This window comes from Cajanus cajan, chromosome 3 (genome assembly GCF_000230855.2).
Source record: "Cajanus cajan strain Asha chromosome 3, NIPB_CcT2T_4, whole genome shotgun sequence".
NCBI classification, from domain to species: Eukaryota; Viridiplantae; Streptophyta; class Magnoliopsida; order Fabales; family Fabaceae; genus Cajanus; species Cajanus cajan.
Window position 1 is genome coordinate 21,383,541 of NC_138519.1, and position 72,089 is coordinate 21,455,629.

The window sequence follows — 72,089 nt, forward strand, 5'->3', positions numbered from 1 at the left end:
TTTTATTGGTTCTGTTTAGGTTTAGAATTATTAATGTTAATGAGGAAAGAGAGAAAAGAACAAAAAAGAGAGTAATGTGAAAAATGCCTCTTTATTGATATTTTAAAAAACTGTAAAACCCTTATTTACATGAAAAGGTTCTCATGATCTCGGGTACTGATCATGAGTCCCTTAAAAGAAAAGAAAAATATGAAGGGGCCCTATTGTGGCTTGCCATTCTCTACTCCTGCTTTGGTAGAGGATTCTTGCTCACGTCGGGCGCTGTCGAATCGAAGGTGACCCACCCAGCATCAATAAGGTTTTGGACCTTGTATTTGAGAGCTAGGCATCTCTCTGTTGAATGCCCTGGTGCCCCCGAATGGTATAAACATTTGTCTTGTGGCTTGTACCAATCGGGGTAAGGTGGGTCGATCTTCCTTGGTGGAACATGAGCTAGAAGTTTGGCTTCTACTAGTTTCGGAAGGAGATCGCTATAAGTGGTCGGAAGTTTATCAAACTTCTTCACAGGGATGAATTGCGATCTTCCTGACTTCGAAGTGGAAGAAGCGGAGGATATGGTTATAGCATTGACTCCTCCCTCATTCTTCTTCCTGAAGGTCTTCTTAGCCTCGAATGATTGGGAAGGCTTAGCTAGCTTCCCACTTTTCAATCCTTGTTCCACCCTTTCCCCAATGGTGATGATGTCCGAGAAGAGTGTCGTTGTGTTCCCTATCATTTTATCGTAATAGGGACCGGTCAACGAGTTGATGAATATGGACACCGTCTCCTTATCCGACAGCGGGGGCTCTATCTGTGCCGCCAACTCCCTCCAACGTTGGGCGTACGCCTTGAAGGATTCATCGTTCTTTTTACTCAAGGCTTGAAGATCAGACCTATCGGGTGTTAGGTCAATGTTGTATTTGTAGCGCTTGAGGAAGGCGTCGGCCAACTGCCTCCATGTGTGTACTAGATTTCCATCTAGCTGCATATACCAGTTGAGTGCAGTTTCAGCTAAGCTCTCTTGAAAGCAGTGGATCAAGAGCTTTTCATTTGTGGCATATGCAGCCATCTTGCGACAGTACATGGTGAGATGACTTTTAGGGCAAGTCGATCCCACGTACTTTGGGAAATCTGGCACTTTAAATTTAGGAGGGAATTGAATGTCCCTCACTAAACACATGTCGGCGGCATCCTTAATGTCAAAGTCGTGCCCCTCCATAGCCCTTAGCCGATCCTCGAGGGCATGGAATTGTTCCTTTGATACCTCGGGCTCTTTTATTATAATTCCTGCCCCAAGGGGTACGGCGTTTGGAGGATCTTTTTCATGCTCTTCCTCCTCTTCCTCATGATGGGACCCATGCTCACTGTGATGAGATCCATGGACGTTGTGGTGACGCATGAGTTCCATCATTTGCGCCATTTGCTCTTTAAGCTGTGAAAGCTCGGTTGTGAGCTTTTTGTTTTGCTCTTCCAATGCTTCCATTTTCTTGATTTTCTGTGCGCGCGTAAGGACAGAGAGATGACCAGCCACTTTCTAAAATGAATGTTTAGTTAGTTTATTTTACGGAATGAATACACTCTTTAACATGAGCTTGATAAACCTCCATCTTTAAGGCGCTGCCTTTTTAAGACGGAAGTTTACCACCCTTCTTTGTCTATGATTTCTCCCCAACGGAGAATCTCTATAGTCATGGGTCTCTTTCACTCATGTCAAGAGGTATTGGTGATCCTAAAATGTATGTTTTTATGAGGATGCATGATGTCTTATTGGTAATGATGTACATGCTTCTCACTTTTATTATATTTTCACACATGGTCTTTCCTCTCATGTCATGGTTTTTTATGCATGGGGATTATTTTTAGACCTTATCACGAGGTTATTTATTAATGCACAAACAATTGCACGTAAACATTTACACAAACAATTCACTCATCCACGAACAGTCACGAGCGAATCACGAGGTAGGGGTCTCCTGCAGAAATGGTGCATATTCAAGGTAGGTTCTAACTGTTCTCACCAGTCCAAGGCCCCCAAGGTGCCCCCATTATAGGGACCCAATTCCTCTCGTCGTAGGTCGATGGAAAGTTCCAACGCACCGTCGGACTCAAGTTCATGGTTATCACCTTGAGTGATGTTTTCCGACAACGGTCTACGGGCACCTATAGACCCATTCGACAACCGGCCGTACTAACATCCACTCCCTATGGTTAATCACTCATGCCCCCGGGTATAGAGGGAACTGTCGTGTGCAAAGGTTTGTGTACAGTTTTTATTTCAAACAATTGCGTAAATTTAAAAATACAACAGTTATTAAAGCCAAATAGATAAACATGTTATCATACAAGTGAGGGGTAATAAAGTAATTTTAACTATTATTTGTTAAAAATAATCTGTCACTAAATGGGACTGACTCTCAAGGCTTCCCCAGTGGAGTCGCCATCTGTCGCCACCGGCCCGAAACGGGCTTTCGGCATTCGCGAAGGATGGTTGGACTCGTTTATTTGTTTGAAAAATGTGGATTGCTAGAATGACTTATTCTCAAACTGAGACCTCGTCAAACGAGCAATTTTATTAAAAGGCTCACTAATCCATATTAATCCCAAGCGGGACCCTCCATGGATTAGTGGTTTTCATAAAAGGAGGGTTCGTGGAGTCGCCACCAATGTTTTACTCAAAACATTGGAAAAAGGGATAAGGCAATTGATTTAAAAATCAACTTTGGCCACTACAACCAGAGTTGGGTAAGGGAGTCGGTTACGCGTGGGGAAGGTGTTAGCACCCCACAGCGCCCCTTTCGGGTTCCCTATGACAGATTATTTTTAACAGAACAGTATAAAATTACTAAATTACCCCTATTTATTCTAAGCAATTATAAATTGACTATCTACATGATGACAGTTTAAATATTCACACAGAAAGCAGTAAAAGGAAGGATTGAAGGGAAACCTCTTGAAGCGTGCTTTTATAAAAATGAATTGGGAAGCGTTTTGGCGTTCCCTCGCTCTACAAGCCCGCTCCTCGCTCTCCTAGAACAAAATTTTAACTAAGGGAATCAAAGAGATTTCCCCTCGACTAGGTTCGATCCTCAAGCAAAATGACTCGGGGCTCAAGAACTTCGTCGGATCGACTCCCAGAGAGATTTCTAGGGCAGAACACTGCTCAAAAACCCCAGAATACTCAAGGAGGGAGTCAAAACTGTGTGTAAAAGTGTGGTTGGACGTCCAAATGACGTCATATTTATAGGGAATAGGCGCAATACGGCCTACAGGGCCAATACGGCCGTATTGAAATTTTTGAACTTCAATACGGTCGTATTGGAGTTCAATACGGTCGTATTGAAAGTCAGAAATTTCAATACGCCCGTATTGAGTTCGCAGCGGTCGTATTGAAGTGTCAATACGGTCGTACTGACTTCAGTACGGCCGTATTGAAGCTTCAATACGGCCGTATTAAGTTCAGTACGGCCGTATTGGGCTTTTTCCCTCCACTTCCTTATTTTTAGCTATTCTAAGACCTCTAGACCTACAGAGAACCCTCCTAGGGCTTTCCAGGAGTCCTTCTGGCTGATTATCCTTCAGTCTTCGAGAGTCTTCAAGCTTTATTTCCGACCCGGACAATTTTAGGGGTCTACACCGACGTCGTCAGAAACACGGAGGTATGCGGCTGCCAACGTCGTTAGAAACACGGAGGCATGCAGACCCTGGAGAGGGCAAACTCACGCTACCAAGGTTGTCAAAAACACCGAGGTATGCACGAGCCTGGAGAGGCGACGACTAATACTCAACCTGGAGAGGCTACTCAACAATTTTCCCATCTGAAGACACTACAAGTCGGAAGGATGGCTTACTCCCCGGACAATTGGGTCAACTCCTTTACTTGTCAACCGGTACACCAAAAAATCCGTTCGACTAAGTAAAGGGGGGCAGCTGTAGACCCCTAAAATTGTCCGGGTCAGAAATAAGACTCAAAGACTCTCGAAAACCGAAGGAAAGTCAGCCGGAAGGACTCCTGGAAGACCCTAGGATGATTCTTTGTAGGTCTAGAAGTCTTAGAGTAGCTTAGAATAAGGGTGTGCGAGGATTGGAGCTAAATACACCCTCCTAGAGGTTCAGTACGGCCGTACTGAGCCATTTGAACTGCAATACGGCCGTAGTGAACTCAATACGGCCGTACTGAAGTTTTTGAACTTCAGTACGGCCGTACCAAATTCAATACGGTCGTACTGTAGTTCAAAAACCCAGTACGGGCCGTATTGACCTCCCAGGCCGTATTGCGCCTCAATCCTATAAATAGGACGTCATTGGCACGTCTTTCCACACTTTTTCCACACTTTTGGACCCTCGTGCTGAGTATTCTTGGGTTTTTGAGCTATTCTCTGCCCTAGAAAACTCTCCGAGAGCTGATCCGACTAAGTTCTTGAGTCATGAGCCATTAGCTTGAGACTCAAACAAGTCGAAGGGAAATCTCTTTGATTTCCGTAGTAAAAATTATTTTTAGGGAAAGGAGTGAGCGGACGTGCAGTGGGAAGGAGCGCCAAAAAGCCTCCTAACTCTTTTGAATATATAAAAGCCCGCTTCGAAGGTTTCTTTCCAAAATCCTTTCTTTTACCGCTTTTTATTTATCGCTTTCTGATTGTTGCATTGCACGTTTAAAGCTTTCATCATGTAGATAGTTTACTTATAATCGTTTCTAATAAATAGGGGTAATTTAGTAATTTTACGCTGTTATTTATGAAATAATCCGTCATAGGGAACCCGAAAGGGGCGTTGTGGGGTGCTAACACCTTCCTCACATGTAACCGACTCCCTTACCCGACTCTGGTTGTAATGGCCAAAGTTGATTTGCGAAAATCAATTGCCTTATATCTTTTTCCAATGTTTTGAGTAAAACATTGGTGGCGACTCCAAGAACCCCTTTTTGCGAAAACCACTAATCCATGGAGGGTCCCGTTTGGGATTAACATAGATTGGCGAGAATCATTTAACAAAAATTGTTAGTTCGATGAGGTCTCAGTTTGAGAATAAATCGTCCTAATAACCCATCATTTTTCAAAACTAAAAGAGAGTCCAACCATCGTCGCGAATGCCAACGTCCGTTTCGGCGGGTGGCGACAGTGCTTTATACCTTCCCTACACGTAATCGACTCCCGAACCCAATTTTAGTTATCAAGACCATTATTGGATCTTTAAAAACCTTTTCTTTTTCCAATATTTTGAGTAAAATATTGGTGGCGACTCCATGAACCTATTTTCAAAACCATTAATTAAGGATTAGTCTGGTGTTCGGCCATTCCTTAATTAATGAGACTTTTAAAAAGGATGTCTAAATCATAGGTCGCAAGATCGGAAATTTTCGGGTTGCGACACCTAGGGAAGCTTAAAGAGGGTCAAACCCAAATAAATGATAAAATTATCAAAATAAGAATAATAGTTTAAATATCTTTTCACCTTTATTTTTTTTGGTTTAGTTGTTTCGCTTTGTTATCTATTTGTTTCTTTAAATTCCACACCTGCTTGAAATAACAAATGTACATAAACCTTTGCACACAATAGTTACCTCTATACCTATGGGGCATGAGTGCGTAAACATAAGGGGTGGTTGACGTACGACCGACTCAAGTATGGCCTTAGAGCCTGCAAGCCTTGTCGAAAATCACACTCAAGGTGATACGGTTACTCTAGCTTGAAATACTGTGACAAACCTTAAAGTTTTCCACGTGAAAATGATAGATATATTGGGTCCATATAATGGGGGCACCTTGGGAGCCTGTAAAGACTGGTGAGATTAGAACTGTAGACCCCTAAAATTGTCCGGGTCGGAAATAAAGCTTGAAGACTCTCGAAGACTGAAGGATAATCAGCCAGAAGGACTCCTCAAAGGCCCTAGGAGGGTTCTCTGTAGGTCTAGAGGTCTTAGAATAGCTCAAAATAAAGAAGTGGAGGGAAAAAGCCCAATACGGCCGTACTGAACTTAATACGGCCGTATTGAAGCTTCAATACGGCCGTACTGAAGTCAGTACGACCGTATTGACAGTTCAATACAACCGCAGCGAACTCAATACGGGCGTATTGAAATTTCTGAACTTCAATACGACCGTATTGAACTTCAATACGACCGTATTGAAGTTCAAAAATTTCAATACGGCCGTATTGCCCCTGTAGGCCGTATTGCGCCTATTCCCTATAAATATGACGTCAATTGGACGTCATTCCACACTTTCACACTCAGTTTTGACTCCCTCCTTGAGTATTCTGGGGTTTTTGAGCAGTGTTCTGCCCTAGAAATCTCTCTGGGAGTCGATCCGACGAAGTTCTGGAATTCCGAGCACTTAACTTGGAGATTCGAACCTAGTCGAAGGGAAATCCTCCGGATTTCCATAGTCAAAATTTTATAGGAGAGAGCGAGCGAGCTTGTAGAGCGAGGGAACGCCAAAAAGCTTCCCAGTTTTACTCAATATATAAAAGCACGCTTCAAGAGGTTTCTTCTTAAATCCTTCCTTTTACTGCTTTCTGTGTGCATATTTAAACTGTCATCATGTAGATAGTTAATTTATAATCGCTTATAATAAATAGGGGTAATTTAGTAATTTTATACTGTTCTTTTAAAAATAATCTGTCATAGGGAACCCGAAAGGGGCGCTGTGGGGTGCTAACACCTTCCCCACGCGTAACCGACTCCCTTACCCAACTCTGGTTGTAATGGCCAAAGTTGATTTTTAATCAATTGCCTTATCCCTTTTTCCAATGTTTTGAGTAAAACATTGGTGGCGACTCCACGAACCCTCCTTTTACGAAAACCACTAATCCATGGAGGGTCCCGCTTGGGATTAATATGGATTGGTGAGCCTTTTAATAAAATTTCTCGTTTGACGAGGTCTCAGTTTGAGAATAAGTCATTCTAGCAATCCACATTTTCATACAAATAAAACGAGTCCAACCATCCTTCGCGAATGCCGAAAGCCCGTTTCGGGCCGGTGGCGACAGATGGCGACTCCGCTGGGGAAGCCTCGAGAGTCAGTCCCATTTAGTGACAGATTATTTTTAACAAATAGTTAAAATTACTTTATTACCCCTCACTTGTATGATAATATGTTTTATATATTTGGCTTTAAATAACTGTTGTTTGTTTAAATTTCCGCAATTGTTTGAAATAAAAATTGTACACAAACCTTTGCACACAACAGTTCCCTCTATACCCGGGGGCATGAGTGGTAATCCATAGGGAGTGGATGTTAGTACGGCCGGTTGATGGGTTTATAGGAGCCTATGAGACCGTTGTCGGAAAACATCACTCAAGGTGATAACCATGAACTCGAGTCCGACAGTGCGTTGGAGCTTTCCATCGGCTTACGACGAGAGGAATTGGGTCCCTATAATGGGGGCACCTTGGGGGCCTTTGACCAAGTGAGAACAGTTAGATCCTCCTTGAATATGCACTTTTCTGCAGGAGACCCCTACCTCGTGATTCGCTCGTGACTGTTCGTGGATGAGTGAATTGTTTGTGCATTCGTTATGTGACATTGTATGAGCATACATTTGCATTCTTTAAACAAACAACATTCCTATTCTATTAAAATAAGAATAAATAGAAATAAGGATCTTCTAGTACATGGTGTTAACATCTACCTTCATTGCATTCATATAGGTAGTTTCCCTTTTCACCCAAAAAATACAAAAAAAGATACAAAATATTCAAAAGAAAAATATGTATTTACCCAAACCAAGCAATATCATGCATCATTTTAGGAAAATCCTAAAAACATGATAATGCTTAGTTCAATAAACACAATGCATGCATATTCAACATCATCATCTCATGCATATAGATCATGGAGGGATCTAAGAATCATTCATTTCATACATCCCTCCTAGTAATTCAGTAATAAACATAAATAAAAAGAAAGGATTAAATCGATGCGTATGTTCAAAAATGGATCGCACGCCGTTCGTCATCAAGTGTAAGCCAACAACCGCGCCAAGCGAGCGCACATCAACTCCGTTGTTGGTAATCAAGACGAATAAAAGGGAAGGTCCGACACCATTAAGGATCACCGCTCCAAGACCTTTCCCCTACGAATCAAATAAGGTTGTGCCGTGGATATACGACATCCACTCTTCTGCCGACAGCGATATCTCCAACATCGCTGAACTTGGGGGCATGACTAGGAGTGGCAGGATCTACACTCACGAAGATCTTCATGATAAAGCCCCCAAGAATAAAGAAAAAGAAGAAAAGAAAACCGAGGAAAAAGAATCCGAGGAGGAGACAGACGAGCTGTTAAAGTTTATCCGACAGAGCGAGTACTCCATCGTGGATCAACTTCATAGGACGCCAGCAAAGATTACGCTGTTGTCGTTGATCCTATGCTCCGAACCGCATCGGCAAGCTCTGTTGAAAGTCTTGAACGAGGCATACGTGTCGCACACTATCTCCCAAGACGAGTTTGAGGGGATTGTTAGTCACATCAAGGCTAATGATCACCTCACCTTCATCGATGAAGAAATCCCCGCCGAGGGATCAAACCACAACAAGCCCTTGCACATCTCTATAAAGTGCAAGGAGTATCACATCACTAAAGTCTTGGTAGATAATGGATCTTCCTTGAACGTAATCGGCAATCAAGGGAATCCAAATGTGCCCGAGCAACATGATCGTTCGAGCCTTCGATGGATCTAAAAGAGAAGTGGTGGGAGAGATCAATCTTCCAATCCAAATTGGACCCACTATCTTCAACGTCGAATTTCAAAGGATGGACATCACTCCCACATACAGCTGTCTCCTCGGCCGACCTTGGATTCATGATGCGAAAGCTGTTCCTTCTACGCTCCACCAGAAAGTCAAGTTCATAATGGGTGACAAACTGGTAACCGAACAAGCTAAAGATGACATACTCATCAGCAAGCCATCCAACATACTTTATGTGGATGCAGCAGAGGAAGCTTTAGAAACCGCCTTCCAAGCATTGGAAATCGCCAATGTCGAAACGTTTCCCCGAGAAATGAAGAAGGTAGCCTCCATGCTCACCAAGAACGGATACTTGCCAGGACAAGGATTAGGCAAGGACTCCCAAGGAATCCCGGAGCTACCCATTATCAAGGATAAATCCGGGGAAACAAGGGTTAGGATACAACCCTAACAAAGATCAAAGAACGAAGAGGAATCAAGATCTTTCTCGACGTTCTTTAAGCCAGATCTTTAGGAAGGCCGGTTCACAAGCGTCAAGGCCGGTCGTCGTCGTCAAATGTTTTCCTCCTTCCGATAGGGATGTATAGACTCAGTGACTATTAGAGATCACTCCTCGGGGACAGCCCGACCCCCGAGCCTCGATAGGGCACATGTTTCCGCTGCGATTATAATAAAATCATTCTTCATTAATTCTTTATTGCTTCTTTTCTTGCTTGCAATAAAATTCTAGACCACATTATTTTAACCCTGTTTGAATAAGCATAAATGAGGTTAAAATCATCTTAATAATCAATAAACCCACATCATTTTTATGTGGAAGTGTGTGTGACAACTTGGAGCACCTTTTCTTGGCCTCAATAAGTGCCGTCATGGATAAAAGAAATCCATTCAGGACAAAAATCCTAAAAAAACAAAAAGCTCGGCAGGAAACCCAAAAAGGGGGCTGCACAAAAATAAGAGCAAAAGACCCGCTAGGAATCCCACAAAAGGGTGACCTAGGCAAAAATTAGGGTTACAAAATGAACAAAGACAAAAGCCCGCTAAGACATCACAAATGGGTGTTTTAGGCAAAAGTTAGGGCCATCAAAAAAGAAAAACAAAATAAATCCATGATGGTACCATCAATTGAATTCAACAAGGAGCTCAAGAAAAGCTATCCAAGTTGTCAAAGCACAATCATTAATAACAAAGATGTGCTTAACCTCATAAGTGTTTAATCGAACAAGCCTAAACACATAAGCCTACCATGGCCAGCCATTCTTACAAAAACCATTTTTTAAAAAAAAATAATAATAATCCCCTCTAAAACACAAACTTTTGAAAAATATACCCTTTCCTTCTTTTCTCTCTTGTCCCAACGATTTTTGAATAATCTAGTGGAAACATGGAGATATAGTGGTCAATAGGAGGGTTGATACATCTTCTAAAGAAAGGGAAGAATCATTTGGTTGATGACACCAAAATCAAATATGCATCATTCCTCGGTAACAGAAATCGGCAGAGCACAGCCCGTCTAAGAGGAATGGCAAAATCCAAAAACGCATCGGTTAATTCTTTTGAAAAATGAATCAAATAGAATTAGGTGCATCATACTGCATACATGCATACAGATGATAGGTGTACTGGAAGATCACTTATTCTCTGTTTATTAAAAAAAAAAAAAAAAAAAAAAAAAAAAAAAAAAATATATATATATATATATATATATATATATATATATATATATAAACTTCAGAAAAACAATACGCCCGTATCATGTTCAGTACGCCCATACCAAAATTAGGGTTATGAACAAATTTTCAATTCAAATACGGGCACACTGAAATGGATGCGGCCGTATTGGCCATAAAGAAATTTTCAAAGACCTCGTCATGAGGCAACCACACAAAAATAGAAAAATAGAAAATTGCTTGTGTATGACAGCAGCAAACAAAATGCAAAGATTCAGAAAATCAACAGCGTCATACAGAATAACTGAGCCTGGAGAGGCTTGCCGAAAGAATACTCTCAGAATAACTGAGCCTGGAGAGGCTTGCCGAAAGAATACTCTCAGAATAACTGAGCCTAGAGAGGCTCGCCAAAATAATACTCTCAAAATAATTGAGCCTGGAGAGGCTCGCCGAAATAATACTCTCTCATAATAACTGAGACATTTCTATACAGAAAAAGCCAAAACCAATAAAGAAAAGGCAAAAACGAAAAAAAGCCGTAACCAATAAAAAGGCAAAACATAGAAAAAGCCGAAAACGAAAAAGGCAAAAATACAGAAAATCCAACAAACAGCTTGTACAGAATAATCGAGCCTGGAGAGGCTCGCAGAAATAATACTCCCCAAAGGGAACCTCAGCTCATGAAGCCAATATCCAACAAGAGCTTTCAAAGCAAGATTGTCAAAATCTCCCAAAGGAAGTACGATCATCCAAGTAATATATCCAAGTCAAAGGACTTCAGACTTCCTCAGTGGAAAGTAGCTCTCCGACTCAGGCATTGAGTGAGGCTAAGCCTGTAGAGGCTTCCTAAATAATACTCTCCCGATCAGACAGAATAATTGAGCCTGGAGAGGCTCGCAGAAATAATACTCCTTCAGAATAATCGAGCCTGGAGAGGCTCGCAGAAAGAATACTCCCTTCAGAATAACTGAGCCTGGAGAGGCTCGCAGAAAGAATACTCCCTTCAGAATAACTGAGCCTGGAGAGGCTCGCAGAAAGAATACTCCCTCAGAATAATTGAGCCTGGAGAGGCTCGCAGAAAGAATACTCCCTTCAGAATAATCGAGCCTGGAGAGGCTCGCAGAAAGAATACTCCCTTCAGAATAACTGAGCCTGGAGAGGCTCGCAGAAAGAATACTCCCTCAGAATAATTGAGCCTGGAGAGGCTCGCAGAAAGAATACTCCTTCAGAATAACTGAGCCTGGAGAGGCTCGCAGAAAGAATACTCCCTCAGAATAATTGAGCCTGGAGAGGCTTGCAGAAACAATACTCTTCCTTCAGAATAGTTGGGCCTAGAAAGGCTCGATTCCCCAGAGATATCTCAAGCTTACACTCACGGGCCAAATCCCCCAGTGAAAGCTATCAGAATGCGATCAGCGAAATCCCCAAAGGAGGCCTGATCATCCAAGAAAAATGTCTAAGGACTTTAAACTTCCCCAATGGAGGATAGCTTTCCAACTCAAAAGCGATGGGTGAAGCTAAGCCTGAAGAGGCTTTCTAAATAATACTCTGGGATGAATAAAAACTTCAAATCCCCAATCGCCTACTAAAGAGGCATTTCTTCAAAAGGAAGACCAATAAACTATTCCCCAAGTGGAATTTGGCTCTCAGCCTAACAAATGAACGTCAAGATGATCTGCCTAACAAAAGAGGCCAATCAACATCAATCCCCAGTGGATGATCGCCTATCCAAGAGGCATCCCCACAAAAGGGGAAGAAAATCAAAAAGATTAATAAAATTCCCCAAGCGGAATTTGGCATCCCGCCAAAACATCGAACATCAAGACTATCTGCCTAACAGAAGAGGCCAGTCAAAAAATCAACATGTCAACATCCCTAGCGGATAACAGCCTACACAGAGGCAGCAAAATCAGAAAACCAAAAGAGACACCCGAACAAGGATAACCGGGATACTCCACCAACGTCGAAAGGACGTCAGCCAATCATAAGGCACCGCTCACATCAGAAAGAGCATCTTTGTGTCTGCACCCCAAAGGAATCAGAAATTCCCCAGTGGGCACCAACTACGCAATGGAAAGTTGGGACACAAGAACCTATGAGTAACTGCACATCCCCTAGACGGATCCCTGCGTTATCCAGCCCCTAGTGGCACAAAATCAAAAAACAACCGTCGAAGCAGTATCGTGGACTGTGGAGACAAAATCATCACGAATCCCTGGAAAGGAGATATTCACGCTACCCCGTCGTCACAAACACGGAGGTATGCAGCTTCCGGCTCGGGCAATGAGCGAAGCTATCTCTGGAAAAGGGGTACTCACCGCTTACCGTTGTCACGAAGGTACTTAGCTTCCGGCTCAAACAAAGAGTGAAGCTAAGCCCGGCGAGACGGTACTTACAGCTTCCAGCTTGGGCAACAAGCAAAGCAAGGCCTGGAGAGGCAAAACTCACCGCTTACCGTTGTCACAAAGGTACTTAGCTTCCGGCTCAAACAAAGAGTGAAGCTAAGCCTGGCGAGACGGTACTTACAGCTTCCAGCTTGGGCAACAAGCAAAGCAAGGCCTGGAGAGGCAAAACTCATACTGCTCACCGTCGTCACAAAGGTGCTTAGCTTCCGGCTCGAACAAAGAGTGAAGTTAAGCCTGGAGAGACGGTACTTACAGCTTCCAGCTTGGGCAACAAGCAAAGCAAGGCCTGGAGAGGCAAAACTCACACTGCTCACCGTCGTCGCAAAGGTGCTTGGTTTCCGGCTCGAACAAAGAGTGAAGCTAAGCCTGGAGAGGCGGGTACTCAACCATCAGCGTCATCAGAGGCGCGTTGATGTCCAACTTCCGGCTCGGGCGTCGAGTGAAGTTGGCCTTGGAGAAGGTAAACTCAGCTACCGAGGATGTCAGAAGCGCCGAGGTATGCACCCACCTGGAGAGGCTACTCAACATTTTCCCACCGGAAGACGCTACAAGTCAGAAGGTCGGCACAATACCCGGACAATTGGGTCAACTCCTTTACTTGTCAGCCGATACACCAAGAGGCCGTCCGACTAAGTAAAGGGGGGGCAGCTGTAGACCCCTAAAATTGTCCGGGTCGGAAATAAAGCTTGAAGACTCTCGAAGACTGAAGGATAATCAGCCAGAAGGACTCCTCGAAGGCCCTAGGAGGGTTCTCTGTAGGTCTAGAGGTCTTAGAATAGCTCAAAATAAAGAAGTGGAGGGAAAAAGCCCAATACGGCCGTACTGAACTTAATACGGCCGTATTGAAGCTTCAATACGGCCGTACTGAAGTCAGTACGACCGTATTGACAGTTCAATACAACCGCAGCGAACTCAATACGGGCGTATTGAAATTTCTGAACTTCAATACGACCGTATTGAACTTCAATACGACCGTATTGAAGTTCAAAAATTTCAATACGGCCGTATTGCCCCTGTAGGCCGTATTGCGCCTATTCCCTATAAATATGACGTCAATTGGACGTCATTCCACACTTTCACACTCAGTTTTGACTCCCTCCTTGAGTATTCTGGGGTTTTTGAGCAGTGTTCTGCCCTAGAAATCTCTCTGGGAGTCGATCCGACGAAGTTCTGGAATTCCGAGCACTTAACTTGGAGATTCGAACCTAGTCGAAGGGAAATCCTCCGGATTTCCATAGTCAAAATTTTATAGGAGAGAGCGAGCGAGCTTGTAGAGCGAGGGAACGCCAAAAAGCTTCCCAGTTTTACTCAATATATAAAAGCACGCTTCAAGAGGTTTCTTCTTAAATCCTTCCTTTTACTGCTTTCTGTGTGCATATTTAAACTGTCATCATGTAGATAGTTAATTTATAATCGCTTATAATAAATAGGGGTAATTTAGTAATTTTATACTGTTCTTTTAAAAATAATCTGTCATAGGGAACCCGAAAGGGGCGCTGTGGGGTGCTAACACCTTCCCCACGCGTAACCGACTCCCTTACCCAACTCTGGTTGTAATGGCCAAAGTTGATTTTTAATCAATTGCCTTATCCCTTTTTCCAATGTTTTGAGTAAAACATTGGTGGCGACTCCACGAACCCTCCTTTTACGAAAACCACTAATCCATGGAGGGTCCCGCTTGGGATTAATATGGATTGGTGAGCCTTTTAATAAAATTGCTCGTTTGACGAGGTCTCAGTTTGAGAATAAGTCATTCTAGCAATCCACATTTTCATACAAATAAAACGAGTCCAACCATCCTTCGCGAATGCCGAAAGCCCGTTTCGGGCCGGTGGCGACAAGAACCATCCTATACAATGCACTTTTCTTGTCAGGAACCACAAACCAAGGATTTTGATGTGATTGTTCATTGGTGTAGACCCCTAAAATTGTCCGGGTCGGGAATAAAGCTTGAAGACTCTCAAAGACTGAAGGAAAATCAGCCAGAAGGACTTCCAGAAGGCCCAAGGAGGGTTCTCTATAGGTTTAGAGGTCTTAGGATAGCTAAAATAAGAAAAGTGGGAGGAATGAAGCCCAATACGGCCTCCCAGAGGTTCAGTACGGCCGTATTGAACATTTTGAACTTCAATACGGCCGCACTGAACTCAATACGGCCGTATTGAAGTTTCTGGACTTCAATACGGCTGCATTGAATTCAATACGGCTGCACTGAACTTCAATACGGCCGCACTGAACTTCAATACGGCCGTATTGAGGTTTTTTGAACTTCAATACGGCCGTATTGAATTCAAAATTTCAATGTTGACCGTATTGACCCTCATAAACCGTATTGAGCCTTTTCCCTATAAATATGACGTCAATGGGACGTCATTTCACACTTTTGGACTGAGTTTTAACCCTCTTCTTGAGTATTCTGGGTTTTTTTGAGCAGTGCTCTGCCTAGAAATCACTCGGAGAGTTGATCCGACGAAGTTTTTGAGTTCTGAGCATTTTGCTTGAGTCTCAAACTAAGTCGAAGGGAAATCCATCGGATTTCCAAGTCAAAAATTATTTTTTAGGAGGGAGCGAGCGGTCTTGTAGAGGGAGGGAACGCCAAAACGCTTCCCAATTTCTGTCAAGATATATAAGAAAGCACGCTTCAAAGGTTTATATCTTTAAAGTCCCTTCTTTTACCGCTTTCTGTGTGTACATATTTAAACTGTCATCATGTAGATAGTTAATTTATAATTGCTTAGAATAAATAGGGGTAATTTAGTAATTTTGCACTATTATTTTTTAAATAATCTGTCATAGGGAACACAAAAGGGGCGCTGTGGGGTGCTAACACCTTCCCCACGCGTAACCGACTCCCTTACCCGACTCTGGTTGTCATGGCCGAAGTCGATTTTTGAATCGATTGCCTTAAACTTCTTTTTCCAATGTTTTGAGTAAAACATTGGTGGCGACTCCACGAACCCTTCCTTTTTATGAAAACCGCTAATCTATGGAGGGTCCCGCTTGGGATTAACATGGATTGGTGAACCTTTTAATAAAATTGCTCGTTTGACAAGGTCTCAAATTGAGAATAAGTCATTCTAGCAATCCATATATTTAAAAAATAAAAGAGTCCAACCATCCTTCGCGAATGCCGAAAGCCCGTTTCGGGCCGGTGGCGACAGATGGCGACTCCGCTGGGGACGCCTCGAGAGTCAGTCCCATTTAGTGACAGATTATTTTTAACAAATAATAGTTAAAATTACTTTATTACCCCTTTGCTTGTATGATAACATGTTTATCTATTTGGCTTTTAATAACTGTTGTTTGTTTAAATTTCCGCAATTGTTTGAAATAAAAACTGCACACAAACCTTTGCACACAACAGTTCCCTCTATACCCGGGGGCATGAGTGGTAAGCCATAGGGAGTGGATGTTAGTACGGCCGGTTGTCGAATGGGTCTATAGGTGCCCGTAGACCGTTGTCGGAAAGCATCACTCAAGCTGATAACCATGAACTCGAGTCCGACAGTGCGTTGGAGCTTTCCATCGACTTACGACGAGAGGAATTGGGTCCCTATAATGGGGGCACCTTGGGGGCCTCAGACCGGTGAGAACAGTTAGAACCACCTTGAATATGCACTTTTCTGCAGGATACCCCTACCTCGTGATTCGCTTGTGACTGTTCGTGGATGAGTGAATTGTTTGTGTAAATGCTTATGTGCAATTGTTTGTGCATTAATAAATAACCTCGTGATAAGGTCAAAGAATAAATCCCCATGCATGAAAATGTCATGACATGAGAGGAAAAACCAATGTGTGAAAATATAATAAAAGTGAGGAGCATGTGCATCATTACCTGTAGACCCCTAAAATTGTCCGGGTCGGAAATAAAGCTTGAAGACTCTCGAAGACTGAAGGAAGATCAGCCAGAAGGACTTCCAGAAGGCCCAAGGAGGGTTCTCTATAGGTCTAGAGGTCTTAGGATAGCTAAAATAAGAAAAGTGGGAGGAATGAAGCCCAATACGGCCTCCCAGAGGTTCAGTACGGCCGTATTGAACATTTTGAACTTCAATACGGCCGCACTGAACTCAATACGGCCGTATTGAAGTTTCTGGACTTCAATACGGCTGCATTGAATTCAATACGGCTGCACTGAACTTCAATACGGCCGCACTGAACTTCAATACGGCCGTATTGAGGTTTTTTGAACTTCAATACGGCCGTATTGAATTCAATACGGCCGTATTAGTTCAAAATTTCAATGTTGACCGTATTGACCCTCATAAACCGTATTGAGCCTCTTCCCTATAAATATGACGTCAATGGGACGTCATTTGACACTTTTTTGGACTGAGTTTTAACCTTCTTCTTGAGTATTCTGGGTTTTTGAGCAGTGCTCTGCCTAGAAATCACTCGGAGAGTTGATCCGACAAAGTTTTTTGAGTTCTGAGCATTTTGCTTGAGTCTCAAACTAAGTCGAAGGGAAATCCATCGCATTTCCAAGTCAAAAATTATTTTTTAGAAGGGAGCGAGCGGTCTTGTAGAGGGAGGGAACGCCAAAACGCTTCCCAATTTCTGTCAAGATATATAAGAAAGCACGCTTCAAAGGTTTATATCTTTAAAGTCCCTTCTTTTACCGCTTTCTGTGTGTACATATTTAAACTGTCATCATGTAGATAGTTAATTTATAATTGCTTAGAATAAATAGGGGTAATTTAGTAATTTTGCACTATTATTTTTTTTAAATAATCTGTCATAGGGAACCCGAAAGGGGCGCTGTGGGGTGCTAGCACCTTCCCCACGCGTAACCGACTCCCTTACCCGACTCTGGTTGTAATGGCCGAAGTCGATTTTTGAATCGATTGCCTTAAACCTCTTTTTCCAATGTTTTGAGTAAAACATTGGTGGCGACTCCATGAACCCTTCCTTTTATGAAAACCACTAATCCATGGAGGGTCCCGCTTGGGATTAACATGGATTGGTGAGCCTTTTAATAAAATTGCTCGTTTGACGAGGTCTCAGTTTGAGAATAAGTCATTCTAGCAATTCATATTTTTAAACAAACAAAAGAGTCCAACCATCCTTCGCGAATGCCGAAAGCCCGTTTCGGGCCGGTGGCGACAGATGGCGACTCCACTGGGGAAGCCTCGAGAGTCAGTCCCATTTAGTGACAGATTATTTTTAACAAATAATAGTTAAAATTACTTTATTACCCCTTGTTTGTATGATAACATGCTTTATTTATATGGCTTTAATAATTGTTGTATGTTTAAATTCTCGCAATTGTTTGAAATAAAAACTGCACACAAACCTTTGCACACAACAGTTCCCTCTATACCCGGGGGCATGAGTGGTAAGCCATAGGGAGTGGATGTTAGTACGGCCGGTTGTCGAATGGGTCTATAGGTGCCCGTAGACCGTTGTCGGAAAGCATCACTCAAGGTGATAACCATGAACTCGAGTCCGACAGTGCGTTGGAGCTTTCCATCGACTTACGACGAGAGGAATTGGGTCCCTATAATGGGGGCACCTTGGGGGCCTCAGACCGGTGAGAACAGTTAGATCCACCTTGAATATGCACTTTTCTGCAGGATACCCCTACCTCGTGATTCGCTCGTGACTGTTCGTGGATGAGTGAATTGTTTGTGTAAATGCTTATGTGCAATTGTTTGTGCATTAATAAATAACCTCGTGATAAGGTCAAAGAATAAATCCCCATGCATGAAAATGTCATGACATGAGAGGAAAAACCAATGTGTGAAAATATAATAAAAGTAAGGAGCATAGGCATCATTATTAATAATACCTCATGCATCCTCATCATCATTTATAAATTCACTAATACCCTCTCGATGTGAGTGAAAGAGACCCGTGACTATTGAGATTCTCCGTTGTGGAGAGGTCATAGGCTAGGGAGGGTGATAAACTTTCATCTTAAAAAGGCAGCGCCTTAAAGATGAAAGATTATCAAGCTCACATCAAGAGTGTATTCATATCATAAATAAGCTAATTAGAATAAACATTCATTTTAGAAAGTGGCTGGTCATCTCTCTGTCCTCACGCGCGCGCAGAAAATCAAGAAAATGGAAGCGCTGGAAGAGCAAAATAAGAAGCTCACAACCGAGCTCTCTCAGCTCAAAGAACAGATGGCGCAAATGATGGAGCTCATGCGTCACCACAATGTGCATGGATCACACCACAATGACCATGATTCCCATCATGGAGAGGAAGAAGAACACGAGGAAGAGCCTCCACACGCTATACCTATAGGGGCTGGAATTGTAATCAAAGAGCGGTTTCAAAGGAACAATTCCACGCCCTAGAGGATCGGTTGAGGGCTATGGAGGGGCATGATTTTGACATCAAAGATGCCGCCGACATGTGTTTAGTGAGGGACATCCAATTCCCTCCTAAATTTAAAGTGCCGGATTTCCCAAAATATGTGGGATCGACTTGCCCTAAGAGTCATCTCACCATGTACTGCCGAAAGATGGCTGCATATGCCACAAACGAAAAGCTCTTGATCCACTGCTTCCAAGAGAGCTTGGCTGATACCGCGCTCAACTGGTATATGCAGCTAGATCGAAATCTAGTACATACATGGAGGCTGATGAGCTGTAATTTAGTGCTTCAATTCATATCATTATGGCATTGATTACTTCTCACATTTAGGGTTAATTTCGTGGTTTATCATGTTTGCTAATTGTCATTTGAATTATGGGCTTAATTGCAAAACTAATCAAATTTCTGTTTCTGGACAGTTTGACCTTTGCTCGGTTTTTTGGCCATATCTGGAGCTACAGGACTCCGAATTGAGCAATCTTGATGGCGTTGGAAAGCTAAGAGAAAAAGCTACAAATTTCTTACAAATGTGCATCTCCTAATTCGAAGCCTAAGATGGTCAAAATGGAGCCCGAAAATGACCCACGGAATCTGGAAACGTTTTGGGCCTTGTTTTGCAATGTTCAAATCAGTTTGGGCCCAATTTGACCCAAGCCTTCTAGAAGGGCAAAAGGGTAATTTAAGAAGCCCTAAAAGAGAGCAGAAACCAGAGGGGGCTGGAGGACACTCACGGGGGGCTGCTCCCACTTCCACCTTCTCTTCCGTTTTGAGGTTTAGTTTAGGGTCTCTTCTTCTTTCTTCTTCTTCTTTCTTTTTCCTTCATTTTCAACACTTCTTGGGACTCCATTGATGCGAATTTCTCCATGGGTTAGGAATGTAATCTTTAATTTCAGTTGTTATTCACTTTCCCCTCTTTCAATTTACAATTTCAAGTTCAATATCTCTTTAGTTGTTGCTTCTTACTTTAGTTCAAGTTTATTGTGATTCTAGCTTGTATTCATGCTTTTGTGGTTGTTTCTATTGCTATTTTGCTGCTGCCCATGAGAGTTTAATTTTGAATTTATGGTTTCAATGTTGATTAGCTTAGGGTTTAATTTACTAGCTAGTGCTATGAGTAGCTAAGTAGCTTTGGTTGGATTTCTTAATGTGGATAGCAACTTCTCTTTGAGGTTAATGGTGTTTTAATGTTGTTTTTGAGTTGAATTACGTTCGATAATATCTATTTGAGTTCTTAATGAATGGTTCTTAGATTTTCGCTTAGTTAATTGACGAATCATTATTAATTTCACAAGTGACATAATTGGATTTTCGCTTAGTTAACGAGATTATGTGAATTGTGATGAGATTTACAAATAAAGAATTGAAGTGGGTTGTGTAAGTGCTTAACTGCAACTTACTTTGTTTAATTCTTAATTAATCTTCGCTTAGTTGGTTAATTAGGAGCTCGAATGTGATTTAACTCAGTAACTTGCATGTTTAGATTAATCGAGGATAAGAGGACAAGCTATCTAGTTAAGGAATCCAACTGTTTAGTTTATTGTTTGTTACCGTTTGTTTACCATTTGTTCTTTTTCAATCAAACCCCCCCCTCTGTTTTAATTTCTGTTGCTTGAATCCTTTGGCTTAAATGCATTATTCCTTGAGAGAACGACCTAGGACAACTTCCTAGTACTACATTTAATTGTTTTTATTTGATCGGATACGACTTCGATCAAATTTGGCGCCGTTGCCGGGGAATAATGGTTTTTGTCTTAGGATTTTAGTTTGTGTGTGTGCGTTGAGTGGAATAAATTCTCAGTATGTTTATCTGTTCAGTTGTGTTTTATTTCAGTTTGGAGTGATGTAAAATGAAAAAAAAAATCTGAATAATTTTAGTGTTGTGTTATGTGTTAGTTTGAATCATGTTCTGGCGATGAGTAGCACTTAACAGTAACATGGACCTAGCATTAACACTTGTTTTCATTTGAATAACTTGTTGTTGTGTGAGTTACATAACTCGTTTTGTTGTTGGTCATTGCTGTGCTAGTCCTGCATTCAAATTCAAATTCTGTTTCATAATCCTTTATATCTAATTGTGTTTATTTTTGCATTTAGTTATTGTTCTGCATGTAGTTAGTTTCTAGTTTTTGTGCTGGTTTTTGCATTTAGTTAGTTTCAAGTTATGTTAAAATAACAAGAAAAATTTGGTTCTAATTTCTGTTCTGCATCAGTTGTAGACCCATTATTCTGTTTTGCACAATTTTGTTTGTGTTCAGGTTCTAGTCTTAGTTTTGGTGTAGCTTTTTGCATTGTTGAGCATTGTGCAATCAATTTTTGCAATCAATTAATGCACTCTGGTTTGGTCCAGAGTGTTGCATTGCATAATCTGATTTAGTGCAGTGTGTGAATTCTGAACCGGACTACAGCCAGAGGAGGATCCATTTGAATAATTCACATTCACATTCACATTTAGTTCTGCAATCTGGTCTGGTTTTGCATTTAAAATCTGGTTCTGCATTTAAAGAACAACAAATTCTGCATTCTGCTGCACAAATTCTACACTCTGCTGCACAAATTCTGAATGTGAAGCCTGCAGTATCATTTTTCAGTTTCTGCATTTTTCAGTTTCTGCATTTTGCACTTTTGGTTCCATTTTTTGCATCAGTTTCAAGCTTGAATTCGAAATTTGATTTCAAAAATCTGATTGTGTTTTGGCATATTCTAACTTTGAATTACTGCATATTCATTCCAATTACTGTGCATACATTTATAATCTACATTTGCTCAAGAATTGGACATATTTGAAACTAAGAGTTGGACTTGATTTGGTTTGAAAATTGGACTTGATTTGCACAAATCTGCAGTTTTTAATTCTGCATAATCAGATTTCTAGCTGGCTCTCAATTTATAATTGTTAATTTGTTGAACATAGTCTACCTATTTGATTTGTTGGTTCAATTGTGTAATTGTTTGGTCCAAATTATGAAAACTATGTTGAAGATGCAGATTGGATAGGTGCATTTTGGTTTCAATTGCAGGAAGTGTTAAGTTGCAGGTTGAATAGGTCATTGTGGTAGCAAGCAATCTGAATTGGAGCAAATTGTCTGGAGCAAATTGGCTGGTCTAGGTTGTTGAAATTTTGATTTGGAACCATGTGTTTTCAATTAGACCAACTTGGCTGAGTTTCACATTGAAGCACACTAATTCTGTTCTGGCATCATTGGAGCGAATTCTGGACAGTGAAGTAGCAGCCATACAGTAGCAGCCATGTGTGTGCAATCTATCATTTGCTGTCATGTGTTTGTGATAACTAATCTTTATTGCATTTGATAGCTCATTGACCAATTATTTTGATTCCATTTGGTATGCTAAATCATTGTTGTGTTGTGTTGTGTTTAGTTTCAATTATTGCATAAGTGTTATTTAATTTAGAATCCGAAAATTCAGTTGAAAAGAAAATCTGGTGCATCTTGGCTCAAAAATCTGGTGCATTTTGGTGCAAATCTGGTGCAGTTTGCTCTGTTTCTGGTGCGGTTTCTGGTCCATTTTGGTGCATGTGAATAGTGCTGAATAGTGCCAGAATTTTCCAATTAATTGTGATTTTTGGTTTTGATAGCTAGACTTGTTATTTTTGTCTGATTTTTTTTGTGGTAACTTCTTTCAACCTATATTTTGTGTGAAAAATAGCTAGGGCACTTAGTTTGGTCAAAATTTGGAGATACAAAAAAATTTTGAAACATTTTTCAGCAAAACTTCAAACGGCCATAACTTTTGCTCTGGTTATCGGAATTAGGCAAATTTTATCTCATTTCAAAGAGAAAAATAAGATCTACCAAACCCACACCTCCAGAGGAGGTGTGGCCAACGTAGATTTTCCAAAAAAGCCCTTTTACTATTTTTTTTTCTAATTTTGAAGTTTTATGTCCCTATTTTTCCACACTTTTCAAATTTTTTTAAAATAGTTAGGTTTTGAATTTTGTTCTCAAATTTTTTGTGGTAGTGTCTTATGATTTTAGGATGATGTTGGTGCATTAGTTTTAATGGTTTCCAAATTTGCATGAAAAATCTAATGCTTTTTGGCTAGTTTTTACTATTCACGGTTACTATTCATGCATGTGTTTCATGTAGTGCATGACTAGGAGCAACCCTAGTTTTTTTGCACCCATTTGATCCTGAGATTGATAGGACATTCCATAGACTAGTTAGAGAGCATATCATTCCATCTTTAAATAGTGATAGTCATAGTCATAGTCATAGTCATAGTCATAGTCATAGTCATAGTCATAGTCATAGTCATAGTCATAGTGTTAGTCATAGTGTGAGTGTAGCATCTGAAGTTGACTCAACTGAAAATATGGGTGACCAACATGGACCTCGTGAGAGGACTCTTAGGGAGCTGGCTGCACCCGACTTTACTTATCAGAGTCTGTGTATCCAGTATCCTAATGACGATGTGCCCTATGTTCTCAAAATTGGACTAATCCATCTTTTGCCCAAGTTTCATGGTCTTGCAGGTGAGGACCCTCATAAGCACTTAAAGGAATTTCACATTGTGTGCTCTACCATGAAACCACCAGAGGTCCAGGAAGATCACATCTATCTAAGGGCATTCCCACATTCACTTGAGGGTGTAGCCAAAGATTGGTTGTATTATCTTGCACCCGGTTCTATCACTAGCTGGAATGGCCTGAAGAGAGTGTTCTTGGATAAATTCTTTCCTGCTTCCAGAACCACTGCAATCAGAAAGGAGATATCAGGTATCAAGCAGCTCTCTGGTGAGAATTTATATGAGTACTGGGAGAGATTTAAGAAACTTTGTGCGAGTTGTCCCCACCATCAGATTTCGGAGCAACTCCTTCTTCAGTATTTCTATGAGGGTTTGCATCCTGTGGAGCGTAGCATGATTGACGCTGCCAGTGGTGGTTCTTTAGGAGACATGACTCCAGCTGCGGCTAGACACTTGATTGAGAAGATGGCTTCTAATTCTCAGCAGTTCAGTGCTAGACATAGTGATGCCATAGTTACCAGAGGAGTTCATGATATGAGTGCCAGTAGTGCTTCAGCCTCAACAAACACGAAGAAATTAGAGGGGAAGCTTGATGCCTTGGTTAATCTGGTTACCCAGCTCGCAGTTCAGCAGAAATCCTCCCCAATTGCCAGAGTTTTTGGCATATGTTCCTCAGATCCGTGTCCTTCATTGCAGCCACCGCAGCATCAGATGCCACCACCTATTCAGCAGTTTAGACAACAGTCCGCTGAATTGTATGTACCAGTTGCTACTCCCCCTCCTTCTCAGTCATCACCATCATTAGAGGAGTTGCTTAGGCAGATAACTGTGCAAAACATGCAATTTCAGCAGGAGACTCGTGCTTCCATACAAAGTTTAACAAACCAGGTGGGACAGATGGCCACTCAGTTGAATCAAACACAGTCACGCAATTCAGATAAACTTCCATCTCAAACTGTGCCGAATCCAGCTAATGTTAGTGCCATTACCTTGAGGTCCGAGAAGCAGACTGCTATACCACCTTCAGATCCAACAGTCCCACATTTTGGTTCTCCATCTGAGTCTGTCCAGCCTGAGCAGCAACACACCACTGTTGATTCTGACCATTCTGATACAGTTGATTCACCTTCTTCCAGTGCACCTACCAGTCACCACCAGCAGTCCCATATTCCTATTCCATTCCCATTTAGACAGATCCATAGCAAGAGGATGGAAGAGCTTGATCCAGAGATCTTGGAGACCTTCAGGAAAGTGGAGGTGAACATACCTCTACTTGATGCTATTAGACAGATTCCAAAGTACTCCAAGTTCCTAAAGGACCTATGCACACATAAGAGGAAGCTGAAGGGTACTGAGAGAGTGAGCATGGGCAGAAATGTATCTGCACTTATAGGGAAATCTGTTCCTCAGATTCCTGAGAAATGCACAGATCCAGGTACTTTCTACATTCCTTGTATCATTGGTAATTTCAAATTTGAGAATGCCATGCTTGATTTAGGTGCTTCCATAAATGTGATGCCATTGTCCGTTTTTGAATCCTTATTGCTTGGACCCTTGAAACCTACGGGGCTTGTTATTCAGTTAGCTAATAGAAGTCTTGCCCACCCCAAAGGTTTCATTGAGGATGTCTTAGTTCGAGTTGGTGAGTTGATTTTTCCTGCTGACTTTTATATATTGGATATGGAAGAGGGTTTCTCCCGTGGTTCTTCCGTTCCAATTATTTTAGGCAGACCATTCTTGAAAACAGCTCGAACCAAGATTGATGTCCATGCTGGTACACTTTCTATGGAAGTTGGTGACATAATAGTTCGGTTCAATATTCTTGATTCGAAATGTCCATTTGAGGATCAATCTGTTTTTCGAGCCGAATTACTTTCTCATCCTAATTACATTGATTTTCTTGAATTCCTTGATTTCGTTGAAGATGAGTGTATATCTGATTTTGCACTTGATATTGATTTTCCATCTTTGATGGACACTCATCATGTTTGTTCTGATTCCATGAGATGTGCTATCTGCGTTGAAATTGAAAATGCTTTGCATCCACATTCTTTAGATATACTTGTATCCATGGATATTGAGGGCGGTTCTGTTTTAATTGATACATCTAACCCCTTTAGTGAGGTGCATTCTGCACAAGCACACCTTCTTTTTGCAGGTTCTTATTTTGTGCCACCACCTCCATTGAGGAAGGATCATTATCCACCACCCTTTGATGATTGGCTGTTGGAGATTTCTCACCCGCCGCTCCACTCCCATTCCTATCTTTCACTTGATGCTATTCCCAATGCCATTTCTGCAGTGTCTTGGCATCCTCCATGATTTAGGGAGTTTTCTTTTTCTCTCCTTCCTTCAGTGTCACTGCATATGTCTGATTCTGGATTATTTAGACCGATATGTTTGTGTCACATTGGGACAATGTGTAGTTTAAGTGTGGGGGGGGGGACCTTTTGCTTTTGGTCTTTTGTTACTTTTTGTGTTTACGGTTTTCCTTGTGAATTCCTGGATTTGTATAGGTAATAAATACTTGTTTCACTCTTACTTTTGAGTTTCCGAATATTTCATGGACTGAATTCTTGTATTTCTTGGCATGTTGAGTTTATCTTGAGGTTTGAGAGGTTGTTTTGAAAGTGATTGATATACCCTGTGTGAGGATTGGAGCCTTCATGATTCTTTCTTGGGAATTTTATGCCTCTTGACTGCTTGCACATGTGCCTTGGCTTGACTCTTTTTGATGATTCTTGATTGATATGCATGTATGGAAGTGATAAAGGCAATTTTGTTCTTGAGCCTCTAGCCAAATAAGCTTACCTTGATTTAATCCCTTGATAGCCCCTTTGAGCCTATGTTTATCCCTTTTCTTTGTTTTGAAGCTCATCATTAGCCTTAAGTGAAAAACCATGATTACCTTAACCTTAGGAAATTTTGGAGCTTTGAAATTGTTTTGGGAACAAGTGTGGGGGTGTGTGTGCTCATTGGATTCATGTGAATTGGCTAGTTGATTTTATTGGCTCCTTGTACTTTTTATTGTGTAAATATGTTTAATATCTTGTCTCTTGCAATAAAAAAAAAAATAGAAAAAAAAATAGAAAAAAAAATCATTATCAAATTCGAAAAAAAAAATAAATAAAAAAAAAGAGAGAGACAAGATAAGAAAAGAAAAAAAAAATAGTAAATAAAAGTGTTTGGTGGAGTCAAGAAGAGGATTAGAATTAGGGGTTTTGGGTGTGTTTTTATTGTATTTTCACTTGTTCCCCATTGCTCCTCTATTCTCTTTGGCTTTCAGCTTCTCATCCATATTTTATCCTCCCTTATCCTTGGCCCCATTACAACCCTGAAAAGTCCTTTTGATCTGAATATGTATATGTTTTCGAGTGTTTGATTGTAGAGGCTTGCCAAGTCTTGTGTGTTGCTTGCTTTCTTGAGTGCATTGAGCGGAATTTCATTTACCTTATACACTATACACTATACACTTGAGAGATACACTTGAGTGATCCTGTGAGGTTTGGTTGCTTTTGATTCACCTCTTGAACTGATTGATGTGCTTATCATGTTTTGAGGTATTTCAATGATGTTCATGGATATTTGGTTGCTTTGACTGAAAGTGTACAAGTTATTTGTTCCTTACATTTTCCTTGGATTCGTGCTGGTTAATAAAATCTTCTCTCCCTTGTTTTTCTCTTGTTGGGTTGTTTCGTGATTTGATTTTGCCCAGGAGTGCAAAAGGCTAAGTGTGGGGGTATTTGATGAGCTGTAATTTAGTGCTTCAATTCATATCATTATGGCATTGATTACTTCTCACATTTAGGGTTAATTTCGTGGTTTTATCATGTTTGCTAATTGTCATTTGAATTATGGGCTTAATTGCAAAACTAATCAAATTTCTGTTTCTGGACAGTTTGACCTTTGCTCGGTTTTTTGGCCATATCTGGAGCTACAGGACTCCGAATTGAGCAATCTTGATGGCGTTGGAAAGCTAAGAGAAAAATCTACAAATTTCTTACAAATGTGCATCTCCTAATTCGAAGCCTAAGATGGTCAAAATGGAGCCCGAAAATGACCCACGGAATCTGGAAACGTTTTGGGCCTTGTTTTGCAATGTTCAAATCAGTTTGGGCCCAATTTGACCCAAGCCTTCTAGAAGGGCAAAAGGGTAATTTAAGAAGCCCTAAAAGAGAGCAGAAACCAGAGGGGGCTGGAGGACACTCACGGGGGGCTGCTCCCACTTCCACCTTCTCTTCCGTTTTGAGGTTTAGTTTAGGGTCTCTTCTTCTTTCTTCTTCTTCTTTCTTTTTCCTTCATTTTCAACACTTCTTGGGACTCCATTGATGCGAATTTCTCCATGGGTTAGGAATGTAATCTTTAATTTCAGTTGTTATTCACTTTCCCCTCTTTCAATTTACAATTTCAAGTTCAATATCTCTTTAGTTGTTGCTTCTTACTTTAGTTCAAGTTTATTGTGATTCTAGCTTGTATTCATGCTTTTGTGGTTGTTTCTATTGCTATTTTGCTGCTGCCCATGAGAGTTTAATTTTGAATTTATGGTTTCAATGTTGATTAGCTTAGGGTTTAATTTACTAGCTAGTGCTATGAGTAGCTAAGTAGCTTTGGTTGGATTTCTTAATGTGGATAGCAACTTCTCTTTGAGGTTAATGGTGTTTTAATGTTGTTTTTGAGTTGAATTACGTTCGATAATATCTATTTGAGTTCTTAATGAATGGTTCTTAGATTTTCGCTTAGTTAATTGACGAATCATTATTAATTTCACAAGTGACATAATTGGATTTTCGCTTAGTTAACGAGATTATGTGAATTGTGATGAGATTTACAAATAAAGAATTGAAGTGGGTTGTGTAAGTGCTTAACTGCAACTTACTTTGTTTAATTCTTAATTAATCTTCGCTTAGTTGGTTAATTAGGAGCTCGAATGTGATTTAACTCAGTAACTTGCATGTTTAGATTAATCGAGGATAAGAGGACAAGCTATCTAGTTAAGGAATCCAACTGTTTAGTTTATTGTTTGTTACCGTTTGTTTACCATTTGTTCTTTTTCAATCAAACCCCCCCCCTTTGTTTTAATTTCTGTTGCTTGAATCCTTTGGCTTAAATGCATTATTCCTTGAGAGAACGACCTAGGACAACTTCCTAGTACTACATTTAATTGTTTTTATTTGATCGGATACGACTTCGATCAGAGGCAGTTGGCCAACGCCTTTCTCAAGCGCTACAAATACAACATCGACCTAACACCCAATAGGTCAGATCTTCAAGCCTTGAGTAAGAAGAACGATGAATCCTTCAAGGCGTACGCCCAACGTTGGAGGGAGTTGGCGGCACAGATAGAGCCCCCGCTGTCGGATAAGGAGACGGTGTCCTTATTCATCAATTCGTTGACTGGTCCCTATTATGACAAGATGATAGGGAACACGACAACACTCTTCTCGGACATCATCACCATTGGAGAAAGGGTGGAACAAGGACTCAAAAGTGGGAAGCTGGCTAAGCCTTCCCAACCATATGAAGCTAAGAAGGCCTTCGGGAAGAAGAAAGAAGGAGGAGTCAACGCTGTAACCATTTCTCCATCTTCTTCCACTTCGAAGTCAGGCAAATCGCAATACAACTCTGTGAAGAAGTTTGACAAACTTCCGACCACTTATAGCGATCTCCTGCCGAAGCTAGTAGAAGCCCAACTTCTAGCTTATGTTCCACCGAGAAAGATCGACCCACCTTACCCCGATTGGTACAAACCACAAGACAAATGTCTATACCATTCGGGAGCGCCGGGGCATTCAACGGAGAACTGCCTAGCTCTCAAGCACAAGGTCCAAAGCCTTATTGACGCTGGTTGGGTCACTTTCGATTCGACAGTGCCCGACGTGAGCAAGAACCCTCTGCCAAAACAGGAGTAGAGAGAAGGGCAAGCCATGATAGGGCCCCTCCACATTTTTCTTTTAGGGACTCATGATCAGTACCCGATATCATGAGGACCTTTTCATGTAAATAAGGGTTTTGTACAGTTTTACATACATATATCAATAAAGAGGCATTTTTCATACATTATTCTCTCATTTTGTTCTATTCTCTCTCTCTCATCAATATTAATAATTCTAAACCTAAACAGAACCAGTAAATAATTATGTCTGTGATTGTTCGCTCTGATCGGGATCCGAAAGCCAAGGATGAATGGGTTGAGTCGGACAGTGATGAGGAGACTATCTCTCCGGATCTGCAAAGACTGCTAGATCAAGAAGCTCGTCTACTCCAGCCATATCAAGAGAAATTGGAGACCGTGAATTTGAGGCAGGGTCAAGAGTTACAAGAAGTCAATATTGGGACCCATATCAGTGATGAAATAAAAACGCAATTGATTCAATTGTTGAGGGAATACAAAGACGTATTTGCATGGTCGTACCGTGATATGCCCGGTTTGGACTCCAACATCGTCGAACACAAGTTGCCATTAAAAGAGGGGTTTCGACCCATTAAGCAAAAGCTTCGACGAATCAAGCCCGAATGGTCCTTAAAGATTAAGGAGGAGGTAGAAAAACAATTAGACGCGGGATTCTTGGTTGTATCCCAGTATCCCGAATGGCTGGCTAACATTGTGCCAGTCATCAAAAAGAATGGGAAGGTTAGAGTGTGTGTTGATTATAGGGATTTGAATCGTGCCAGTCCAAAGGACGGTTTTCCCTTGCCCCACATCGATACACTTGTGGATCACACTGCCACAAACACACTCTATTCCTTTATGGATGGATACTCGGGATATAATCAAATAAAGATGAATATAGAAGACCGCGAGAAAACTTCTTTCATTACACCTTGGGGCACTTTCTGCTACAGGGTGATGCCTTTTGGACTTAAAAATGCGGGCGCCACCTACCAACGAGCGATGGTGACGCTATTCCACGATATGATCCACAAAGAAATTGAAGTATACGTGGATGACATGATCGCAAAGTCGAAGGACGAGATGAACCACATCCAATATTTGAGAAAATTATTCAATCGGCTTCGTAAGTATCAGCTTAAGCTAAACCCGGCTAAGTGTACTTTCGGAGTTCAGTCGGGTAAACTTCTCGGGTTCATCGTCAGTGAAAAAGGCATAGAGGTGGACCCCGAAAAAGTAAAGGCAATAATGGAAATGCCTCCTCCTAGAACCGAGAAAGAAATAAGAGGATTCCTCGGCAGGGTGAACTACGTCGCGAGGTTCATCGCACAATTGACTGACACGTGCAAACCGATATTCAAGCTGTTGCGCAAGAATCATTCCGAAACTTGGGATGAGAATTGTCAACAAGCTTTCGATAAGATCAAACAGTGCTTGGCCAATCCACCAGTGTTGGTGCCACCTGTCGAGGGAAGACCATTAATCCTCTATTTAACAGTACTTGATGAGTCCATGGGAGCTGTGCTAGGACAACAAGATGAAACAAGGAAGAAAGAACAAGCCATCTACTACCTGAGCAAAAAGTTTCTTGATTATGAAACCCGCTACACGCCGCTAGAAAAGACGTGCTGCGCGTTAGCATGGGCAACACAAAGGCTCAGGCAGTATATGATTAGGCATACTACTTGGTTGGTTTCCAAAATGGACCCAATTAAGTATGTGTTCGACAAACCCATAATCACTGGGAAGATTGCCCGATGGCAAGTGCAATTATCAGAATTTGACATCATACATGTCACCCAAAAGGCCATCAAGGGCAGTACCCTAGCTGATTACCTAGCACACGGGCCGACCAATGACTATCAATCCCTTCAGGATGATTTCCCCGATGAGGATATCATGAACTTACAACATGAAGAGCGCAAAGATGATGCGTGGACCATGTATTTTGATGAAGCCTCCAACATGCTTGGACAGGGGATTGGAACAGTGTTAATCTCTCCACAAGGAAAGCATATCCCCCTAACAGCAAGACTCAATTTCGACTGTGCAAACAACATGGCCGAATACGAAGCTTGCGCGCTAGGAATCCAGGCAGCTATCAACAATGGTATCCTAAAGCTCAAAGTGTTTGGAGATTCGGCTTTAGTCATTCATTAGCTACGAGGTGACTGGGAAGTCCGAAATCCTAAACTAATACCATATGTTGAGCATATCAAAGACTTGACACATCTTTTTCAAAGTGTCGTCTTTGAGTATATTTCGAGGGAGGAGAATCAGTTTGCTGACGCTCTTGCTACACTCTCGTCGATGTTCGCCTTGGATAAAGAGCATGAAATGCCCATCATTAATATCCGACGGCATGATAAGCAAGCGTTCTTCCTTCTGATAGATGAAGTTATCGACGATTGTCCATGGTTCCACGATATCAAACAATATCTGAAAAAAGGGGAATATCCTGATATGGCCAACGATAACGACAAAAAGCATATCCGAAGAAGGGCCATGGGATTTCTGCTGATAGGAGAAACCCTCTACAAAAAGAATTATGACTCGGTTTTGTTGAGGTGTGTAGACCAAGTCGAAGCTCAAAATGTGATCAAAGAAATACATGAGGGGGTTTTCGGTACCCACATTCCCGGACCTGCAATGGCTAAGAAAATCCTTAGGGCAGGGTACTATTGGTCGACCATGGAAAGGGATTGTTACCAATACGTTCGAAAATGCCACAAATGTCAAGCATATGCCGACAATATTCATGTCCCACCAACGCCACTCAATGTATTGGCTTCACCTTGGCCATTTGCAATGTGGGGCATGGATGTTATTGGACCCATCGAACCAAAGGCATCCAATGGACATAGATTCATCCTGGTGGCCATTGATTATTTCACCAAATGGGTAGAAGCGGCATCGTATGCTCATGTGACCCGAAAGGTGGTAACATCCTTCATCAGAAAAAACATTATATGCAGATACGGTATTCCCGATAAGATCATCACTGATAATGGATCCAATCTAAATAACAAGATGGTGGAAGAACTGTGCCAAGAGTTCAAGATCCAACACCACAACTCTTCCCCATATCGACCAAAGATGAATGGGGCAGTCGAGGCAGCCAATAAGAATATCAAGAAAATAGTACAGAAGATGGTTGTCTCATTCAAAGACTGGCATGAGATGTTACCCTTCGCTCTCCATGGATACAGGACTTCAGTGCGCACATCCACAGGAGCTACTCCATTTTCCCTTGTTTATGGAATGGAGGCAGTTCTGCCTGTTGAAGTCGAGATACCTTCTCTGAGAGTAATCATGGAAGAAAAACTTTCCGAGGCAGAATGGGTTCAAAGCCGATACGACCAATTGAACCTTATCGAAGAAAAACGACTGAACGCCATATGTCATGGTCAAGCCTACCAAAGGAAGATCAAAAAGGCTTTTGACAAGAAAGTCCACCCTCGAATCTACCATGAGGGAGAGCTGGTGATGAAGAAATTGCTACCAGCTCAAAAGGACAAAATCGGAAAGTGGGCCCCAAATTACGAAGGACCATACGTGGTGAAGCGATCCTTCTCCGGAGGAGCACTGATCCTCACAAACATGGACGGAGAAGAACTTCGATACCCAGTCAACGCTGACGTGGTAAAGAAGTATTATGCTTGAAGACGTTGCTTACACAAGCCCGCTAGGATGAAAACCCAAAAAGGGCATCCTAGGCAAAAGTTAGGGCAAAACGAAAAGCCCGCCAGTACAAGGGTACTAGGCAAAACAAAGGCAAAATTATCCCCGCTAGGATACGTCCTAGGCAAAAGTTAGGGGCAAAAGAATAAGATGTAAAAAACAAAGCAAGCAACGATCACTTGAATCGAAAACCGAAAGGCGGTTCAAGTGATAATCTTCTAGAAGCAAGCGTCTTGCAGCATCTACACTCCTGGCTCAGGCATCTCACCCGAAGCAGCTAGGGGAACGGGAAGAGCGACAATTACAGATATGACTGTTTAAGACCAAATGTATAAATAGCCCACCTTGGCCAGCCATTCTTCAGAAATTCCCTTTGCAAATCTTTCTGTAAAAACATTTTTGAATATCAAATAAAATATCCATTTGTTTCTTTTCTCTCTTGACCATGTGATTATGCCTCTAAATTGATGTTTTAAAAATTGTACGAGACTCTCTTAATAATCGGTCAATAAAGAAAATTGGAGGGGTTCCTATAAAATCCATAACCTCCTGCATAAAAGGCTCACAAAAATATTCCCTCGCGTCGATGACAGAAATTCCTCCAAGAAAAGGAGGATAGGGAGAGCCATTCATTTTTCTAAAAACATTAAATAATAAAACTTGCATTTGTGCATCACACACATTTAGTTGCACATTCAAAGACCTTATCATGAGGCAATTGCATAAAATAGAAAATAGGAAAAATTGCTTGTGTATGGCAGCGGTCAACAGAAAAAGCCGCAAATCAACAAGAAAAGGCAAAAATACAGAAAAAAGCCAAAATCAAAAAAGGCAAAAACACAGAAAAAGCCAAAATCAACAAAAAGGCAAAATACAGAAAATCCAACAAATTGTACAGAATAACTGAGCCTGGAGAGGCTTGCCGAAATAATACTCTCAGAATAACTGAGCCTGGAGAGGCTTGCCAAAATAATACTCTCACAAAATAATTGAGCCTGGAGAGGCTTGCTGAAACAATACTCACACAGAATAATTAAGCCTGGAGAGGCTTGCCGAAATAATACTCTCCAAAAGACGTCTCAGCTCGCATTCTCGGGCTGAACAAAAAACCAATTCATCATACAGAATAATTGAGCTTGGAGAGGCTCGCAGAAATAATACTCCCCAGAGATATCTCAACTCAAGCTCACGGAACAAATCCCCAGCGAGAGCTATCAAAGCAAGATCGACAAAATTCCCAATGGAAGCACGATCGCCCAAGCAGTATATCTAGTCAAAGGACTTAAAACTTCCTCAGTGGAAGATAGCTCTCCAACTCAGGCGTTGAGTGAGTCTAAGCCTGTAGAGGCTTCCTAAATAATACTCTGGGATACATAAGATCCCCAAATCCCCAGTCGCCTACTCAAGAGGCATTCCTACAAAAAGGAAAAGATCAAAAAGATCAATAATCATTCCCCAAGTGGAATCCGGCTCTTAGCCAATCATTGAACATCAAGATGATCTGCCTAACAGAAGAGGCTAATCACAATCAATGACAAAATCCCCCAGCGGATAACAGCCTACACAGAGGCGACAAAACCAGAAAAACAAAAGAGATACCCGAATAAGGATAACCGGGACACTCCACAACGTCGAAAGGACGACAGCCAAACATAAGGCATCGCTCAACTCAGAGAGAGAGCATCTGTGTCTACACCTCAAGGAGTCAGAAATTCTCCATGGGTACCAACTAAGCAATGCAAGTTGGGGCACAAAAACCTATGAATGACTGCACATCCCCTAGACGGATCCCTGCATTATCCAGCCCTCAGTGGCATCAAAATCAAAAACAATTGTCAAAGCAGCATCGTGGACTGTGGAGACAAAATCAAAATCAACATCCAGAACCCCCAGTGGATAATAGCCTACATAGAGGCTACAAAATCAGAAAATCAAAGAGAGACACCCGAATAAGGATAATCGGGATACTCCACCAACGTCAAAGGACGTCAGCCAAACATAAGGCATCGCTCAATTCAAGAAGAGCATCTGTGTCTACACCCCAAGGAGTCAGAAATTCCCCATGGGTACCAACTATGCAAATGCAAGTTGGGGCACAAGAACCTATGAATGACTGCACATCCCCTAGACGGATCCCTGTGTTATCCAGCCCTCAGTGGCACAAAAATCAAAAAACAATCGTCGAAGCAGCATCGTGGACTGTGGAGACAAAAAAATCATCTCAGATCCCTGGAGAGGGTAAACTCGCATTGCCGAAGTGATCAGAAGACACGGACGTAGACCCTGGAGAAGGTAAACTCACACTGCCGAATGTTAAGAGGCAGGGCCTGGAGAGGCGGTACTCAACTGCTGAATGTTAAGAGGCAGGGCCTGGAGAGGCAATACTCAACTGCTGAATGTTAAGAGGCAGGGCCTGGAGAGGCAATACTCAACTACCTCATGTTGAGAGGCAGGGCCTGGAGAGGCAGTACTCAACCATCAGCGTCGTCAAAGGCACGTTGGTGTTCAACTTCCGGCTCGGGCGTTGTCGCCACCGGCCCAAACGGGCCTCGGCGGTCGCGAAGACGGTCGAGCTCGCTTTTATTTTGGTTTTGAAAACGTATTGGATTGTTAGAACGACTTGTTCTCAAACTGAGACCTTGTCGATCTTATCCAATTTATTTATTAAATGTTTCACCAATCCATGTTAATCCCAAGCGGGACCCTCCATGGATTAGTGGTTTTCATAAAAAGGAAGGGTTCGTGGAGTCGCCACCAATGTTTTACTCAAAACATTGGAAAAAGGGATAAGGCAATTGATTTTATAAATCAACTTTGGCCATTACAACCAGAGTTGGGTAAGGGAGTCGGTTACGCGTGGGGAAGGTGTTAGCACCCCACAGCGCCCCTTTCGGGTTCCCTATGACAGATTATTTCTAAAATAACAGTATAAAATTACTAAATTACCCCTATTTATTCTAAGCAATTATAAATTAACTATCTACATGATGACAGTTTAAATATGCACACAGAAAGCAGTAAAAGGAAGGACTTTAAGAAGAAACCTTTGAAGCGTGCTTTTATATATTTCGTAAAACTGGGAAGCTTTTTGGCGTTCCCTCGCTCTACAAGCCCGCTCGCTCCCTCCTATTAAATTTTGACTACGGAAATCCGGAGGATTTCCCTTCGACTAGGTTCGATCCTCAAGCAAAATGGCTCGGGGCTCAAGAACTTCGTCGGATCAACTCTCCGAGTGATTTCTAGGCAGAGCACTGCTCAAAAAAAACCCAGAATACTCAAGGAGAGGGTTGAAACTATGTGGAAAAGTGTGGAATGACGTCCAATTGACGTCATATTTATAGGGAATAGGCGCAATATGGGCTACAGAATCAATACGGCCGTATTGAAATTTTTGAACTTCAATACGGTCGTATTGAGTTCAATACGGTCGTATTGAAATTCAGAAATTTCAATGCGCCCGTATTGAGTTCACTGCGGCTGTATTGAAGCTTCAATACGGTCGTATTGATTTCAGTACGGCCGTATTGAAGTTTCAGAAACTTCAATACGCCGTATTGAGTTCACTGCGGCCGTGTTGAAGCTTCAATACGGCCGTATTAAGTTTAGTACGGCCGTATTGGGCTTCATTCCCTCCACTTTCTTATTTTGAGCTATTCTAAGACCTCTAGACCTACAGAGAACCCTCCTAGGGCCTTCCAGGAGTCCTTCTGGCTGATCTTCCTTCAGTCTTCGAGAGTCTTCAAGCTTTATTTCCGACCCGGACAATTTTAGGGGTCTACAGCTGCCCCCCCTTTACTTAGTCAAACGGCCTTTTGGTGTACCGGCTGACAAGTAAAGGAGTTGACCCAATTGTCCGGGTGATGCGCCGACCTTCTGACTTGTAGCGTCTTCCGGTGGAAAATTGTCGAGTAGCCTCTCCAGGTTTTGCTTTGCTTGCTGCCCAAGCTGGAAGCTGTGAGTACCACCTCTCCAGGCTTAGCTTCACTCTTTGTTCGAGCCGGAAGCTAAGTACCCTTGTGACAACGGTAGCAGTGTGAGTTTCGCCTCTCCAGGCTTAGTCTCGCTCTTTGTTCGAGCCGGAAACTAAGCACCTTTGTGACGATGGTGAGAAGTGTGAGTTTCGCCTCTCCAGGCTTTGCTTTGCTTGCTGCCCAAGCTGGAAGCTGTGAGTACCGCCTCTCCAGGCTTAGCTTCACTCTTTGTTCGAGCCGGAAGCTAAGTACCCTTGTGACAACGGTAGCAGTGTGAGTTTCGCCTCTCCAGGCTTAGTCTCGCTCTTTGTTCGAGCCGGAAACTAAGCACCTTTGTGACGACGGTGAGAAGTGTGAGTTTCGCCTCTCCAGGCTTTGCTTTGCTTGCTGCCCAAGCTGGAAGCTGTGAGTACCCGCCTCTCCAGGCTTAGCTTCACTCTTTGTTCGAGCCGGAAGCTAAGTACCCTTGTGACAACGGTAAGCAGTGAGTACCTCCTTTCCAGAGATAGCTTCGCTCATTGCTCGAGCCGGAAGCTGCATACCTCCGTGTTTGTGACGACGGGGTAGCGTGAATATCTCCTTTCCAGGGATTTGTGATGATTTTTGTCTCCACAGTCCACGATGCTGCTTCGACGGTTGTTTTTTTGATTTTTGTGCCACTGAGGGCATGATAACGCAGGGATCCGTCTAGGGGATGTGCAGTTACTCATAGGTTCTTGTGTCCCAACTTTCCATTGCGTAGTTGGTGCCTACTGGGGAATTTCTGATTCCTTAGGGGTTGAGACACAAAGATGCTCTTTCTGATGTGAGCGGTGCCTTATGATTGGCTGACGTCCTTTCGACGTTGGTGGAGTATCCCGGTTATCCTTGTTCGGGTGTCTCTTTTGGTTTTCTGATTTTGCTGCCTCTGTGTAGGCTGTTATCCACTGGGGGATTTTGTCGTTGATTTTGATTAGCCTCTTCTGTTAGGCATATCACCTTGATGTTCAATGATTGGCTGAGAGCCAGATTCCACTTGGGGAATGATTATTGATCTTTTTATGATTTTTCCTTTTGAAGGAGTGCCTCTTATGTAGGCGACTGGGGAATGGGGTTTGTCGCCACCCGGCCCGAAACGGGCCTCGGCGGTCGCGAAGACGGTCGAGCTAGCTTTTATTTTAGTTTTGAAAATGTATTGGATTATTAGAACGACTTGTTCTCAAACTGAGACCTTGTCGATCTTATCCAATTTATTTATTAAAAGTCTCACCAATCCATATTAATCCCAAGCGGGACCCTCCATGGATTAGTGGTTTTCGCAAAAGGAGGGTTCGTGGAGTCGCCACCAATGTTTTACTCAAAACATTGGAAAAAGGGATAAGGCAATTGATTTTATAAATCAACTTTGGCCATTACAACCAGAGTCGGGTAAGGGAGTCGGTTACGCGTGGGGAAGGTGTTAGCACCCCACAGCGCCCCTTTCGGGTTCCCTATGACAGATTATTTCTAAAATAATAGCGTAAAATTACTAAATTACCCCTATTTATTATAAGCGATTATAAATTAACTATCTACATGATGAGAGTTTAAATATGCACACAGAAAGCAGTAAAAGGAAGGATTTAAGAAGAAACCTTTTGAAGCGTGCTTTTATATATTGAGTAAAACTGGGAAGCTTTTTGGCGTTCCCTCGCTCTACAAGCTCGCTCGCTCTCTCCTATAAAATTTTGACTATGGAAATCCGGAGGATTTCCCTTCGACTAGGTTCGAATCTCCAAGCTAAGTGCTCGGAATTCCAGAACTTCGTCGGATCGACTCCCAGAGAGATTTCTAGGGCAGAACACTGCTCAAAAACCCCAGAATACTCAAGGAGGGAGTCAAAACTGAGTGTGAAAGTCTCCAATGACGTCCAATTGACGTCAAATTTATAGGGAACAGGCCCAATACGGGCTACAGAACCAATACGGCCGTATTGAAATTTTTGAACTTCAATACGGCCGTATTGAGTTCAATACAGCCGTATTGAGTTCAATACGGCCGTATTGAAATTCAGAAATTTCAATACGGCCGTATTGAGTTCAATACGGCTGTATTGAAGCTTCAATACGGCCGTATTGATTTCAGTACGGCCGTATTGAAGTTTCAGAAACTTCAATACGCCGTATTGAGTTCACTGCGGCCGTATTGAAGCTTCAATACGGCCGTATTAAGTTCAGTATGGCCGTATTGGGCTTCATTCCCTCCACTTCCTTATTTTGAGCTATTCTAAGACCTCTAGACCTACAGAGAACCCTCCTAGGGCCTTCCAGGAGTCCTTCTGGCTGATCTTCCTTCAGTCTTCGAGAGTCTTCAAGCTTTATTTCCGACCCGGACAATTTTAGGGGTCTACAGCTGCCCCCCCTTTACTTAGTCAAACGGTCTTTTGGTGTACCGGCTGACAAGTAAAGGAGTTGACCCAATTGTCCGGGTGATGTGCCAACCTTCTGACTTGTAGCGTCTTCCGGTGGAAAATTATTGAGTAGCCTCTCCAGGTTGTTGCATACCTCGGCGCTTCTGACAACCTCGGTAGCTAAGTTTAACACCAACGTGCATCTGACGACGCTGATGGCTGAGTATTGTCTCTCCAGACCTTGAGTATTGTCTCTCCAGACCTTGAGTACTGTCTCTCCAGACCTTGAGTACTGTCTCTCCAGACCTTGAGTACCGTCTCTCCAGACTTTGTTTGAGTACCGTCTCTCCAGACTTTGTTCGAGTACCGTCTCTCCAGACTTTGTTCGAGTACCGTCTCTCCAGACCTTGTTTGAGAACCGTCTCTCCAGACTTTGAGTACTGTCTCTCCAGACTTTGTTTGAGTACCGTCTCTCCAGACTTTGTTTGAGTACTGTCTCTCCAGACTTCGTTTGAGTATTGTCTCTCCAGACCTTGTTTGAGTATTGTCTCTCCAGACCTTGTTTGAGTATTGTCTCTCCAGACCTTGTTTGAGTACTGTCTCTCCAGACTTCGTTTGAGTATCGTCTCTCCAGACTTTGCCTCTCAAAGATGAGGTAGTTGAGTATAGTTTGTCTCCACAGTCCACAATGCTGCTTCGACGGTTTGTTTTTCTGATTTTGTGCCGCTGAGGGCTGGATAACGCAGGGATCCGTCTAGGGGATGTGCAGTCATTCATAGGTTCTTGTGTCCCAACTTGCATTGCTTAGTTGGTACCCATGGGAATTTTTGACTCCTTGGGGTGTAGACACAGATGCTCTCTCTCTGATTTGAGCGATGCCTTATGTTTGGCTGACGTCTTTTGACGTTGGTGGAGTATCCCGGTTATCCTTATTCGGGTGACTCTTTTTGATTTTCTGATTTTTACTGCCTCTGTGTAGGCTGTTATCCGCTGGGGATTCTGGATGTTGATTTTGTCTCCACAGTCCACGATGCTGCTTCGACGATTATTTTTTATTTTTATGCCACTGAGGGCTGGATAACGCAGGGATCCGTCTAGGGGATGTGCAGTTACTCATAGGTTCTTGTGTCCCAACTTTCCATTGAGTAGTTGGCGCCCATTGAGGAATTTCTGTTTCCTTGGGGTGTAGACACGAAGATGCTCTTTCTGAGATGAGCAGTGCCTTATGATTGGCTGACGTCCTTTGGACGTTGGTGGAGTATCCCGGTTATCCTTATTCGGGTATCTCTTTTGGGTTTTCTGATTTTTGTCGCCTCTGTATAGGCTATTGTCCGCTGGGGGATTTTGTCATTCATTTTGATTAGCCTCTTCTGTTAGGCGTATCATCTTGACGCTTGATGTTTGGCTAAGAGCCAGATTCCACTTGGGGAATTATTATTGATCTTTTCGATTTTCTCTTTTTGAAGAAGTGCCTCTAAGTAGGCGAATTATCTTGATGTTCAGTGTTTGGCTGAGTGCCGCATTCCGCTTGGGGAATATTTATTGAAATTTTTGATCTTTTGCTTTTTGTAGGAATGCCTCTTGAGTAGGCGACTGGGGATTTGGGGATCTTACGTACCCCAGAGTATTTTTGGGAAGCCTATACAGGCTTAGCCTCGCTCAGCGCTTTGAGTCGGAGAGCTATCTTCCACTGAGGAAGTGTTAAGTCCTTTGACTTGTATATACTGTTTGGATGATCGCACTTCCATTGGGGATTGCGTCGATTTTGCTTTGATAGCTCTCGCTGGGGATTTTTCCGTGAGCTTGAGCTGAGGTTCCCTCTGGGGAGTATTATTTCTGCGAGCCTCTCCAGGCTCAGTTATTCTGCATACTGTGGAGGATGTGGAGTATTATTTTGGTAAGCCTCTCCAGGCTTAGTTATTCGGTACAAATTGTTTGTTGGATTTTCTATATCCTTGCCTTTTTTATTTTCGGCTTTTTCTGTATTTTGCCTTTTCTTCTGATTTGGCTTTTTCTGTATTTTGCCTTTTTTATGTTTTTGGCTTTTGCTGTACAGAAATTAAAAGTGCTAAAGAAATTAAATTCAGTTATTATGAGAGAGTATTATTTCGGCAAGCCTCTCCAGGCTCAGTTATTTTGTAGGAGTATTATTTCGGCAAGCCTCTCCAGGCTCAATTATTCTGAAGGAGTATTATTTCGACAAGCCTCTCCAGGCTCAATTATTCTGTGGGAGTATTGTTTCGGCAAGCCTCTCCAGGCTCAATTATTCTGAGAGTATTCTTTCGGCAAGCCTCTCCAGGCTCAATTATTCTGAGAGAGTATTATTTCGGCGAGCCTCTCCAGGCTCAGTTATTTTGAGAGTATTCTTTCGGCAAGCCTCTCCAGGCTCAATTATTCTGTATGATGCTGTTGATTTTCTGAATCTTTGTATTTTGCTTGCTGCTGTCATACACAAGCAATTTTCTATTTTTCTATTTTATGCAGTTGCCTCATGATAAGGTCTTTGAATGTGCAACTAATGTGTGTGTGATGCACAAATGCAATACAATTTTTTATTTTTGTTCATTTATTTAGAAAAGTGAGTGGCTCTCCCTATCCTCTTCTTCTTGGAGGACTTTCTGTCATTGACGCGAGGGAGTATTTTTGTGAGCCTTTATGCAGGAGATTATGGATTTTACAGGAACCCCTCCAATTTTCTTTTATTGACCGATTATTAATGGAATTTCGTACAATTTTTATGAAAAACCAATTCAGAGGCATAATCACATGGTCAAGAAAGAAAAGAAACAAATGGATATTTTTATTGATATTCACAAGTGTTTTTACAGAAAGATATACAGAAGGAAATTTCTGAAGAATGGCTGGCCAGGGTAGGCTATATACATTGGGCTTAACAATTATATCTGTAATTGTTGCTCTTTACGTTCCCCTAATTGCTTCGGCCTGAGCCAGGAGTGTAGATGCTGCAAGACGCTTGCTTCTAGAAGATAATCGCTTGAACCGCCTTTCGGTTTTCGATTCAAACGATCGTTGCTTGCTTTGCTTTTACATCTTATTCTTTTGCCCCTAACTTTTGCCTAGGACGTATCCTAGCGGGGATAATTTTGCCGTTGTTTTGCCTAGTACCCTTGTACTGGCGGGCTTTTTATTTTGCCCTAACTTTTGCCTAGGACGCCTTTTTTGGGTTTTCATCCTAGCAGGCCTATGCAAGCAACGTCTTCAAGCATAGTACTTCTTTACCACGTCAATGTTGACTGGGTATCGAAGTTCTTCTCCGTCCATGTTTGTGAGAATCAATGTTTCTCCTGAGAAGGCTCGTTTTACCACGTATGGTCCTCCGTGATTTGGGGCACACTTTCCGATTTTGCCCTTTTTGAGTTGGTAGTAATTTCTTCATTACCAACTCTCCCTCATGGTAGACTCGAGGGTGGACTTTCTTGTCAAAAGCCTTTTTGATCTTCCTCTGATAGGCTTGACCATGGCATATGGCGTTCAGCCGTTTCTTTTTGATAGGGTTCAACTGGTCATATTGGCTTTGAACCCATTCTGCCTCGGAAAGTTTTGTTTCCATGATTACCCTTAGATAGAATATCTCGACTTCGATGGGTAGAACTGCCTCCACCCCATAAACGAGTGAGAATGGAGTAGCTCCTGTAAATGGACGTACTGAAGTCCTATAGCCATGAGGAGCGAAGGGTAACATCTCGTGTCAGTCTTTAAATGAGACAACCGTCTTTTGCACTATTTTTTGATGTTCTTATTGGTTGCCTCGACTGCCCCATTCATCTTTGGCCGATATGGGGAAGAGTTGTGGTGTTGGATCTTGAATTCTTGGCACAGTTCTTCCACCATTTTGTTGTTCAGATTAGATCCATTATCAGTGATGATTTATTTCTCCATGCTTCCACTAGATTATTCTAAAATCTTTTGGGACAAGAGAGAAAAGAAGGGAAAGATATTTTTGTTTTGAAGTTTGTGTTTTAGAGGGGATTATTTTTCAAAAATGGTTTTTGTAAGAATGGATGGCCAAGGTAGGCTTATGTGTTTAGGCTTGCTTGATTAAACACTTATGAAATTAAGAAAATCTTTGTTTATTGACGTTGTGATTTTGACAACTTGGATAGCTGCTCTTGAACCTTTCTTTTTGAATTCGGTTCATGGTACCATCATGGATTTCTTTTGTTTTTTGATTGTCCTTATTTTTGCCTAAAACACCCTTTTGTGGCGTTTTAGCGGACTTTTGTTTTTGTTCATTTTTGCAACCCTAACTTTTGCCTAGGTCACCCTTTTGTGGGATTCCTAGCGGGTCTTTTGCTCTTATTTTTGCGCAGACCCCTTTTTGGGTTTCCTGCCGAGCTTCTTTTATTTTTAAAGGATTTATTTTTATCCATGATGGCACTTGTCAAGGCCAAGGGAAGGTGCTCCAAGTTGTCACACACACTTCCACATAAAAATGATGTGGGTTTATTATTATTAAGATGATTTTAACCTCATTCATGTTTATTCAAACAGGGTTAAAGATAATGTGGTTTAGAATTTTATTATAAGCAAGAAAAGAAGCAATGAAGAATGATTTTATTATAATCATAGCGGAAGCATGTGTCCTTATTTCATCACTGATATGGGTCCCAATATTGACCTCTTTTATCTCTCGGCCATGCCCCAAATTTATAGTCTCCAATTTCTCTTGACAAGCTTCTTGATCTAGCAATCTTTGCAGATCCGGAGAAATGGTTTCCTCATCACTGTCCAACTCAACCCATTCATCCTCAACTTTTGGATCCCGGTCAGAGCGAACAATTACAGACATAATTATTTTATTGGTTCTGTTTAGGTTTAGAATTATTAATGTTAATGAGGAAAGAGAGAAAAGAACAAAAAAGAGAATAATGTGAAAAATGCCTCTTTATTGATATGTATTAAAACTGTACAAAAACCCTTATTTACATGAAAAGGTTCTCATGATCTCGGGTACTGATCATGAGTCCCTAAAAGAGAAATATGAAGGGGCCCTATCGTGGCTTGTTCTTCTCTCTACTCCTGCTTTGGCAGAGGATTCTTGCTCACGTCGGGCGCTGTCGAATCGAAGGTGACCCACCCGGCATCAATAAGGTCTTGGACCCTGTATTTGAGAGCTAGGCATTTCTCTGTTGAATGCCCTGGTGCCCCCGAATGGTATAAACATTTGTCTTGTGGCTTGTACCAATCGGGGTAAGGTGGGTCGATCTTCCTTGGTGGAACATGAGCTAGAAGTTTGGCTTCTACTAGCTTCGGCAGGAGATCGCTATAAGTGGTCGGAAGTTTATCAAACTTCTTCACAGGGATGAATTGCGATCTTCCTGACTTCGAAGTGGAAGAAGATGAAGAAATGGTTATGGCGTTGACTCCTTCCTCCTTCTTCTTCCCAAAGGTCTTCTTAGCTTCGAATGATTGGGAGGGCTTTGCTAGCTTCCCACTTTTAAGTCCTTGTTCCACTCTCTCCCCAATGGTGATGATGTCCGAGAAGAGTGTCGTTGTGTTCCCTATCATTTTATCGTAATAGGGACCAGTCAACGAGTTGATGAATAAGGACACCGTCTCCTTATCCGACAGCGGGGGCTCTATCTGTGCCGCCAACTCCCTCCATCGTTGGGCGTACGCCTTGAAAGATTCATCATTCTTTTTACTCAAGGCTTGAAGATCTGACCTATCGGGTGTTAGGTCGATGTTGTATTTGTAGCGCTTGAGAAAGGCGTCGGCCAACTGCCTCCATGTGTGTACTAGATTTCCATCTAGCTGCATATACCAGTTGAGTGCAGTTTCAGCTAAGCTCTCTTGAAAGCAGTGGATCAAGAGCTTTTCATTTGTGGCATATGCGGCCATCTTGCGACAGTACATGGTGAGATGACTTTTGGGGCAAGTCGATCCCACGTACTTTGGGAAATCCGACACTTTAAATTTAGGAGGGAATTGGATGTCTCTCACTAAACACATGTCGGCGGCATCCTTGATGTCAAAATCATGCCCCTCCATAGCCCTTAGCCGATCCTCGAGGGCGTGGAATTGTTCCTTTGATACTTCGGGCTCTTTAATCATAATTCCAGCCCCAAGGTGTACAGCGTGTGGAGGATCTTTTTCATGCTCTTCCTCCTCTCCCTCATGATGGGACCCATGATCACTGTGATGAGATTCATGGATGTTGTGATGACGCATGAGTTCCATCATTTGCGCCATTTGGTCTTTAAGTTGTGAAAGCTCGGTTGTGAGCTTTTTGTTTTGCTCCTCCAATGCTTCCATTTTCTTGATCTTCTTTGCGCGTGTGAGGACAGAGAGATGACCAGCCACTTTCTAAAATGAATGTTTATTCTAATTAGCTTATTTATGATATGAATACACTCTTGATGTGAGCTTGATAATCTTTCATCTTTGAGGCGCTGCCTTTTTAAGATGAAAGTTTATCACCCTCCCTAGGCTATTATCTCTCCACAACGGAGAATCTCAATAGTCACGGGTCTCTTTCACTCACATCGAGAGGGTATTAGTGAACCTATAAATGATGATGAGGATGCATGAGGTATTATTGATAATGATGCCTATGCTCCTTACTTTTATTATATTTTCACACATTGGTTTTTCCTCTCATGTCATGACATTTTCATGCATGGGGATTATTTTTTAGACCTTATCACGAGGTTATTTATTAATGCACAAACAATTGCACATAAGCATTTACACAAACAATTCACTCATCCACGAACAGTCACGAGCGAATCACGAGGTAGGGGTCTCCTGCAGAAAAGTGCATATTCAAGGAGGATCTAACTGTTCTCACTTGGTCAAAGGCCCCCAAGGTGCCCCCATTATAGGGACCCAATTCCTCTCGTCGTAAGTCGATGGAAAGTTCCAACGCACTGTCGGACTCGAGTTCATGGTTATCACCTTGAGTGATGTTTTTCCGACAACGGTCTCGTAGGCTCCTATAGACCCATTCAACCGGCCGTACTAACATCCACTCCCTATGGATTACCACTCATGCCCCCGGGTATAGAGGGAACTGTTGTGTGCAAAGGTTTGTGTGCAATTTATTTCAAACAATTGCAGAAATTTAAACAAACAACAGTTATTTAAAGCATGTTATCATACAAGCAAGGGGTAATGAAGTAATTTTAACTATTATTTGTTAAAAATAATCTGTCACTAAATGGGACTGACTCTCGAAGCTTCCCCAGCGGAGTCGCCATCTGTCGCCACCCGGCCCGAAACGGGCCTCGGCGATCGCGAAGACGGTCGAGCTCGCTTTTATTTTAGTTTTGAAAATGTATTGGATTATTAGAACGACTTGTTCTCAAACTGAGACCTTGTCGATCTTATCCAATTTATTTATTAAAAGTCTCACCAATCCATATTAATCCCAAGCGGGACCCTCCATGGATTAGTGGTTTTCGCAAAAGGAGGGTTCGTGGAGTCGCCACCAATGTTTTACTCAAAACATTGGAAAAAGGGATAAGGCAATTGATTTTATAAATCAACTTTGGCCATTACAACCAGAGTCGGGTAAGGGAGTCGGTTACGCGTGGGGAAGGTGTTAGCACCCCACAGCGCCCCTTTCGGGTTCCCTATGACAGATTATTTCTAAAATAATAGCGTAAAATTACTAAATTACCCCTATTTATTATAAGCGATTATAAATTAACTATCTACATGATGACAGTTTAAATATGCACACAGAAAGCAGTAAAAGGAAGGATTTAAGAAGAAACCTTTTGAAGCGTGCTTTTATATATTGAGTAAAACTGGGAAGCTTTTTGGCGTTCCCTCGCTCTACAAGCTCGCTCGCTCTCTCCTATAAAATTTTGACTATGGAAATCCGGAGGATTTCCCTTCGACTAGGTTCGAATCTCCAAGCTAAGTGCTCGGAATTCCAGAACTTCGTCGGATCGACTCCCAGAGAGATTTCTAGGGCAGAACACTGCTCAAAAAACCCCAGAATACTCAAGGAGGGAGTCAAAACTGAGTGTGAAAGTCTCCAATGACGTCCAATTGACGTCATATTTATAGGGAACAGGCCCAATACGGGCTACAGAACCAATACGGCCGTATTGAAATTTTTGAACTTCAATACGGCCGTATTGAGTTCAATACAGCCGTATTGAGTTCAATACGGCCGTATTGAAATTCAGAAATTTCAATACGGCCGTATTGAGTTCAATACGGCTGTATTGAAGCTTCAATACGGCCGTATTGATTTCAGTACGGCCGTATTGAAGTTTCAGAAACTTCAATACGCCGTATTGAGTTCACTGCGGCCGTATTGAAGCTTCAATACGGCCGTATTAAGTTCAGTACGGCTGTATTGGGCTTCATTCCCTCCACTTCCTTATTTTGAGCTATTCTAAGACCTCTAGACCTACAGAGAACCCTCCTAGGGCCTTCCAGGAGTCCTTCTGGCTGATCTTCCTTCAGTCTTCGAGAGTCTTCAAGCTTTATTTCCGACCTGGACAATTTTAGGGGTCTACAGGGTTCAGTGTTCGGCTGAGTGCCGGATTCCGCTTGGGGAATATTTATTGATATTTTTTGATTTTTCTCCTTTTGCAGGGATGCCTCTTGAGTAGGCGACTGGGGATTTGGGGATCTTATGTATCCCAAAGTATTTTTTAGGAAGCCTCTGCAGGCTTAGCCTCACTCAACGCCTGAGTTGAAGAGCTATCTTCACTGAGGAAGTTTTAAAGTCCTTTGACTTGGATATCCTTCTTGGGCGATCGTGTTTCCATTAGGGACTTTGACGATCTTGCTTGATAGCTCTTGCTGGGGATTTTGAGTCCAAGAGCGTGAGTTGAGGTTTCTCTGGGGAGTATTATTTCTGCGAGCCTCTCCAGGCTCAATTATTCTTTGATGTAGAGGATGAGGAGTATTTTGGTAAGCCTCTCCAGGCTCAGTTATTCTGTACAAACTGTTTGTTGGATTTTCTGTATCCTTGCCTTTTTTCATTTTCGGCTGTAGACCCCTAAAATTGTCCGGGTCAGAAATAAAGCTTGAAGACTCTCGAAGACTGAAGGATAATCAGCCAGAAGGACTCCTCGAAGGCCCTAGGAGGGTTCTCTGTAGGTCCAGAGGTCTTAGAATAGCTTAAAATAAAGAAGTGGAGGGAAAAAGCCCAATACGGCCGTACTGAACTCAATACGGCCGTATTGAAGCTTCAATACGGCCATACTGAAGTCAGTACGACCGTATTGACACTTCAATACGACCGCTGCGAACTCAATACGGGCGTATTGAAATTTCTGACTTTCAATACGACCGTATTGAACCCCAATACGACCGTATTGAAGTTCAAAAATTTCAATACGGCCGTATTGGCCCTGTAGGCCGTACTGCGCCTATTCCCTATAAATATGACGTCAATTGGACGTCATTCCACACTTTTCAACATAGTTTGAACCCTCTCCTTGAGTATTCTGGGGTTTTTGAGCAGTGTTCTGCCCTAGAAATCACTCGGAGAGTTGATCCGACGAAGTTCTTGAGCCCCGAGCCATTTTGCTTGAGGATCGAACCTAGTCGAGGGGAAATCTCTTTGATTCCCTTAGTTAAAATTTTGTTCTAGGAGAGCGAGGAGCGGGCTTGTAGAGCGAGGGAACGCCAAAACGCTTCCCAGTTCATTTTTTATAAAAAGCACGCTTCAAGAGGTTTCCCTTCAATCCTTCCTTTTACTGCTTTCTGTGTGCATATTTAAACTGTCATCATGTAGATAGTCAATTCATAATTGTTTAGAATAAATAGGGGTAATTTAGTAATTTTACGCTGTTATTTTAGAAAATAATCTGTCATAGGGAACCCGAAAGGGGCGCTGTGGGGTGCTAACACCTTCCCCACGCGTAACCGACTCCCTTACCCAACTCTGGTTGTAGTGGCCAAAGTTGATTTTTAAATCAATTGCCTTATCCCTTTTTCCAATGTTTTGAGTAAAACATTGGTGGCGACTCCACGAACCCTCCTTTTATGAAAACCTCTAATCCATGGAGGGTCCCGCTTGGGATTAATATGGATTAGTGAGCCTTTTAATAAAATTGCTCGTTTGACGAGGTCTCAGTTTGAGAATAAGTCATTCTAGCAATCCACTATTTTTAAACAAATAAACGAGTCCAACCATCCTTCGCGAATGCCGAAAGCCCGTTTCGGGCCGGTGGCGACAGATGGCGACTCCACTGGGGAAGCCTTGAGAGTCAGTCCCATTTAGTGATGGATTATTTTCAAAATAATAGTCTAAAATTACTTCACTACCCCTCACTTGTATGATAACATGATTTATTATATGGCTTTAATAACTGTTGTTTGTTTAATTTCCGCAATTGTTTGAAATACAAACTGTACACAAACCTTTGCACACAACAGTTCCCTCTATACCCGGGGGCATGAGTGGTAATCCATAGGGAGTGGATGTTAGTACGGCCGGTTGATGGGTTTATAGGAGCCTATGAGACCGTTGTCGAAAAGCATCGCTCAAGGTGATAACCATGAACTTGAGTCCGACGGTGCGTTGGAGCTTTCCATCGACCTACGACAAGAGGAATTGGGTCCCTATAATGGGGGCACCTTGGGGGCCTTTGACCAAGTGAGAACAGTTAGATCCTCCTTGAATATGCACTTTTCTGCAGGAGACCCCTACCTCGTAATTCGCTCGTAACTGTTCGTGGATGAGTGAATTGTTTGTGCATTCGTTATGTGACATTGTTTGTGCATTAATAAATAACCTCGTGATAAGGTCTAAAAATAATCCCCATGCATAAAAAACCATGACATGAGAGGAAAGACCATGTGTGAAAATATAATAAAAGTGAGGAGCATGTACATCATTACCAATAAGACATCATGCATCCTCATGAAAACATACATTTTAGGATCACCAATACCTCTTGACATGAGTGAAAGAGACCCATGACTATAGAGATTCTCCGTTGAGGAGAGATCATGAGTCAAGGAGGGTGGTAACACTCTATTTTAAAAAGGCAGCGCCTTAAAAATGGAGGGTTATCAAGCTCATGTCAAGAGCGTATTCATTCCATAAATTAATTAGATTAAATATTCATTTTTAGAAAGTGGCTGGTCATCTCTCTATCCTTACGCGCGCACGGAAAATCAAGAAAATGGAAGCATTGGAGGAGCAAAACAAGAAGCTCACAACCGAGCTTTCACAGCTTAAAGAGCAGATGGCGCAAATGATGGAACTCATGCGTCATCACAACATCCATGATTCTCATCATAGTGATCATGGGTCCCATCATGAGGGAGAGGAGGAAGAGCATGAAAAAGATCCTCCAAACGCCGTACCCCTTGGGGCAGGAATTATAATAAAAGAGCCCGAGGTCTCAAAGGAACAATTCCATGCCCTCGAGGATCGGCTAAGGGCTATGGAGGGGCATGACTTTGACGTTAAGGATGCCGCCGACATGTGTTTAGTGAGGGACATTCAATTCCCTCCTAAATTTAAAGTGCCGGATTTCCCAAAGTATGTGGGATCGACTTGCCCTAAAAGTCATCTCACCATGTACTGTCGCAAGATGGCTGCATATGCCACAAATGAAAAGCTCTTGATCCACTGCTTTCAAGAGAGCTTAGCTGAAACTGCACTCAACTGGTATATGCAGTTAGATGGAAATCTAGTACACACATGGAGGCAGTTGGCCGACGCCTTCCTCAAGCGCTACAAATACAACATCGACCTAACACCCGATAGGTCTGATCTTCAAGCCTTGAGTAAAAAGAACGATGAATCCTTCAAGGCGTACGCCCAACGTTGGAGGGAGTTGGCGGCACAGATAGAGCCCCCGCTGTCGGATAAGGAGACGGTGTCCTTATTCATCAACTCGTTGACTGGTCCCTATTACGATAAAATGATAGGGAACACGACGACACTCTTCTCGGACATCATCACCATTGGAGAAAGGGTGGAACAAGGACTTAAAAGTGGGAAGCTGGCTAAGCCTTCCCAATCATACGAAGCTAAGAAGGCCTTCGGGAAGAAGAAAGAAGGAGGAGTCAACGCTGTAACCATTGCTCCGTCTTCTTCCGCTTCGAAGTCAGGCAAATCGCAAAACAACTCTGTGAAGAAGTTTGATAGACTTCCGACCACTTACAGCGATCTCCTGCCGAAGCTAGTAGAGGCGCGCCTTATAGCTTACATTCCACCAAAGAAGGTGAATCCACCCTACCCCGATTGGTACAATCCACAAGACAAATGTCTATACCATTCGGGGGCACAGGGGCACTCAACGGAGAACTGCCGAGCTCTCAAGTACAAGGTCCAAGACCTTATCGACGCTGGGTGGGTCACTTTCGATTCGACGGCGCCCGACGTGAGCAAGAATCCTCTACCGCAGCAGGAGTAGAGAGAAGGGCAAGCCATGATAGGGCCCCTCCACATTTTTTCTTTTAGGGACTCATGATCAATACCCGAGATCATGAGGACCTTTTCATGTAAATAAAGGGTTTTGTACAGTTTTACACTCATATATCAATAAAAAGGCATTTTTCACACAATTATTCTCTCATTTTGTTCTATTCTCTCTCTCTCATTAAATAAATTCTAAACCTAAACAGAACCAATAAATAATTATGTCTGTGATTGCTCGCTCTGACCGGGATCCGAAAGCCGAGGATGAATGGGTTGAGTTGGACAGTGATGAGGAGACCATCTCTCCGGACCTGCAAAGACTGCTAGATCAAGAAGCTCGTCTACTCCAACCGAATCAAGAAGAATTGGAGACCGTGAATTTGGGGCAGGGTCAAGAATTGAAAGAGGTCAATATTGGGACCCGTATCAGTGATGGAATAAAAACGCAATTAATTCAATTATTGAGGGAATACAAGGACGTATTTGCATGGTCGTACCATGATATGCCCGGGTTGGACTCCAACATTGTCGAACACAAGTTGCCCTTAAAAGAGGGGTTCCGACCTATTAAGCAAAAGCTTCGACGAATCAAGCCCGAATGGTCGTTAAAGATTAAGGAGGAGGTAGAAAAACAATTGGACGCGGGATTCTTGGTTGTATCCCAGTATCCCGAATGGCTGGCTAACATTGTGCCAGTCGTCAAAAAGAATGGAAAGGTTAGAGTGTGTGTTGATTATAGGGATTTGAATCGTGCCAGCCCAAAGGACGATTTTCCCTTGCCACATATTGATACACTCGTGGATCACACCGCCACAAACACACTCTATTCCTTTATGGATGGATACTCGGGGTATAACCAAATCAAGATGAACATGGAAGACCGCGAGAAGACTTCCTTCATTACACCTTGGGGCACGTTTTGCTATAGGGTAATGCCTTTTGGACTCAAGAATGCGGGTGCCACCTACCAACGAGCGATGGTGACATTATTCCACGATATGATCCACAAAGAAATTGAAGTATACGTGGATGACATGATCGCAAAGTCAAAAGACGAGATGGGCCACATCCAATATTTGAGAAAATTATTCAATCGGCTTCGTAAGTATCAGCTTAAGCTAAACCCGGCTAAGTGTACTTTCGGAGTTCGGTCGGGTAAGCTTCTCGGGTTCATCGTCAGTGAAAAAGGCATAGAGGTGGACCCCGATAAAGTAAAGGCAATAATGGAAATGCCTCCTCCTAAAACTGAGAAAGAAATTAGAGGATTCCTCGGCAGGGTGAACTACGTCGCAAGGTTCATCGCACAGTTGACTGACACGTGCAAACCAATATTCAAGTTGTTGCGCAAGAATCATTCCGAAACTTGGGATGAGAATTGTCAACGAGCTTTTGACAAGGTCAAACAGTGCTTGGCCAATCCACCAGTACTGGTGCCACCTGTCGAGGGAAGGCCATTAATCCTCTATCTGACAGTACTTGATGAGTCCATGGGAGCCGTGCTAGGGCAACAGGACGAAACTGGAAAGAAAGAACAAGCCATCTACTACCTGAGCAAAAAGTTCCTTGATTATGAAACCCGCTACACGCCATTAGAAAAGACTTGCTGTGCGTTAGCGTGGGCAACACAAAGGCTCAGGCAGTACATGATAAGGCATACTACTTGGTTGGTTTCCAAAATGGACCCAATTAAGTACGTGTTCGACAAACCAATAATCACTGGGAAGATTGCCCGATGGCAAGTGCAATTATCAGAATTTGACATCATACATGTCACACAAAAGGCCATCAAAGGCAGTACCCTAGCTGATTACCTAGCACATGGGCCGACCAATGATTACCAATCCCTTCAGGATGATTTCCCCGACGAGCACATAATGAGTATACAACATGAAGAACTAAAAGACGACGCGTGGACCATGTATTTTGATGGAGCCTCCAACATGCTTGGACAAGGGATTGGGACAGTATTAATTTCCCCGCAAGGAAAGCATATCCCCTTAACGGCAAGACTCAACTTTGACTGTACAAATAACATGGCCGAATACGAGGCTTGCGCGTTAGGAATCCAAGCAGCAATCAACAATGGTATCCTAAAGCTCAAAGTATTTGGAGATTCGGCTTTAGTCATTCACCAACTGCGAGGTGACTGGGAAGTCCGAAATCCTAAACTGATACCATATGTTGAGCATATCAAAGATTTGACACAATTTTTCCAAAGTGTCATCTTTGAATACATTCCAAGGGAGGAGAATCAGTTTGCTGACGCCCTTGCTACACTATCATCGATGTTCGCATTGGATAAGGAGCATGAAATGCCCATCATCAATATCCGGCGGCACGATAAGCAAGCGTTCTGCCTACTGATAGATGAAGCTGTTGACGATCATCCATGGTTCCATGACATCAAACAATATCTGTCAAAAGGGGAATATCCTGATATGGCTAGTGATAATGATAAAAAGCATATCCGAAGAAGGGCCATGGGATTTCTGTTGATTGGGGAAACCCTCTACAAAAAGAATTATGACTCGGTCTTGTTGAGATGTATAGACCGAGTCGAAGCTCAAAACGTGATCAAAGAAATACATGAGGGGGTTTTTGGTACCCATATTCCCGGGCCTGCAATGGCTAAGAAAATCCTTAGAGCAGGATATTATTGGTCGACCATTGAAAGGGATTGTTACCAATACGTCCGGAAATGCCACAAGTGTCAAGCATATGCCGACAACATTCATGTCCCACCAACGCCACTCAATGTTTTGGCTTCACCATGGCCATTCGCAATGTGGGGCATGGATGTTATTGGACCCATCGAGCCAAAGGCATCCAATGGACATAGGTTCATCCTTGTGGCCATTGACTATTTCACTAAATGGGTAGAAGCGGCATCGTATGCTCATGTGACCCGAAAGGTGGTAACATCCTTCATAAGGAAGAACATCATATGCAGATACGGTATTCCCGATAAGATCATCACTGATAATGGATCCAATTTGAACAATAAGATGGTGGAAGAATTGTGCAAAGAGTTCAAAATTCAGCACCATAACTCTTCCCCATATCGACCAAAGATGAATGGGGCAGTCGAGGCAGCCAATAAGAATATCAAGAAGATAGTACAAAAGATGGTTGTCTCATTCAAAGACTGGCATGAGATGCTACCCTTCGCTCTCCATGGTTATAGGACTTCAGTACGTACATCCACAGGAGCTACTCCATTCTCCCTTGTTTATGGAATGGAGGCAGTTCTGCCGGTTGAAGTCGAGATACCTTCTCTGAGAGTAATCATGGAAGCAAAACTTTCCGAGGCAGAATGGGTTCAAAGTCGATACAACCAATTGAACCTTATCGAAGAAAAACGACTGAACGCCATATGCCATGGTCAAGCCTACCAAAGGAAGATCAAAAAGGCTTTCGACAAAAAAGTCCATCCTCGGATCTACCATGAGGGAGAGCTGGTGATGAAGAAATTGCTACCAGCTCAAAAGGACAAAATCGGAAAGTGGGCCCCAAATTACGAAGGACCATATGTGGTGAAGCGAGCTTTCTCCGGGGGAGCATTGATTCTCACAGACATGGACGGAGAAGAACTTCGATACCCAGTCAACGCTGACGTGGTAAAGAAGTATTATGCTTGAAGACGTTGCTTGCATCAGCCCGCTAGGATGAAAACCCAAAAAGGGCATCCTAGGCAAAAGTTAGGGCAAGACAAAAAGCCCGCCAGTACAAGGGTACTAGGCAAAACAAAGGCAAAATTATCCCCGCTAGGACATGTCCTAGGCAAAAATTAGGGGCAAAAGAATAAGATATAAAAACAAAGCAAGCAACGATCACTTGAACCGAAAACCGAAAGGCGGTTCAAGTGATAATCTTCTAGAAGCAAGCGTCTTGCAGTATCTACACTCCTGGCTCAGGCATCTCACCCAAAACGATTAGGGGAACGAGAAAAGCGACAATTACAGATATAATTGTTTAAGCCAAAAATGTATAGCCTACCTTGGCCAGCCATTCTTCAGAAATTCCTTTTGTAAATCTTTCTGTATGAACATTTGTGAATATCAATAAAATATCCATTTGTTTCTTTTCTTTCTTGACCTTGTGATTATGCCTTTAAAATTGATGTTTCTAAAAATTGTACGAAGCTCTTAATAATCGGTCAATAAAAGAAAATTGGAGGGGTTCCTGTAAAATCCATAATCTCCTGCATAAAGGCTCACAAAAATACTCCCTCGCGTCAATGACAGAAAGTCCTCCAAGAAGAAGAGGATAGGGAGAGCCACTCACTTTTCTAAATAAATGAACAAAAATAAAAATTGTATTACATTTGTGCATCACACACATGAGTTGCACATTCAAAGACCTTATCATGAGGCAACTGCATGAAATAGAAAAATAGAAAATTGCTTGTGTATGACAACAGCAAGCAAAATACAAAGATTCAGAAAATCAGCAGCATCATACAGAATAATTGAGCCTGGAGAGGCTTGCCGAAAGAATACTCTCAAAATAACTGAGCCTGGAGAGGCTCGCCGAAATACTTCTCATCCTCCACACCAAAGAATAATTGAGCCTGGAGAGGCTCGCAGAAATAATACTCCCCAAAGGGAACCTCAGCTCATGAAGCCAATATCCAACAAGAGCTATCAAAGCAAGATCGACGACATTCCCAATGGAAGCACGATCACCCAAGCAGAATATCCAAGTCAAAGGACTTAGACTTCCTCAGTGAAGATAGCTCTCCAACTCGAGTGTCGAGTGAGGCTAAGCCTGTAGAGGCTTCCTAAATAATACTCTGGGATACATAAGATCCCCAAATCCCCAGTCGCCTACTCAAGAGGCATCCCTGCAGAAGGAGAAGAAAATAAAAAATCAATAATCATTCCCCAAGTGGAATCTGGCTCAGCCAATCATTGAACGTCAAGCTGATACGCCTAACAGAAGAGGCTAATCAAAATCAACGACAAAATCCCCCAGTGGATAACAGCCTACACGGAGGCAGCAAAATCAAAAACCAAAAGAGACACCCGAACAAGGATAACCGGGATACTCCACCAACGTCGAAAGGACGTCAGCCAATCATAAGGCACCGCTCACATCAGAAAGAGCATCTTTGTGTCTGCACCCAAAGGAATCAGAAATTCCCCAGTGGGAACCAACTACGCAATGGAAAGTTGGGACACAAGAACCTATGAGTAACTGCACATCCCCTAGACGGATCCCTGCGTTATCCAGCCCTTAGTGGCACAAAATCAAAAAACAACCGTCGAAGCAGCATCGTGGACTGTGGAGACAAAATCATCACGAATCCCTGGAAAGGAGATATTCACGCTACCCCCGTCGTCACAAACACGGAGGTATGCAGCTTCCGGCTCGGACAATGAGCGAAGCTATCTCTGGAAAAGGGGTACTCACCGCTTACCGTTGTCATAAGGGTACTTAGCTTCCGGCTCGAACAAAGAGTGAAGTTAAGCCTGGAGAGACGGTACTTACAGCTTCCAGCTTGGGCAACAAGCAAAGCAAGGCCTGGAGAGGCAAAACTCACACTGCTTACCGTTGTCACAAGGGTACTTAGCTTCCGGCTCGAACAAAGAGTGAAGTTAAGCCTGGAGAGACGGTACTCACAGCTTCCAGCTTGGGCAACAAGCAAAGCAAGGCCTGGAGAGGCAAAACTCACACTGCTCACCGTCGTCGCAAAGGTGCTTGGTTTCCGGCTCGAACAAAGAATGAAGCTAAGCCTAGAGAGGCGGTACTCAACCATCAGCGTCATCAGAGGCGCGTTGATGTCCAACTTCCGGCTCGGGCGTCGAGTGAAGTTGGCCTTGGAGAAGGTAAACTCAGCTACCGAGGATGTCAGAAGCGCCGAGGTATGCACCCACCTGGAGAGGCTACTCAACATTTTCCCACCGGAAGACGCTACAAGTCAGAAGGTCGGCACAATACCCGGACAATTGGGTCAACTCCTTTACTTGTCAGCCGATACACCAAGAGGCCGTCCGACTAAGTAAAGGGGGGGCAGCTGTAGACCCCTAAAATTGTCCGGGTCAGAAATAAAGCTTGAAGACTCTCGAAGACTGAAGGATAATCAGCCAGAAGGACTCCTCGAAGGCCCTAGGAGGGTTCTCTGTAGGTCCAGAGGTCTTAGAATAGCTTAAAATAAAGAAGTGGAGGGAAAAAAGCCCAATACGGCCGTACTGAACTCAATACGGCCGTATTGAAGCTTCAATACGGCCATACTGAAGTCAGTACGACCGTATTGACACTTCAATACGACCGCTGCGAACTCAATACGGGCGTATTGAAATTTCTGACTTTCAATACGACCGTATTGAACCCCAATACGACCGTATTGAAGTTCAAAAATTTCAATACGGCCGTATTGGCCCTGTAGGCCGTACTGCGCCTATTCCCTATAAATATGACGTCAATTGGACGTCATTCCACACTTTTCAACATAGTTTGAACCCTCTCCTTGAGTATTCTGGGGTTTTTGAGCAGTGTTCTGCCCTAGAAATCACTCGGAGAGTTGATCCGACGAAGTTCTTGAGCCCCGAGCCATTTTGCTTGAGGATCGAACCTAGTCGAGGGGAAATCTCTTTGATTCCCTTAGTTAAAATTTTGTTCTAGGAGAGCGAGGAGCGGGCTTGTAGAGCGAGGGAACGCCAAAACGCTTCCCAGTTCATTTTTTATAAAAAGCACGCTTCAAGAGGTTTCCCTTCAATCCTTCCTTTTACTGCTTTCTGTGTGCATATTTAAACTGTCATCATGTAGATAGTCAATTCATAATTGTTTAGAATAAATAGGGGTAATTTAGTAATTTTACGCTGTTATTTTAGAAAATAATCTGTCATAGGGAACCCGAAAGGGGCGCTGTGGGGTGCTAACACCTTCCCCACGCGTAACCGACTCCCTTACCCAACTCTGGTTGTAGTGGCCAAAGTTGATTTTTAAATCAATTGCCTTATCCCTTTTTCCAATGTTTTGAGTAAAACATTGGTGGCGACTCCACGAACCCTCCTTTTATGAAAACCTCTAATCCATGGAGGGTCCCGCTTGGGATTAATATGGATTAGTGAGCCTTTTAATAAAATTGCTCGTTTGACGAGGTCTCAGTTTGAGAATAAGTCATTCTAGCAATCCACTATTTTTAAACAAATAAACGAGTCCAACCATCCTTCGCGAATGCCGAAAGCCCGTTTCGGGCCGGTGGCGACATCGGCTTTTTCTGTATTTTGCCTTTTCTTCTGATTTGGCTTTTTCTGTATTTTGCCTTTTTTATGTTTTTGGCTTTTGCTGTACAGAATTTAAATTGCTAGAGAATTTAAAATTCAGTTATTATGAGAGAGTATTATTTCGGCAAGCCTCTCCAGGCTCAGTTATTTTGTAGGAGTATTATTTCGGCAAGCCTCTCCAGGCTCAATTATTCTGAAGGAGTATTCTTTCGGCAAGCCTCTCCAGGCTCAATTATTCTGAGAGTATTCTTTCGGCAAGCCTCTCCAGGCTCAGTTATTCTGAGAGTATTCTTTCGGCAAGCCTCTCCAGGCTCAGTTATTCTGTATGATGCTGTTGATTTTCTGAATCTTTGCATTTTGCTTGCTGCTGTCATACACAAGCAATTTTCTATTTTTCTATTTTATGCGGTTGCCTCATGATAAGGTCTTTGAGTGTGCAACTAATGTGTGTGTGATGCACAAATGCAATACAATTTTTTTATTTTTGTTCATTTATTTAGAAAAGTGAGTGGCTCTCCCTTTCCTCTTCTTCTTGGAGGACTTTCTGTCATTGACGCGAGGGAGTATTTTTGTGAGCCTTTATGCAGGAGATTATGGATTTTACAGGAACCCCTCCAATTTTCTTTTATTGACCGATTATTAATGGAATTTCGTACAATTTTATGAAAAACCAATTCAGAGGCATAATCACATGGTCAAGAGAGAAAAGAAACAAATGGATATTTTATTGTTATTCACAAATGTTTATACAGAAAGATATACAGAAGGAAATTTCTGAAGAATGGCTGGCCAAGGTAGGCTATACATTTTTGGCTTAAACAATTATATCTGTGATTGCTGCCCTTCCCGTTCCCTAGTTGCTTCGGGTGAGATGCCTGAGCCAGGAGTGTAGATGCTGCAAGACGCTTGGTTCTAGAAGATTATCACTTGAACCGCCCTTCGGTTTTCGATTCAAGTGATCGTTGCTTGCTTTACTTTTTGCATCTTATTCTTTTGCCCCTAATTTTTGCCTAGGACATGTCCTAGCGGGGATAATTTTGCCTTTGTTTTGCCTAGTACCCTTGTACTGGCGGGCTTTTCGTTTTGCCCTAACTTTTGCCTAGGATGCCCTTTTTGGGTTTTCATCCTAGCGGGCTGATGCAAGCAACGTCTTCAAGCATAATACTTCTTTACCACGTCAGCGTTGACTGGGTATCGAAGTTCTTCTCCGTCCATGTCTGTGAGAATCAATGCTCCTCCGGAGAAGGCTCGCTTCACCACGTATGGTCCTTCGTAATTTGGGGCCCACTTTCCGATTTTTTCCTTTTGAGCTGGTAGCAATTTCTTCATCACCAGCTCTCCCTCATGGTAGATTCGAGGATGGACTTTCTTGTCAAAAGCCTTTTTGATCTTCCTTTGGTAGGCTTGACCATGGCATATGGCGTTCAGTCATTTTTCTTCGATAAGGTTCAATTGGTCGTATCGACTTTGAACCCATTCTGCCTCGGAAAGTTTTGCTTCCATGATTACTCTCAGAGACGGTATCTCGACTTCAACCGGCAGAACTGCCTCCATTCCATAAACAAGGGAGAATGGAGTAGCTCCTGTGGATGTACGTACTGAAGTCCTATAACCATGGAGAGCGAAGGGTAGCATCTCATGCCAGTCTTTGAATGAGACAACCATCTTTTGTACTATCTTCTTGATATTCTTATTGGCTGCCTCGACTGCCCCATTCATCTTCGGTCGATATGGGGAAGAGTTGTGATGCTGAATTTTGAACTCTTTGCACAGTTCTTCCACCATCTTATTGTTCAAATTGGATCCATTATCAGTGATGATTTTGTTGGGAATACCGTATCTGCATATGATATTCTTTCTGATGAAGGATGTTACCACCTTTCGGGTCACATGAGCATACGATGCCGCTTCTACCCATTTGGTGAAATAGTCAATGGCCACAAGGATGAACCTATGTCCATTGGATGTCGTTGGCTCGATGGGTCCAATAACATCCATGCCCCACATTGCGAATGGCCATGGTGAAGCCAACACATTGAGTGGTGTTGGTGGGACATGAATGTTGTCGGCGTATGCTTGACACTTGTGGCATTTCCGGACGTATTGGTAACAATCCCTTTCAATGGTCGACCAATAATATCCTGCTCTGAGGATTTTCTTAGCCATTGCAGGCCCGGGGATATGGGTACCGAAAACCCCCTCATGTATTTCTTTGATTACATTTTGAGCTTCGACTTGGTCTATGCACCTCAACAAGACCGAGTCATAATTCTTTTTGTAGAGGGTTTCTCCAATCAACAGAAATCCCATGGCCCTTCTTCGGATATGCTTTTTATCATTATCGCTAGCCATATCAGGATATTCCCCTTTTGACAGATATTGTTTGATGTCATGGAACCATGGATGATCGTCAACAGCTTCATCTATCAGTAGGCAGAACGCTTGTTTATCGTGCCGCCGGATATTGATGATGGGCATTTCATGCTCCTTATCCAAGGCGAACATCGATGATAGTGTGGCAAGGGCGTCAGCGAACTGATTTTCCTCCCTTGGGATATATTCAAAGACGACATTTTGAAAGGATTGTATCAGGTCTTTGATATGCTCAACATATGGTATCAGCTTAGGATTTCAGACTTCCCATTCACCTCGCAGTTGGTGGATGACTAAAGCCGAATCTCCAAATACTTGGAGCTTTAGGATACCATTGTTGATTGCTGCTTGGATTCCTAATGCGCAAGCCTCGTATTCAGCCATGTTATTTGTACAGTCGAAGTTGAGTCTTGCCGTTAAGGGGATATGCTTTCCTTGTGGGGAGATTAATACTGTTCCAATCCCCTGTCCAAGCATGTTGGAGGCTCCATCGAAATACATGGTCCACGTATCATCCTTAGGATCTTCATGTTGTAAATGCATTATATCCTCATCGGGGAAATCATCCTGAAGGGATTGATAGTCATTGGTCGGCCCGTGTGCTAGGTAATCAGCTAGGGTACTACCTTTGATGGCCTTTTGTGTGACATGTATGATGTCAAATTCTGATAATTGCACTTGCCATCGGGCAATCTTCCCAGTGATTATCGGTTTGTCGAACACGTACTTAATTGGGTCCATTTTGGAAACCAACCAAGTAGTATGCCTAATCATATACTGCCTGAGCCGTTGTGTTGCCCATGCTAACGCACAACACGTCTTTTCTAGTGGCGTGTAGCGGGTTTCATAATCAAGGAACTTTTTGCTCAGGTAGTAGATGGCTTGTTCTTTCTTCTTTGTTTCATCTTGTTGTCCTAGCACAGCTCCCATGGACTCATCAAGCACCGTTAGATAGAGGATTAATGGTCTTTCCTCGACAGGTGGCACCAACACTGGTGGATTGGCCAAGCACTGTTTGATCTTATCGAAAGCTTGTTGACAATTCTCATCCCAAACTTCGGAATGATTCTTGCGCAACAGCTTGAATATTGGTTTGCACGTGTCAGTCAACTGTGCGATGAACCTTGCGACGTAGTTCACCCTGCCGAGGAATCCTCTAATTTCTTTCTCAGTTTTAGGAGGAGGCATTTCCATTATTGCCTTTACTTTATCGGGGTCCACCTCTATGCCTTTTTCACTGACGATGAACCCGAGAAGCTTACCCGACCGAACTCCGAAAGTACACTTAGCCGGGTTTAGCTTAAGCTGATACTTACGAAGCCGATTGAATAATTTTCTCAAATATTGAATGTGGTCCATCTCGTCTTTTGACTTTGCGATCATGTCATCCACGTATACTTCAATTTCTTTGTGGATCATATCGTGGAATAGCGTCACCATCGCTCGTTGGTAGGTGGCACCCGCATTTTTAAGTCCAAAAGGCATCACCCTGTAGCAGAAAGTGCCCCAGGGTGTAATGAAAGAAGTTTTCTCGCGGTCTTCTATATTCATCTTGATTTGATTATACCCGGAGTATCCATCCATAAAGGAATAGAGTGTGTTTGTGGCGGTGTGATCCACAAGTGTATCGATGTGGGGCAAGGGAAAATCGTCCTTTGGACTGGCACGATTCAAATCCCTATAATCAACACACACTCTAACCTTCCCATTCTTTTTGATGACTGGCACAATGTTAGCCAGCCATTCGGGATACTGGGATACAACCAAGAATCCCGCGTCCAATTGTTTTTCTACCTCCTCCTTAATCTTTAAGGACCATTCGGGCTTGATTCGTCGAAGCTTTTGCTTAATGGGTCGAAACCCCTCTTTTAAGGGCAACTTGTGTTCGACGATGTTGGAGTCCAAACCGGGCATATCATGGTACGACCATGCAAATACGTCCTTGTATTCCCTCAACAATTGAATCAATTGCGTTTTTATTCCATCACTGATATGGGTCCCAATGTTGACCTCTTTCAATTCTTGACCCTGCCCCAAATTCACGGTCTCCAATTCTTCTTGATACGGTTGGAGTAGACGAGCTTCTTGATCTAGCAGTCTTTGCAGATCCGGAGAGATGGTCTCCTCATCACTGTCCAACTCAACCCATTCACCTTCGGCTTTCGGATCCCGATCGGAGCGAACAATCACAGACATAATTATTTATTGGTTCTGTTTAGGTTTAGAATGATTAATATTAATGAGAGAGAGAGAATAGAACAAAATGAGAGAATAATGTGTGAAAAATGCCTCTTTATTGATATATGTATGTAAAATTGTACAAAACCCTTTATTTACATGAAAAGGTCCTCATGATCTCGGGTACTGATCATGAGTCCCTAAAAGAAAAAATGTGGAGGGGCCCTATCATGGCTTGCCCTTCTCTCTACTCCTGCTGCGGTAGAGGATTCTTGCTCACGTCGGGCGCCGTCGAATCGAAAGTGACCCACCCAGCATCGATAAGGTCTTGGACCTTATACTTGAGAGCTCTGCAGTTCTCCGTTGAATGCCCTGGTGCCCCCGAATGGTATAGACATTTGTCTTGTGGATTGTACCAATCGGGGTAAGGTGGATTCACTTTCTTTGGTGGAATGTAAGCTATAAGACGCGCCTCCACTAGCTTCGGCAGGAGATCGCTATAAGTGGTCGGAAGTTTATCAAACTTCTTCACAGAGTTGTTTTGCGATTTGCCTGACTTCGAAGCGGAAGAAGATGGAGAAATGGTTACAGCGTTGACTCCTCCTTCTTTCTTCTTCCCGAAGGCCTTCTTAGCTTCATATGGTTGGGAAGGCTTAGCCAGCTTCCCACTTTTAAGTCCTTGTTCCACCCTTTCTCCAATGGTGATGATGTCCGAGAAGAGTGTCGTTGTGTTCCCTATCATTTTATCGTAATAGGGACCAGTCAACGAGTTGATGAATAAGGACACCGTCTCCTTATCCGACAGCGGGGGCTCTATCTGTGCCGCCAACTCCCTCCAACGTTGGGCGTACGCCTTGAAGGATTCATCATTTGTTTTACTCAAGGCTTGAAGATCTGACCTATCGGGTGTTAGGTCGATGTTGTATTTATAGCGCTTGAGAAAGGCGTCGGCCAACTGCCTCCATGTATGTACTAGATTTCCATCTAGCTGCATATACCAATTGAGCGCAGTATCGGCTAAGCTCTCTTGGAAGCAATGGATCAAGAGCTTTTCATTCGTGGCATATGCAGCCATTTTGCGACAGTACATGGTGAGATGACTCTTAGGGCAAGTCGATCCCACGTACTTTGGGAAATCCGGCACTTTAAATTTAGGAGGGAATTGGATGTCCCTCACTAAACACATGTCGGTGGCATCTTTGATGTCAAAATCATGCCCCTCCATAGCCCTCAACCGATCCTCTAGGGCGTGGAATTGTTCCTTTGAAACCTCGGGCTCTTTGATTACAATTCCAGCCCCTATAGGTATAGCGTGTGGAGGCTCTTCCTCGTGTTCTTCTTCCTCTCCATGATGGGACTCATGGTCATTGTGGTGAGATCCATGGATGTTGTGATGACGCATGAGTTCCATCATTTGCGCCATTTGGTCTTTAAGTTGTGAAAGCTCGGTTGTGAGCTTTTTGTTTTGCTCCTCCAATGCTTCCATTTTCTTGATCTTCTTTGCGCGTGTGAGGACAGAGAGATGACCAGCCACTTTCTAAAATGAATTTTTTTTAACCTAATTAGTTTATTCATGAATACACTCTTGACATGAGCTTGATAACCCTCTATTTTTAAGGCGCTGCCTTTTTAAAACAGAGTGTTACTACCCTCCTTGACTTATGATCTCTCCTCAACGGAGAATCTCGATAATTATGGGTCTCTTTTACTCATGTCAAGAGGTATTGGTGAACCTAGAATGCATGGTTTATGAGGATGCATGATATCTTTATTGGTAATGATGTATATGCTCCTCACTTTTATTATATTTTCACACATGGTCTTTCCTCTCATGTCATGGTTTTTTCATGCATGGGGATTATTCTTTAGACCTTATCACGAGGTTATTTATTAATGCACAAACAATTGCACATAAGCATTTACACAAACAATTCACTCATCCACGAACAGTCACGAGCGAATCACGAGGTAGGGGTATCCTGCAGAAAGGTGCATATTCAAGGTAGGTTCTAACTGTTCTCACCAGTCCAAGGCCCCCAAGGTGCCCCCATTATAGGGACCCAATTCCTCTCATCGTAGGTCGATGGAAAGCTCCAACGCACCGTCGGACTCAAGTTCATGGTTATCACCTTGAGTGATGTTTTCCGACAACGGTCTACGGGCACCTATAGACCCATTCGACAACCGGCCGTACTAACATCCACTCCCTATGGTTAATCACTCATGCCCCCGGGTATAGAGGGAACTGTTGTGTGCAAAGGTTTGTGTGCAGTTTTTATTTCAAACAATTGCGTAAATTTAAAAATACAACAGTTATTAAAGCCAAATAGATAAACATGTTATCATACAAGTGAAGGGTAATAAAGTAATTTTTAACTATTATTTGTTAAAAATAATCTGTCACTAAATGGGACTGACTCTCGAAGCTTCCCCAGTGAAGTCGCCATCTGTCGCCACCGGCCCAAACGGGCCTCGGCGGTCGCGAAGACGGTCGAGCTCGCTTTTATTTTGGTTTTGAAAACGTATTGGATTGTTAGAACGACTTGTTCTCAAACTGAGACCTTGTCGATCTTATCCAATTTATTTATTAAATGTTTCACCAATCCATGTTAATCTCAAGCGGGACCCTCCATGGATTAGTGGTTTTCATAAAAAGGAAGGGTTCGTGGAGTCGCCACCAATGTTTTACTCAAAACATTGGAAAAAGGGATAAGGCAATTGATTTTATAAATCAACTTTGGCCATTACAACCAGAGTTGGGTAAGGGAGTCGGTTACGCGTGGGGAAGGTGTTAGCACCCCACAGCGCCCCTTTCGGGTTCCCTATGACAGATTATTTCTAAAATAACAGTATAAAATTACTAAATTACCCCTATTTATTCTAAGCAATTATAAATTAACTATCTACATGATGACAGTTTAAATATGCACACAGAAAGCAGTAAAAGGAAGGACTTTAAGAAGAAACCTTTGAAGCGTGCTTTTATATATTTCGTAAAACTGGGAAGCTTTTTGGCGTTCCCTCGCTCTACAAGCCCGCTCGCTCCCTCCTATTAAATTTTGACTACGGAAATCCGGAGGATTTCCCTTCGACTAGGTTCGATCCTCAAGCAAAATGGCTCGGGGCTCAAGAACTTCGTCGGATCAACTCTCCGAGTGATTTCTAGGCAGACCACTGCTAAAAAAAAACCCAGAATACTCAAGGAGAGGGTTGAAACTATGTGGAAAAGTGTGGAATGACGTCCAATTGTCGTCATATTTATAGGGAATAGGCGCAATACGGGCTACAGAATCAATACGGCCGTATTGAAATTTTTGAACTTCAATACGGTCGTATTGAGTTCAATACGGTCGTATTGAAATTCAGAAATTTCAATGCGCCCGTATTGAGTTCACTGCGGCTGTATTGAAGCTTCAATACGGTCGTATTGATTTCAGTACGGCCGTATTGAAGTTTCAGAAACTTCAATACGCCGTATTGAGTTCACTACGGCCGTGTTGAAGCTTCAATACGGCCGTATTAAGTTTAGTACGGCCGTATTGGGCTTCATTCCCTCCACTTTCTTATTTTGAGCTATTCTAAGACCTCTAGACCTACAGAGAACCCTCCTAGGGCCTTCCAGGAGTCCTTCTGGCTGATCTTCCTTCAGTCTTCGAGAGTCTTCAAGCTTTATTTCCGACCCGGACAATTTTAGGGGTCTACAGGCGTCGAGTGAAGTTGACCCTGGAGAGGGTAAACTTAGCTGCCTAGGTCGTCAGAAACAACCGAAGCAGAGCCTTGAGAGGCAGTACTCAATCATCGGTGATGTTAACACTGGTGTCTAGCTTCCGGCTCGGGCGTCGAGTGAGGCTAGGCCTGGAGAGGTGGTACTCAACCCTCAGCGTTGTCAGAGGCAAGTTGGTGTTCAACTTCCGGCTCGGGCGTCGAGTGAAGTTGACCCTGGAGAGGGTAAACTTAGCTACCAAGGTTGTCAGAAACGCCGAGGTATGCAACAACCTGGAGAGGCTACTCAACAATTTTCCACCGGAAGACGCTACAAGTCAGAAGGTTGGCACATCACCCGGACAATTGGGTCAACTCCTTTACTTGTCAGCCGGTACACCAAAAGGTCGTCCGACTAAGTAAAGGGGGGGGCAGCTGTAGACCCCTAAAATTGTCCGGGTCGGAAATAAAGCTTGAAGACTGTCGAAGACTGAAGGAAGATCAGCCAGAAGGACTTCCAGAAGGCCCAAGGAGGGTTCTCTATAGGTCTAGAGGTCTTAGGATAGCTAAAATAAGAAAAGTGGGAGGAATGAAGCCCAATACGGCCTCCCAGAGGTTCAGTACGGCCGTATTGAACATTTTGAACTTCAATACGGCCACTGAACTCAATACGGCCGTATTGAAGTTTCTGGACTTCAATACGGCTGCATTGAATTCAATACGGCTGCACTGAACTTCAATACGGCCGCACTGAACTTCAATACGGCCGTATTGAGGTTTTTTGAACTTCAATACGGCCGTATTGAATTCAATACGGCCGTATTAGTTCAAAATTTCAATGTTGACCGTATTGACCCTCATAAACCGTATTGAGCCTCTTCCCTATAAATATGACGTCAATGGGACGTCATTTGACACTTTTTTGGACTGAGTTTTAACCCTCTTCTTGAGTATTCTGGGTTTTTGAGCAGTGCTCTGCCTAGAAATCACTCGGAGAGTTGATCCGACGAAGTTTTTGAGTTCTGAGCATTTTGCTTGAGTCTCAAACTAAGTCGAAGGGAAATCCATCGGATTTCCAAGTCAAAAATTATTTTTTAGAAGGGAGCGAGCGGTCTTGTAGAGGGAGGGAATGCCAAAACGCTTCCCAATTTCTGTCAAGATATATAAGAAAGCACGCTTCAAAGGTTTATATCTTTAAAGTCCCTTCTTTTACCGCTTTTTGTGTGTACATATTTAAACTGTCATCATGTAGATAGTTAATTTATAATTGCTTAGAATAAATAGGGGTAATTTAGTAATTTTGCACTATTATTTTTTTTAAATAATCTGTCATAGGACCCGAAAGGGGCGCTGTGGGGTGCTAGCACCTTCCCCACGCGTAACCGACTCCCTTACCCGACTCTGGTTGTAATGGCCGAAGTCGATTTTTGAATCGATTGCCTTAAACCTCTTTTTCCAATGTTTTGAGTAAAACATTGGTGGCGACTCCATGAACCCTTCCTTTTATGAAAACCACTAATCCATGGAGGGTCCCGCTTGGGATTAACATGGATTGGTGAGCCTTTTAATAAAATTGCTCGTTTTACGAGGTCTCAGTTTGAGAATAAGTCATTCTAGCAATTCATATTTTTAAACAAACAAAAGAGTCCAACCATCCTTCGCGAATGCCGAAAGCCCGTTTCGGGCCGGTGGCGACATTACCAATAAGATATCATGCATCCTCATAAACCATGCATTCTAGGTTCACCAATACCTCTTGACATGAGTAAAAGAGACCCATAACTATTGAGATTCTCCGTTAAGGAGAGATCATAAGTCAAGGAGGGTGGTAACATTCCATTTTAAAAGGGCAGCACCTTAAAAATGGAGGGTTATCAAGCTCATGTCAAGAGCGTATTCATCCCATAAATTAATTAGATTAAATATTCATTTTTAGAAAGTGGCTGGTCATCTCTCTGTCCTCACTCGCGCGCAGAAAATCAAGAAGATGGACGCATTGGAGGAACAAATTAAGAAGCTTACAGCCGAGCTCTCACAGCTCAAGGAGCAAATGGCGCAAATGATGGAACTCATGCGTCACCACAACATACACGGGGCTGAGCACAATGACCATGAGTCCCATCATGTTGGAGGAAGAGTGGAACAAGAGCTGAAAAGTGGGAAGCTAGCTGAACATTCCCAATCATTTAAAGCTAAGAAGACCTTTGGGAAGAAGAAGGAGAGAAGAGTCAGCGCCATAACCATTTCCTCATCTTCTTCCACTTCGAAGTCAGGAAAGTCACAATTCAACCCTGTGAAGAAGTTTGATAAACTTCCGACCACATATAGCGACCTCCTGCCGAAGCTAGTGGAAGCACGTCTTCTAGCTTACGTTCCACTAAAGAAGGTCGACCCACCTCATCCCTATTGGTACAAACCGCAAGACAAATGTTTATACCATTCGGGGGCACCAGGGCATTCAACAGAGAAATGCCTAGCTCTCAAATATAAGGTCCAAGACCTTATTGATGCCAGATGGGTCACCTTCGATTCGACAGCGCCCGACGTGAGCAAGAATCCTCGGCCAAAGCAGGATTAGAGAGAAGAACAAGCCACGATAGGGCCCCTTCATATTTTTCTTTTAGGGACTCATGATCAGTACCCGAGATCATGAGAACCTTTTCATGTAAATAAGGGTTTTTGTACAGTTTTAATACATATCAATAAAGAGGCATTTTTCACATTTCTCTCTTTCTTGTTCTTTTCTCTCTTTCCCCTTTAACATTAATAATTCTAAACCTAAACAGAACCAATAAAATAATTGTGTCTGTAATTGTTCGCTCTGACCGGGATCCGAAAGTTGAGGATAAATGGGTTGAGTTGGACAGTGATGAGGAGACCATTTCTCCGGATCTGCAAAGATTGCTACATTAAGAAGCTCGTTAAGAGAAATTAGAGACTGTGAATTTGGGGCATGGCCGAAAGATATAAAAGGTCAACATTGGGACCCATATCAGTGATGAAATAAGGACACATGTTTCCGCTATGATTATAATAAAATCATTCTTCATTGCTTCTTTTCTTGCTTATAATAAAATTCTAAACCGCATCATTTTTAACCCTGTTTGAATAAACATGAATGAGGTTAAAATCATCTTAATAATAATAAACCCACATCATTTTTCATGTGGAGGTGTGTGACAACTTGGAGCACCTTCCCTTGGCCTTGACAAGTGCCATCATGGATAAAAATAAATCCTTTAAAATAAAAGAAGCTCGGCAGAAAACTCAAAAAGGGGACTGCGCAAAAATAAGAGCAAAAGACCCGCTAGGAATCCCACGAAAGGGTGACCTAGGCAAAAGTTAAGGTTACAAAAATAAACAAAAACAAAGGTCCGCTAAAATGCCACAAAAAAGTGTTTTAGGCAAAAATAAGGACAATCGAAAAACAGAATAAATCCATGATGGTACCATGAACCGAATTCAAAAAGAAAGGTTCAAAGGAAGCTATCCAAGTTGTCAATCACAACACGACTTTTTAACTTCATAAGTGTTTAATTAAACAAGCCTAAACACATAAGCCTACCTTGGCCATCCATTCTTACAAAAACCATTTTTGAAAAATAAATCCCCTCTAAAACACAAACTTCAGAACAAAAAATATCTTTCCTTTCTTTTCTCTCTTGTCCCAAATAATTTTAGAATAATCTAGTGGAAGCATGGAGAAATAAATCATCACTGATAATGGATCTAATCTGAACAACAAAATTGTGGAAGAACTGTGCCAAGATTTCGAGATCCAACACCATAATTCTTCCGCATATCGGCCAAAGATGAATGGGGCAGTCGAGGTAACCAATAAGAACATCAAGAAAATAGGGCAAATGATGGTTGCCTCATTTAAAACTGGCACGAGATGTTACCCTTCGCTCTTCATGGTTATAGGACTTCAGTACGCACATCTACAGGAGCTACTCCATTCTCCCTCGTCTATGGGATGAAGGCAGTTCTACCCGTCGAAGTCGAAATACCTTCCCTAAGGGTAATCATGGAAGCAAAACTTTCCGAAGCAGAATGGGTTCAAGGCCGGTATGACCAGTTGAACCTCATTGAAGAAAAACGGCTGAACGCCATATGCCATGGTCAAGCCTATCAGAAGAAGATCAAAAAAGGCTTTTGACAAGAAAGTCCACCCTCGAGTCTACCATGAGGGAGAGTTGGTAATGAAGAAATTGCTACCAACTCAAAAGGACAAAATTGGAAAGTATGCCCCAAATCACGGAGGACCATACATGGAAAAACGAGCCTTCTCAGGAGGAGCATTGATCCTTACAAACATGGACGGAGAAGAACTTCGATACCCAGTCAACGCTGACGTGGTAAAGAAGTATTATGCTTGAAGACGTTGCTTGCACAAGCCCGCTAGGATGAAAACCCAAAAAGGGCATCCTAGGCAAAAGTTAGGGCAAAACGAAAAGCCCGCCAGTACAAGGGTACTAGGCAAAACAAAGGCAAAATTATCCCCGCTAGGATACGTCCTAGGCAAAAGTTAGGGGCAAAAGAATAAGATGTATAAGATAAGCAAGCAACGGTCACTTGAATCGAAAACCGAAAGGCGGTTCAAGTGATTATCTTCTAGAAGCGAGCGTCTTGCAGCATCTACACTCCTGGCTCAGGCATCTCACCCGAAGCGATTAAGGGAACGGGAAGAGTGACAATTACAGATATAATTGTTTAAGCCAAAAATGTATATAGCCTACCCTGGCCAGCCATTCTTCAGAAATTCCTTCTGTATATCTTTCTGTAA

General features: G+C 42.6%; 1 protein-coding gene and 1 non-coding gene across 2 annotated transcripts; one reads left to right on the forward strand and one right to left on the reverse strand.

The window, feature by feature from the left end:
- The first annotated feature begins 19,389 nt into the window (after positions 1-19,389).
- Positions 19,390-27,922, forward strand: LOC145955673 (uncharacterized). The gene is made up of 2 exons (XM_083070668.1): positions 19,390-24,979; positions 27,443-27,922. Exons 1-2 carry the CDS (start codon positions 23,392-23,394, stop codon positions 27,445-27,447), a joined length of 1,593 nt encoding a protein of 530 aa, XP_082926794.1. The 5' UTR covers positions 19,390-23,391; the 3' UTR covers positions 27,448-27,922.
- LOC145956659 (small nucleolar RNA R71) lies at positions 23,775-23,880 on the reverse strand. Its single transcript, XR_014432898.1, has one exon. It is a non-coding gene; the product is annotated as a small nucleolar RNA R71 (small nucleolar RNA).
- Positions 27,923-72,089: the final 44,167 nt, after the last annotated feature.

Coding starts and splice junctions, on each gene's coding strand:
- LOC145955673 (XM_083070668.1), top strand. CDS start 23,392: ATGGGTGACCAACATGGACCTCGTGAGAGGACTCTTAGGGAGCTGGCT.